The 69,059-nt window shown below is 44.1% G+C and overlaps 1 protein-coding gene and 1 pseudogene across 5 annotated transcripts; both read right to left on the bottom strand.

Annotated features, from left to right (window-relative positions):
* Nucleotides 1–8,705: 8,705 nt before the first annotated feature.
* Nucleotides 8,706–29,175, bottom strand: Prxl2a (peroxiredoxin like 2A). 5 transcript variants are annotated; one of them, XM_057770840.1, is made up of 6 exons: nt 29,030–29,175; nt 18,710–18,872; nt 16,913–17,004; nt 13,460–13,600; nt 12,408–12,572; nt 8,706–9,465 (listed from the first exon to the last, which is right to left on the bottom strand). In XM_057770840.1, exons 2-6 carry the CDS (start codon nt 18,852–18,854, stop codon nt 9,352–9,354), a joined length of 657 nt encoding a protein of 218 aa, XP_057626823.1. In that variant the 5' UTR covers nt 18,855–18,872; nt 29,030–29,175; the 3' UTR covers nt 8,706–9,351. The 5 variants fall into 5 exon arrangements, with proteins under 5 accessions (XP_057626823.1, XP_057626820.1, XP_057626819.1 ...); XM_057770837.1 differs by having other exon boundaries at nt 18,710–18,889; XM_057770836.1 differs by lacking the exon at nt 29,030–29,175 and adding an exon at nt 27,276–27,376 and having other exon boundaries at nt 18,710–18,889.
* An 11,998-nt stretch (nt 29,176–41,173) lies between these two features.
* LOC130875145 (60S acidic ribosomal protein P2-like) lies at nt 41,174–41,522 on the bottom strand (annotated as a pseudogene).
* Nucleotides 41,523–69,059: the final 27,537 nt, after the last annotated feature.

The raw sequence follows: 69,059 nt of genomic DNA on the forward strand, positions 1-69,059 counted from the left end.
TGGCCTGCAGACATACATGAAGACAGAACCTTGTAGACATAATAAATAAATCTTTTTAAAAATGATATGAATTTAAAATGTGCCCCCCATAGACTCATGTGGGACCCTTACAAGTTGGACCTGGCTGGTGAGAGTAGAACAAGCATTTGAAGACTATTACCTGGTTGTAGCCATTCTCTACTTGTTGGTCTACCAGCATTTGAGGAACGTTATGCTCCCACCATAGTGGGTAGAACTGTTCCCATCACGTCTTTCCCAGAATGGTGAGCTCAAATCCCTCCAAAAAATCAGAGCCCAGATAACCTTTCCTCCCATAGTCATTTCTGTTAGGTAAATTGGTCACAGTAACACAAACAAAAGTAACTATGATAATAGGCCTGGGTGCATATGATAATAATATACATGTGTGTGTGCTTGCGTGAGTGTGTACGTGTGTATATGTAAGCACAAACACTATCTTATTTGACATTCTCTGAGTTCAGATCAACAGTTTATCACCCTTACTAATTAGGTTAAATTCACACTCCTTGTTACTTCGAGTATTTCTCCTGTTGCTATCTGTTCTTCTCCTTCAGTGTTTGTCATGTTTATAGCCGTCTCACAGTACACTCCTTCGTCTCCTAGCCTTCTTTCCTTGCAGTTCAGCAGTTTCTTTATTTTCATGCTTTCTATCTCTAGCCCGTCTTTCATTCTCTCTAAAAATTTTCATCAGTTGACATTTCCTGCTTGTCTATTTTAGTCATTGAGTTTTAGTGCATTAATGATTTTTTTATTTAATTTACTGATTTATTTACTCTGTCTGTCTTTCTATCTAAATATCTACTCGTGTTTAGATGTTTACATATTTAAATATGTATACACACCTATCTCCTACCTACCTATCTGTTTGTCTGTCTAGACCCGTCTGTCTAGACTTGTCTTTCTGTCATGCACCACCAGCTGAACTAACCTCGCCTACTCAAGGATGACTTTGAACACTTGGTCCTCCTGCCTCTACCTCCCGAGTCCTGGGAGTCCAGATATAGCTAGTTTTTGTGGGGCTGGGGAACAAACCCAGGGCTTCTTCACACTAGGCAAGTGCTCTCTCAAGCGAGTCACTTCCCAGTCCCAGAGGTGTTCAGCGTCTCAGTCTGATTGTGTCAGTCCTACCCCATGTCTGAATCTGGTGGTGACGCTTGCTCTGTGTGCTCAGACTGTACCTTTGGAGCTTTACTGTGCCTCATGTTTTTTTTCTTGATAGTTGGGCACAATGTAGCAGATAAAGAAGGCTCCTATAAATTGCTCTGTTGTGATCTTGTGATAAAATTTAGTAATAGGAGAAAGAGGAGGAATTCTTCGTCCTGTGACTAACCCTTAATATTTCAGGAAGCTTGTCCTTCTGGAATGTGACCTTCACAAGGCCTTTTCTGTTTCCTTTTCCCTCCTCCTTTGGTGGGACAAGACTGGCAAAAACAGTTGAATATGGGCATTTCACTCCCTACTTTGTCAGGGAGGCTTTGATAGGATTCCAGCATGTTTAAATGGTTTACTCCTTCTCTGGGAAACAGGTTCGTTGTGACCTTCTCACTAACTTGCCTGACATAAGATACACAAAACCAAGTACGTGAATCAGGTTTATTATTTACAGATAAGTAGCGAGAAACAATAGAAGCCTAGGATGAATTATGAGCAGGTCCTGCAAGGCTGAGGGTGGGTAGTGTTTGGTCTCTTTGTGCCCCGCCTGCATTGCAGCCAACAGACCCCAGAAATTAGTCAACCCTGGGTGTTACGTCTCAAAGCAAAATGACTGACTAATTGAGCTAAAGTACTAATATCCTTCCTGTAGGTGCAGCAAGAAAAGAGGCCCCATCTGTTCTCCCCAATTCCTCCTTATTTCAAGACCTCAAGATGCTCAGCAGGCCCAAAGAAACGAAGAATAAAGAACTGAGTGTTCGAAGTCAAGTGGAGAATTATCCTGTAGCCTTTTTCCTTGACCTGAATGACACCCGCCCCCGCCCCTCGCTTAGAAAAGCTAGCTTTTTAAAAATCTTTTGAAAACATGCGTGTGCATGCACACATGCATGTGCTGTGTAAGTGCAGCCACAGTGTGGAGGTCAAAGGATTCTCTCCACTGTCAGCCCTCGCCTTCCTGATTGTTCGAGACAGTGTTTCTTTTGTTTTTGACTGGTGCACAGAAGCCAGGCTAGCTGGTCCATGTGCTCCCGGGAATTATATTTCCGCTTCCTATTTTGTTGCAAGAGAACTGGGATTGCAGATGTGTGCCACCATCAGTGTTAGATGGGCAGACTCCCATACTTGTGCAGCACGTTGTTTGCCCACCGAGCCATCTCCCTAGCCCACTAGTCTGCTTCCTAGGCACACCAACCTCTCAGGACGTGGAGGCAGAACTTCGTGTCACTTGCTTTATCACATCTTGATATCATCTCAATGGAGGGCATGAAGGCATAACTAGAATCTATCTCGCTAAGTCCGGGAAGAGAACAATCATCGAATGCCCTGTTCACGTGGCCCAGTTCCATCGCCCCGGATGCAGGAATTCAGAGAACTCACTGCCAAAGAAAGCAAAGAATCCCGCAGTGGTTTCTACTGTGGTAGACTTGCCTCTGTATCTCTTCCATTTTTACCTCTGTGGTACCCAGGGTGTTTATGCCGTTGCTGGAGCAAGGTTAGCATTATCAGACATTCCTCTCACCTGCTCTAAAATAAAGTCTAGCAGATATGTTTGATCTGTGGCCCTTTTGTCCTCATTCAGCTGCACTTGAGCTTCTCATACTTCTGGGTGTGGGACATCTCCTGGAGCATGCTTGATTCTACCCAGTAAACACACCCCTAAATAGAATGGAAGCCCCCCCCCAGAAGCTATCAACTGTTCATAGAAGTTAGGTTAGGAGCACCTCTCTTTATTCTACATGCTAGAATGTTGACTGACTTGATCTTATGTGGGTAACCATGGCTGCTCTGAGTTCATGAATGTGGTAGTTCTGTCTTGTCCGGCAGCCTGTTTTACTTTGGTACTCCCCAACCTCGGGCTCTTGCTATTTTTATAACCCCTCCTTCCAGGATGCTCCCTGAACTTGAGCGAGGGGTAATGCGTGTGGTATACATGACGTTCATTAACACTGATTGACTAGTCATGAGCTTCTGTGTTAAGCATCATCCAAGTCACAGTAATGCTTATTGATGCTCAAATCATCCAGTCGTTGCCACAGGAGAGCCTCTGGAGTCTGTTCCCTGCACAGCCCTCAGGGTCTTTGAGAGCCTGATTGACATCTGAAAAGACAAGCTTCTCTGGTGACTAGCCATCAAGCACCTCCCCAAGGAGTTCCGTTTTTGTAGAGACTTACTGCAAAGCCACAGTCTGGGTTCAACCGCCCCCAGCAAAGTTTACCCAGATTTCTTGGATGAACATCATGGGATTTAGGACATGGGCATCTCTTGCCTAAATCCAAAACAGACACTGACAAAGGTTTTGCTACAAAGAGGAAAATTCCTTTGTTTGTTAAAGATTTCGCAATTGTTTCTCAATTTAGATCGGTGCTTTTCCACCTTGCCTACATACTAAAATCCCCTAGAGGAGTTTTTATAAATACAAATCCCAGATATATTCTAAGTTCTTTGTTTAACTGGACTAGGGTCTTGTCTGAGCAACATGGTGTGTGTGTGTGTGTGTGTGTGTATGTGTGTGTGTATGTTAGGATTTATGGCTCTACCACTCTGTGTCTTATCTGGCTGCCACAATCTCTCAGTTAACTTACCATTTGCCATTTCTTTGGTTAGGCTAGCTGGCCAGCAAGTCCCAATGATCCTCTGTCTCCACCATCACCACCCTCTAGTGCTAAGTTTTTAAGTGTACACAGCTATGCCTGGCTTTTCTGTGCAACTAGAGGTCTGAGCTCAAGTCCTCATGCCTGTACCACAAGTACCCTTACCTGTGAGCCATCTTTAGGTGTGGAAATGGGATGTTAAAGGTCCGGGCTCCTGGATGGAGCTTACATATGTCTTACTATGTGTGTAAATGAAATCTATTAGCTATCATTCTAGGCATCACTAGCATTGTTACAATGTGAACAAGTTGCTACTCCTCTAACTCTTTCCCTGTCACTGTGTAGCTTGGTGTTCTTGTGGGACTTCCAAAAATAGAAGTGGAGGGTGTCTCTGATTCTTTTGCTGGCACTTGGGACCCTTTTCCTCATACTGAGTTGCCTCATCCAGTCTTGAAATGAGGGTTTGTGTTCAATCTTTTTGTATCTTCATAGGCCATGCCCATTGGATATCTCTGGGAGGTCTGCCTTAATTTTTTAAAGGGAAACAGAGGGGGAGTTGATCTGAGGGAGAGGAGAGGAAGGGGGAGGGACTGGAAGAAGTGGAGGGAGGGGAAACTGGGTTTTGGATATAATATATGAGAGAAGAATAAAAGTTTAAAAAAATGTTGCCAGGCAGCACATGCCTTTAATCCCAGCACCTGGGAGTCAGAGGCTTGCAGGTCTCTGTGAGTTTGAGGCCAGCCTGGCCTACAAAGCAAGTTCCAGAACAGCTGGGACTGTTACACAGAGACCCTCTATCTCGGGGGGTGGAGAAGTCTCCTGGGTCCCACCCCAGAGATTCTGGAGTAACCAGCAATCTCAGCATCCGAAGTTGTTTTAAAAAGTGAAAAGGGAAGGAAATGAATGTTTTCATTGGTTTTACAGGAAGGAGATGTCGGACTCTCTCTCCACTTCCACTGTAGATTCTCCTTGACTTATCAGATAAATGAGAGAGGAGCCTGTTGGCATTTGGACGGACTGCTGAAGCTTCCAGCCTGGAATCCACAGACGTGAATACTTTTCCATGGTTGTCATTAGAGCCTTGCTGCTGCAAGAGTGACCCATGGAATAGTTTAACATCAAGATCACCTTGACCTTGTTAACTATTCAAAACTGCCTGCTCTACTTTGCTATACAGAAATCTTAACAGTGCCAAACCTTAACAGCTCAAAGGGTTCTGTCACCTAATGCCCAGCAAGAGAACTAAACAAACACTGCACAGTCCTCTGCAGTCCAAAGCTGGATTTCCCCTCAACCTGGGAGAGATCAAGGCTACCAAGACAATTTAGCATTTGTCCCAGCCAACACATTAACCATAGGCAGCTAAAGTCCCTTTTCATAAGACATTTATTTTAAGCAAGGACTCTACTACTGAACTATATCCCTAGGCAGAATACTTTTTATAGGATTTACAATTGTTAGGGTAGAGTGAAGTAATTCAGTCGATAGCATGTTTGCTTAGCATACATGAAACACTTGGTTCCAACCCCAGTACCAAATGAATTAGGTCTGGTAGCACAGGCTTCTCATCCCTTGGGAGACGGATGCAGGAGGATAGCAGGAGCTTAAGGCCGTCATCTTCAGTTACATAGTTTTTAGGTCTCAAAGAAACTTGGGACAAGTCCCACCCAGTGTCTGTCTGTGTCTCCTCTCAGCACTTCTCACCCCTCCCCTTGCCTAAATCTCTGCCTCCCAGGGACTGCACTTCCCTTCTCTTCCCCCAGCCTGATCCCCAGACAACCCAGCCATTTTGGATATAAGGTGTCTTGGTCTCCTGCCTCACTCTTGGCTTCTTGGCCACCGCTCCTCTTTTGCCGTCTTCTCCACTCTCTTGTATCTTCCTCTCATGCTCTCCCCCACCACTCTCTCCTCTCATGGCCTGGTTCGGTCTAGACCCTCCCAGCTGCCTCTGGGTCTGCTCCCCCTCATATTTACAATAAACCATCTCCTTCATCATACCTAGAGGCAGTTATGTCCTAATTTATCATTCAATAGGGAGTTTGAGGCTAGCCTAGGATATATGAGACCCTGTCTCAAGAAAAAAATCACTTAAAATTTATAGTTGTCAGTCCCTTATCTCTTTGGGACACCTTACAGAGTGTCTGTAAGGACCTGAGAGCCACATAATCCAAGTATAGTTATCAAGAAAGGTATGATAATTCTTAGACCCATGAGAGGCTAGAAGTCTAGCTTCAAACACATGCCCGTCACCAAACATAGCCTGATCACATTAACCTGGACCAGTTTTTTTTTTTTTTTTTTTTTTTTTTTTGGTTTTTCGAGACAGGGTTTCTCTGTGGTTTTGGAGCCTGTCCTGGAACTAGCTCTTGTAGACCAGGCTGGTCTCGAACTCACAGAGATCCACCTGCCTCTGCTTCCCGAGTGCTGGGATTAAAGGCGTGTGCCACCACCGCCCGGCTTTGGACCAGTTTTTGTAATTACAATTACAGGTGATCTGTCTCCTGACCTCCTTAGATACAGTACACACATGGCAACAGACATACATGAAGGTACAACAATCATACATGTAAAATAATAATTAAAAAAATAAGGGGCTGGAAAGGTGGCTAACAGGTTAAGAGCACCTGCTGCTCTTCCAGAGGACTTAAATTTGGTTTCTAGCATCCACATGGTAGCTGATAATCACCTGTAACTCTAGTTGCAAGGGATTCAACACACTCTTCTGGCCTCTTCATGCATCAGGAACCACATCAATATACCTGCAGGCGCGCGCGCGCGCGCACACACACACACACACACAAAGTAAATCTTTAAAGTAAATAATCAAAATTCCCAATAATGTCTATGCAGATCAGTGTTGATTGTGGGTCTGTAGCCATGATTATGCTCACTGTCCTATAAGGAGAAGGAAATATACCTCTACAGCCTTTAGCCTACAGCTTCACGTCTCTCTCTTAACGAGATGCTCCAGTGGAGTGCCGGCATCCTACTCGCCAAGCCCTCCGGGATTCTTCATAAATACTTCCGAATGACAAGTGCAGTTTTCACACCCTCTTTACCAGTGTGGAGGATGCAGCTTTGCTTAAAGGCACAAACAAGGACTAGGGCCCTCTCCACTCATCCTCGTGTGGTTTCCACAAGGCCACACTAACTGGAGAGAAGACTGTGTGGAAACTGAGGACCAAGAGCACATGGCTGGTGGATGAGAAACCAATAAGATGTGTGCATTCATCCGTGAAGTGTGCTTTTCTAAACTTTGTGTGCATTAGTGTGTGTGTGTGTGTGTAGAGGCTACAGGTGGAGGCTAGGTGCCTTCCTCTGCCACTCTCCACTTTACTTTTTTGTTCTTTCTTTCTTTCTTTCTTTCTTTCTTTCTTTCTTTCTTTCTTTCTTTCTTTCTTTCTTCCTTCCTTCCCTCCCTCCCTCCCTCCCTCCCTCCCTCCCTTCCTTTCTTCCTTCCTTCTTTTTCTTTCTGTTGTTGTTTTGTTTTTGTTTGTTTTTTGAGATAGGGTTTCTCTGTGTAACAGCTCTGACTGTTCTGGAACTCACTTTGTACCCCAGGAGGGCCTTGAACTCACAGAGATCTGCCTGTCTCCCAAGTGCTGGGAATAAAGGCATGCACCGCCATGCCCAGCTTTCACCTTACTTTTCAAACAGGTCTCTCAAAGCTCATTGAATGCAGAGCTCACCTACTGGGTAGACTGGCTGGCTAGCAGCCTCACCCTTCCTGCCCCTACCCTACCCCAGCCCTCCAGGTTCCTCCATGTCCCACCTTTCATTACTTTATAGGCACTTATAGTGCCACGCCCAGCTTTTTTCATGAGTGCTGGGAATCTAGATCCTTAGGCAAGCACAACAAACATTTTGCCCATGAGGCGTCTCCCTTTTGGTTTTTGGCACAAGAAAGAAATGTTTTTGAGCCCTCCAGTGTCTTTGGGGCCTCCAAAAAACTTATTTACTTATCTTATCAAGTACCAGAGGCCCAGGGAATACAGCTTCTGGGAAAGAAGTCATATCAGCCCCACGCAAGGACTGGAAGGACGTTGCCTCAGACTACAGAATCATGGATAGCATGGGCTGTGCACTGTCCATGTCGCCATCCTCACCCAAAGTCAGACCCCTGTTTGATCTCGGTCCTACGCCATCCCCGTCATTCGATCTGCATACTCAGTCCCACCTTGCCTCCTTTCCTGGCTTGACTGCTGGCCTGTCTGCTCCCCTATTTTCCTAGAGGGCAGATTCTAGCCTGGTCCTCCTCCTGACTCCCACACCCACCTCTCTGCCACTGGAGTACTTGGTGTCTTAGTGGAGGAAGGCAGGAAGACTCTCCTTGGGGGCTCCGCTGACTTTATACTTCTTTTGGTTTGTTTGCTTCAAGACAGGGTTTCTCTACGTAGCCCTGGTTGTCCTGGGACAATCTGTAGACTAGGCTGGTCTTGAAATCACAGAGATCTGCCTGCCTTTACCTCTGAGTGCTGGGATTAAAGGCATATGCCACCACTGCTGGGCTCTGACCTTATACTTCTGAGACAAAATTCAAACTCAGCAAATGGGTGGAGTTATGTTTCATCTTCAGGATGTCCTTCTTTTTCTGGTTTACCAGATTAGGACATAAGAACAATATGAAGGGAGTTGTCAAATTTCAATGCAGAGATCATTCCTCCCGAGAAGACAGCATAACTAACTACTAACAAGCATGAAGGGATGCATCTTTCTGACCATTTTTAACCCCATTAGGTCACGGTCACGTGAGCTGCCCTTCCTTACTCCCTCCCAGGAGAATACTGAGTTTTCACTGTTAGCCAACAATATGGTGACACTTTTTTTGTTACTCATCAATGAAAAAACTTGTGACTTGCTAGCTGTGGTGGCTCGTGTCCGTAAGACCAGAACATGAAACTGAAGCAAGAGGAACAAGGAAAAGGAAAACTTGTGTACAGAGGATATTTCTGATGCATGCTTTATTAGAGCCAAAGGTGACAGCTTTATCCACTGAAACAAATTTCTGAGTTCAGAAGAGAAGACCACAAGAAATTTCACTTTGTAATTTACCTTTATCAAACCATCCACGAACACAACAGTTGCTGTATGTGGTCCATTGGCATTACATAACAAGCTGTTATCAGAAAACACATGGAACAAAAAGCCTTATATTCTCTAATTGTCGAGTTAATCACCAACTTTTCTTAGATGTGTGTGTGTGTGTGTGTGTGTGTGTATCCAACCCAAGGGCCTTGTGCGTGTTAGGTAAATGTTCTACCACTGAGCTGTTTCTTAGTCCCACTTTTCTTAGATTTTAGATTTTTTTCTTATATACGATAATAAAATTCACTTCAAATACTAGCAATCAGGCTATATCATTTGAAAGGAGGTGGAACAGTCAACTTTAAGACTTGGATTTTCTAGATCTTTCCTCAAATAAACTCTGACTGATCTGCTAGATTTTAATCACTTTTTTCTGGGAACTACTCTGGGCCTACACAGAAGATGATACTAATATATCAATCCCTAGTGAATATGGAAGCACAGCTCATTCAGTGAAGATGCGTGAAGGCCCTGTTCTCCCCCAGTCAGCTGTTGTACATGATCAGCTTTCTCCTGAGGCTGGAGTCTGTGGCTTGATCTTCTTTACAGCTTCCAGAACAGAGAATGGGTTCACTTTGTCTCCAAACTCTTTTTCTCGGTGCTCAAGAAGGACACCCTACAGCAGAAACGGGAAGGGATGTCAGTTTTCAATCATGATGTGGACTCTGAACTTCTGCTGTCCATCAAGCCCTGTGATTGGGCAGCCGAGAACCCAGCACTGAATGAAACCCACACCTGCCCCTGAGGAAGAGGAAGGGGACTGAGGGGTCTACACCCCAGTATTTGGGACACAGGAAGCCAGGGTGCGTGGAAGACTTCCTGGATAACAGGCAGATAAAAATCTATCACCCTGGGAGAGAAGAGAATGAAAACAGAAAAATCCTACAAAATATAGCTCAGAGTCCACCTTGATGGGTGTTAAATGACCATCTGAGATAGCAGACCCCTTTAATCCTCTTAAAAAACCGGGGACACTCAGCCGGGCGGTGGTGGCGCACGCCTTTAATCCCAGCACTCGGGAGGCAGAGGCAAGCAGATCTCTGTGAGTTAGAAGCCAGTCTGCTCTACAGAATGAGTTCCAGGATAGGTAACAAAGCTACATAGAGGAACCCTGTCCCGGAAAACAAAAACAAAACAAAACAACCACACACACACACAAAAAAAAAAAAAAAAAGAAAAGAAACCAAACTGGGGTCACAACTTCCAATACTGTGAAGAAAACACAATATCACATAGGACATAGGACATCCCAGTTTCTCTGAAGTAGTAAAATGATATCACGAATTGTCAGAGTTCTCTAACTAAATGTATCTGGACACTAGCCTTACATTTAAAATGATCTGTAAGGTGTTCTATCATTATAAAAACAATAACAACAAAAACAAAGCAAAAAGCAAAAAAGAAGTTGGGTCCAGAAGAAGGCTTCTCCAGTAGAGGCACTTGCAATATACAGGGCTAATAACCTGAGTTTAGACCCTGGATCTTAGGAAGGGAGGTGAGAACTGCCTCCTGAGAGTTGTCCTTTGACTTCCACACATGCATTGTGTATGCACATTGCTGTACACACACACGCGTGTGCACGCACACACACACACAAATAAATAAACAATAATTAAAATCCCATCATGCTGTGTTGACTATTGGGAAGTGAATGGCGAAACTGCAATTACTTGCTCAATAAGCCAAATGCAGGCTGTGAAAATTCGGGGAAGAATATATAATGGCGCGGGAAGCAAGCCCACTGCCATCAGCTCTATCCCCGTGGGTTGTCTTCAGCAGCTGACAGGAAGGCTCCACCCACCTTCCACTAGTTTGTTCTTTTTGGAATCTCTCTGGTATATGCATTTCTTTAAAGTAGGAATCACAAATCATTATTTAAAAAAAAATTCATACCTAGAGGCACTTGCATAACAGGGAGGCAACAGCCACCTTCACTAGGAACCCAGGTGAGTCCTGATGCCCGCCATCCCAGTTTACCCTCCACCTTTCCAGAAACTCCACAGAGAACCAACACCCCACCTAAGGATACCAGGAATGTGAGAGCCCAGCCATGAGTACCAAGTGAGTCATCACCAGGCAAGAAAAGGCTAGCAGCTGTGCCAAACCCTGCCCTAGAGGCCACCACAGGAGGCAGAGGGAAGACAATGAAACCCCACAGGGCCCAGAGTGGGCAGGGCAGGCACCTTGGAGGGTCATGTGGGCCAGGTCACTGAGGACCACAGCTGAGGACAATTGTAGACAATCTGTAGGCGGTATCCTGTGTTCCTGGGTTTAGTTTTTCCTGTGCTGCTTACCAGCGGTGCCTCTGGCTGACTGGTTTGCTATCTCTAGGCCTACTTCCTTACACAGAGATGGAAACGAGAAAAGCTAACATCCTAGACTGGTCATACAGAAGACACGACAGGCAGGTGCTTTGCAGCCATTACCATTAAGACACTTGGTATGTTTACTAGAAATCAACAGACAGAACTATGCCAAATTCGACACAATTTAATACTAAATTCTAATATGAGTAAGAACAATTACCAATGCCATTTTTAAAAGATTAGAAATAAAAATTAACAGTCAAAGATTTTGGTTTTCATTCTTATTTCTCTTATACTGTGAGGTCCATCAATGCAGACTAAGGCTGCTTTTCTACAGAAACAAAACACCAAAGTTCCAACCACTCCGTACACATGTGCATGTCATAACCAGGTCTTCCTTCTGTGACCCATGTCTGCTATATGTGCTCTGGAGGCCGCAAAGTCCAATGTGGAGTGTCCACCTGCCTCCCAGGCCTCCAGGGACCTCATCTCTCTTTCCCCTTCTCTTCCTCAGGGTCCCCACATTGATTCTGGGTCCTCACTACCAGGACTCCTAACACCCTATCCATAGAGGAATAGGTTCTCTCTCTAGGCACCAAGATCTCCACAGGAAAAGCACGGTGGTCTCTCTCATACCTCCTTGCCACCCTCTCTCATCAGGTTGCCTTTGTTTGTTTATTTGTTGTTTTTCAAGACAGGATTTTTCTGTGTGGCTTTGGAGTCTGTCCTGGCACTAGCTCTGTAGATCAGACTGGCCTCAAACTCACAGAGATCTGCCTGCCTCCCAAGTGCTGGGATTAAAGTAATGCACTGCCACCACTCAGCAAGACTGCTTTTATCTATCTCTTCTCCTCTCTGCTTTTCTCTTTATTCATCCTTGATGGTTTGGGAACATCCCAACTGAGTATATTCACAAATAGAATAAAAGTGAGATATCTGGCTGAGAACAGAAACACAAATTGAAATGAGAAAACCCGGGCTCAGGTCCCTGCAGTGCCACGCTGGACCAAGCGCAGTGGTATAGCTGCTTACTTCCTTTCAGTCAAGGTTGCACCTGCAGTGTGAGCAGCAGGACTGTCTCCTAGAATGACTGTAAAGTGTGTGAGAGGCCAGCATACGGTAGACGTGTGACCAGCGACAAGAGCTGGGAGAAAGGATGGGCGACTCTAGACATGGAGACCCCACACCCAATGCCTGCCCCTCTCTAGATCTGGCCTCAATTCCACAGATCTTCCGCAAACACAGATCCTACCTGTTTTCCAGGTCCTATCACAAAAACCCCTCCGAGAATGAAGCCTTCGCCTTCTAGGTTTCCAGAGAAGCCTCCATTCCAGGCCCGGAAGGAGTTGTACCACACACCCAAACGGATGAGGCCCATGAACATCATCTTCCTCCTCTCTGGACCATAGAATTTTTTCTAGGGAGCAAGAAGATCTTGTGTGAGCAGTCTGTATGTCTTTCATCCCCAGGAAGGATGCCAAAAGCCCCAGAGCCTGTCTAACACATCACTCCACACAGGGACGTACTAAACTGCCTAGGGAAATAAAGATTTGCCAGCTCTGATTTAAGGAAAAAAGAAAAAAAGAAAAGAAAAAAGAGAAAAAAGAAAAGAAGAAAAAAAACCTTTTTTTTTTTTTTAAAAAAAAAACAAACCCAAAACTTTATGTTATTTTTGTGATGCAGGGATAGAACCTGGAGCCTTGCATTTGTCAGTGAAGCACTATACCACTGAGGTCAACTTCAGGTCTCAAGGTAGCTCCAATCTAGGGAAACAACTCTGCCCCCACCGTCTCTCTCCTTACAACATTGTGCAGGGGAAGAGAAGGGAGGCACAACTGCATAAATTAAGGGGCAGGGGTTCATGCCAAGAGGCTGGAGTTTGCTGCTATTTCCACCCTCCTGGGTCAATTAAAAAGAAAGTCTTAGAAATAACAGCCAACAACCTTCCTGAGTCTGCCTGTGCTGTGCTCAGAGAGCTGGGGGACCCTGCCAGCTCAGGCAAACAGAATGGGAAGGCCCTCCTTCAGTCCCAGGCCAGCGACCTCCTCCAGATAAGTACCATACCTCCCAGCCTAGGGCCCACAAGCCTGTAACATACTCTGTCTTTCTGCATTTTATTTCTAACTGTGTTTATACATGCATTTGTGTGTGAGTGTGTGCAGTGTTCACAGAGGCCAGAAGAGGGCACTGGACCCCCTGGAGCTGGCTTTGCAGGCTGTGGTGCTGGAAACTGAATGAGGGGCCTTTGGAAGAAGAGGAAGGTCTCTTACACACTGAGGTTTCTCTCCAGTAACACACACTCACCTTTTCATCCAGGAAGATTTCCCCTTTGAAGTAAGGCTGGAAGTCCTTCACTTCTGCCTTAACCTGCTCCTTCACCACAGCATAGAGAGGGACACCTAGTTCATCCAACTGGGGCTTCAGGGAGGACAGGTCTGCTGCCTCCTATAGAAGACAGTTCAGGGACATGAGCACTTGGAGAGGTGATGTTAAAACAAATAAACAAACAAACAAACAACAACAACAACAACAACAACAAAACCAAACTACTGCCCAGGGCATGTCTGACACTGAGCAGAGGAAGAAAGATGACAAAAATCCCAGAGAGAAGTCAGGCCCTGTAGCTCAGCACGTGTTAGACACCAAGCCTCTGGACAGGGTTTCAGGTGCACTCCCAGCCAAGGCTTCTTATCTTCTCAAAGTGGGAAAGCGAAATATGCCCAGGGAGTCTCTGGAACAGTGGCTGTCCCAAACATGTCCTTTATGCTCAGTCAGGACAAGTTTTCCTACCTTGTATACTAGCCCAAGGGTCCATCAGACATATGTGTGAAGGCCATGCAACTGTGGCCTCCAAGCTTCAATGCAAGGTGACCCCCTCCATTCCCTCCTAGATATCTCCTTCTCTTTCCAGCTCTAATCTAACTTAATGGAAAGGTATCCTTGTTCTAGAAAGGTCTCCTGGACCTGTCCCTACGTCTCAAGCATGTTCTCTGCCTTCTCTCTCTCTCTCTCTCTCTCTCTCTCTCTCTCTCTCTCTCTCTCTCTCTCTCTCTGTGATTTTTCATTTGTGCTAAGCCTTCATGTCATCATCATGCACTATCACTTGGATTCCTAAGTATGTCTCACTGTTAGACATTCTGTCTTTTGTTTCATAGTGTCTAGAACATGGCTGGATGTTCCAATGTCCTGAATGTATGGCAGGAAGAGCTGAAGATGGACAATGGGAAGATGTGGCAGAGTTGAGTTGGTACACACATCTTTGACCCTCATGAACCATGTTCTGGAAGAATAAACAATACCGCATAAATCATGGAAAAGCTTCAACCTGAAGAACCACTTCCTTTTTCACATAAGATGCTGCAATTAAAGAATCATCAGGAAGTTCTTTTAAATGTAGCTGGCCCACCTCTGATACAAATACAATGTAACATGAAAGCAACTATGTTTCCTAGAATAAGAAAAAAAGAAAGAAATGGAAGCATAGCTAGACAAAACAGGATAGATTATAACAATTTCATCAAGAACTCTACTGAGTAGCCAATTTTGACTGGAGTAGAAGAGAGGGGCTGTTATTTCTGATATGGTTGAAGACCACCTGTTAGAAATGAGGTTCTCTGCTTTTCCGGGGCTATTTCCTCTGGGTATGTCACCATCTAAATCCCTTGAGGGGAAACAGAGTCCTGTAACTCCTGCCCATGTGTCTGTTGAGTCACTCGTTTCTATCCACACAGCTTTCTGGACACTGTAAGTTTCCACTAAACGCTGCTCCAGGGCACAGAGCAGAACACAGGAAAACTGGCTGCAGTGACCAAGAGCTGTGGCTACTGGGACCCCCCTCAGTATCACTGACTTCAACAGATCATGTCAGAACAGCATCTCTGCTGGTGTCTTGAGGCATCCAAGATTGGGAATCAAGAGCCCCGAGTTTACCCTCCACCTCCAAGATGAAAGAAAATAACGAACCCGTAAAGATGGTCGGCTCTGAATGCCTGTGACCTGTCACATGGCCAGAGGGAACTGAGACTGACAGGAAACAGCTTGCCGATCACCTGGCCTTAAAGGAGGAAGGCCCTATGCTAACTGGATGGGGCCAAGGCCATCACTGGGGTCTTGGATGGAGGAGGGAAAGAAAGTTAGTATTTAGGGATGTGATGCGACAATGGGTGAGCAGCAGTTGCTGATTTTAGAAACATAGGGAGAAATCACAAGCGAAGAAAAGTGGTGGGCTCTGGAAAAGTGGAAACGGCAAGGAAATTGACTTCCCACTGCAGCTTCCAGGGGAATGCAACCAGATTCCATTTGGGAATTCTGACCTTCAGCCTGTAAGCTAACTGCTGTGAAAGCCATCAAATGTGTGGCATTTTGCTACAGCAGCAATAAGTGAGCACACAATAAGCGGGCAGCTTGGCTTTGTGGCAACCTTTGTACCACTGTCCTCTGTAGAATGAGAATGGTGACAACAGGTTGCATTGCTAAGATGCCCTTCAGAAGACCTGCACAGGCTGGGATGTGGCTCAGTTGGTAGAGTGCTGTCTTGCATGCATGAAGCGCTGGGTTCAATCCCAAGCATCACAGAAAATTAGACATGGTGGTACATGTCTGAAATCCCAGCACTCGGGAGGTGGAGATGGGAAGACCAGAAATTTAAGGGCTACCTAGCAAGTGGAGTCAGTCTGGGCCACATGAGAACCTTTCTTAAAAAAACTGGAAAAGAGGGGCCTGGCTCTTTTGTAAGGAGCTGCAAAGGCTGTGTACTCAGCAGCATCCGTGGATTCTGTATCACACATACACAACAGAAAGAAATCTTTTAGTGGTGGGCCAGGCTTCCAGAGAAATGGAGAGTGATGACCCTGACAGGGACAAAGGGGCTATGTGAGAAGCCAAGTGGTTTCAAGGGCAAGAGAACCCCAATAAATTTTCTCCTAGTCAAAGCAGTTATCGCAGAACTTGGGGCTTGTTGTGCCACCTAGGCAGGCCACCAAAACTACCCTGGCACTCCTTTTTACTCATTTATAGACTGACAAGACCAGGCTCGGGCCACTGCAAAATCCCTTCTTGCACTAGCGTTTTGTGCCTCGATTATTGTAGCTTCTGCCGTGGTATGTGTTCTCTATTACTGGGATGGCTTCCATTTGACTGGCCAACCTGGAACCACCCTGTAAGGGAGCCTCAACCTCACTCAAGCCAACAGGCCAAACGCTCAACTACTCCCTCTGTGAGAGCACAGAGGGAGGAGCTGCCATGATCTTGAGTGGAAATGGACTCCAGTGGGTCCCAAGGAGAGGCTCACATACAGAAATGCTCTACAGTGCCTCCTTGAGGAAGGTCCCTGCATGCTGTAGCATCTTCACAACAGCTGATGGCTGACAGTCAGGTTTCCTCAGCTCTCCAGACCATTATTTCGACAAGTGTGCATCTATGCTGACCAATAGGAACTCAGAATTTGCTCCTGTTGCTCTTCTAGATTTAATGAAAAGGCAGGGCAGGACATGGCTGCTACCATACTGGGAAAAAGGTCTGAAGGACAAAGAAAGCAGACTTGTTACTAACCCCACCAGGATATACAGAGTTGTTAGGAAAAAAAGCAAAAAACAAAAAACAGAGCAAATGTCAAAACAAATGCATAGAGCAAATAACAGAAGCATCCAGAACTGACAGAAGGCTCAGAAGCACACATAAGCCCTTTGGTTTTGGCTGGAAATACTCCAGACCCACTGTCAGATGCTTCCCTTCCAAGAGATCCTCAAAGGCACTCACCGCTCGACAGAGGAAACAGCCTGGCCTTCGCACAGCCATAATTACAGCCCCATTCTTCTCCCATAGCTCCTTTGCTTTGAATGTCCTTGATTCTGAAGGAGAAGAAGGAGAGTTACGATCTCCTCCTAGATGCTCATTAACTACACGGAGCCAAGCTCAGGGCAGAACCCAGCCTAGACGGGGCCAGGACGAGTACTCCACACCTGGGAGAAGAAGAAAGCAAGCACAGAGAGGGAGGATTCACCTTCCCAAAGAACACTAATAAGGCTTAAGGACTCCACCGTACACTCCAATGATCCCTCTTCCACAAAAATCAGTGTTCAACTAGAACATCCAAATTTCACTAATTTCTAGCAAAATTGGCAAATTCCACTTATGGCTAGCAGTACTGGACACTGTAATAATTCTGTGGAGCCCAAACTAAGTTTTATACTTTGATACCCCTCCCAAAAGTATCCCTAAAAGCATATTAAAAGAAATGAACAATATTTAAAAAATTGTTGTCTTTATTTTTTATAATTTTTCAAGACAGGGTTTCTCTGTGTTGACCCAGCTTTCCTGGAACTCATTCTATACACCAGGCTGGCCTCAAACTTTGAGATCAGCTGCTTCTGCCTCCTAAGCGCTGGGAACAAAAGCCATGATCTCCCAGCAAAATCAACATTTTAAAAATTTAAATTAGTCTAAACATGTTAACTCCAATGCTTGCACTACTGTAAACAGAATAAAGTGGAAGACACCCAACAAGGAGATGCTTGGGAGAGTTAGTGAGGAGTCATTAAGGATGAGTCTTAATTGTTCTAGTATTCTCCAGAGGTACCCAAGCACCTGTGAAATGCAGTGTGAACAAAAACAGGGAGAGGGAGGCTGCCGTCATGTGAGGTTTTGGAGACTGAACAAAGCTTGCAGGAGTCTCTCTGCACTGTCCTAAGGCTGCCTGCCTGGGTCAGAACCTCCACACTCCCGTCTCCCGAGGACAGCTCCCTCACCAACTGAGGGAATGATGATGGCTTCTCTCTGGGGTACTAGACAATGGACCACCCAACAGTGAGCCCTCATGTGTACCAAAAAATTCCTGCCGCAACTGGACACGACTGAAGCCCACTGAGCCTTAGCTCTGTGTGGAATGCACCTGGCAGAGGTAGAGACAGCGTGACGAGGTGAGGCTCACAGCTCTTGCCATGAATTCCAGGTGGCCCTGAGGATGGGTACAGAGGGCCCTGTCTGCAGCTTCATCACAGGATAACCATGAAGTACCAGTGGCTCCCCAGATCCCCCACTTACTATGTACAAATCCTTACTATGCAGCAGGCCCACTATCAAGCATCAGGAACACAGAACTGGATAAAGCAGTGTTTCTTGAGCTCATTCAACTCAGACAACCTTATTCATTTTATTTTATTCTTTATGACATTATCAGAAGACTTGGAATTCCTCAGAATACTCTCTGGCTTATTAAGTGGTGGTAAAATATTACTAAATATTACGGAGCAATTTATCATCGCAGTTAAGGCAACAGTAATAGAGAGTGAAAAATGACTTTGATAAGAAAAAGATAAATTAGACAATAATACCCAGATTACATTTATGCGACTATATGTAAGCATGGAAAGGAATACAGCAAAGTAAAAATGACTGTGTTAGGGTGGTATAACTATTGGTAATTTAAAAACTGTTATTAGATTTTCCTCTAATATTGCTTTAAGCAAAAGGAACGATTTTAGGAAGGAAACTAAAGAGGTTAAACATGCATCCCAGCACCCTGGAAAAGTACCGAGGCTGGCAGTCACTCCTTACCTTTCCCCAGCGTTTTCAGGTCTATGTCTTCCAGATATTCCAGCTCTGCTTTCCGGGGCTTGGACAGAAACACATCCGTGTTGGCCAGGAGTACTGCCAATGCAGCGGCCCCCAGGGCTCCCGCACCAATGGACCACATGCCCATGGTGAAGAAACTTGCGTCCTGGAGGAAAGACATGTCTGGAGATTGAGAAGAAGGAAGATATTACTGTTCCCACAGGACAGCTGGAATCTGACCTCCTGCCCAAGACTCCAGTGGGCAACGGGCCAGGGGCCCAGGGGAGGAGGGCCTGAAGCAGGGAAACACGAGACTGGTCAGAACTGCTCAGCTGCTTGTCTCAGCCCTAGTGTAAGAGCGTGGGAAAAGCACAGACACGTGCTGGTTTGTGCCCCAAGAAGTTCATGCAGGCATCAGGAGTAATTAGAGAAACGACAGCCTTCTAGGAGCCTCTCTTGTGCCTCTGCCGCACTGAGCCTGTCCCATAGTCCTCTCCTCACCAAGCCTCATTCTCTTTCACAGCACGGGTAGTAAGTGACTCAGCTGTCACCCCTCTGGGTAGGGACAGCTTTCTCATCTGAGATCAGAGGATTCCTGTTTTGTTGCCCAGTCTTCCTCTTGAGTTTAAGAATCTCCCAGAAACAAGGGCGACATTCTACTCATCAAAGCCCCAGCCACTGCCCAGCAGGGCCTCACTCACGATAGACAGATAATATCAGTAAATTTCTCCCAGCTGAGAATAGCTTTCTCACTCATTATAGAAATGAAACAGGCTTCCATTAAAAACAAAACAAAAAACAGTTTCAGCTGCACCAGTGCATAAAACCATAGCAGACGAGAAAGTCAATACTCCGTGAAGCCTACCACTTGGAGATGGCCACTGTTAAAAACACGGGTATCTAAGAGGGCACCCTTCCCACAGCCCTGCCACCACGCACACACACGAGACCAAAACCGCAGGGATTTTTGCTGGATGAATAGGAGCAGGGAGTAGGGTCTGTGTCACATCAGAAGGAGCAGAATTTTTCAGTGGAGGCCGAGTCAGAGGTGTATGCACAGAGAAGGGGACCCTATGGAATCTAGCCTTATTCCCACCTGGGGCCTGGTTACCTCACCAGTAAGGCTCTCTGCAGTGGGGTATCCTTTTGTCTCTGGGTGGCAAATCCAGAATCATCCCTGTCGTAGGATATTCGTACACTTTGTGAAGATAAATTGCTGAGATTGGTTTAATAAAGAACTGAACGGCCAATAGCCATTAGGGCAGGAGGTACAGGTGGGACTTCTGGGCAGAGAGAGAGGAAGTAGGACATGATCAAGGCACAGAGGAGCCGCCAAGGAGACGTGGAAGGAGTTGGACATACAGAATGAAAGGTAAAAAGCCACATGATAAAACATAGATTAATAAAAGCAGGTCAAATTTAAGTTATAAGAGCTAGTGGGAGAAACCCTGTCTCGAAAAACCAAAAAAAAAAAAAAAAAAAAAAAAAAGAGCTAGTGGGACAAGCCTAAACTAAGGCCAAGCTTTCATAATTAATAGTAAGTCTCCATGTTGTTGTTCATGAGCTGGCGGACCAAAGAAAAACCGGACTACACATCCCATCCTCAAACAGCAGTAGTCCATCCAGCCTGCCTTCTCCTGACAACTCCCTGTAGCCCCAGCATTTCTGCTGGCTCTCACTCCCCCCTAAGTTCTCACTCACCCCAATACTTCCCCACATTCTTCTCCCAGCTTGACTCTGTATGCTTGGATGACTGGAGACAGGACAGGGACAGTAATCACCCCCCAAACACTTATTCTACCCTGCAAGTTTTGACCCAGAAATTTCTCAAAGACCCAGTGAAGGTTGGGAAATCCACATCTCTGCAAATGAGAAGGGTCTTTAAGGAGGGCAGAAGTGAGCCATGGTGGGGACTTTGGGAAGGAAAAGGTAGACCAGACCAGTACTGAAGCCAGCCTCAAAAGTTCAAATTTGAGTTATGAAATAAAAGAGAGGCCAGGTCTAGTGGCACAGGCCTGTATCTCGGGTCTTCAGCAGGTTGAGACAGGGGGACACTATCAAGGTCATGGTCATCCTGGGAAATTTATTGAGTCACTGTCTCAAAGTAAAAAGAGGACGGGACTAGCTCTTGGTAGAAAACTTGTCTAGCATGAACAAGGTCCTAGGTTTAATCCTCAGTACCATTAAAATTAAATAAACCAATTAATTAATTGAAAGAGAACTCCAGGCAAGGGACAGCCAAATAAATATGACCCTAAAAAAAAGAGGAATCTGTTACTGATACACTTGGAGAAAGGGAAAGCAGAGGAGGCAAGTGTGGGTGTTTGAAGGCGTGGTGGTTGCCACTGTATCGCTGATGCAAGGGATTTCAACTGGGAGGGAAGGCTTCCTTAGAACCACACAAAGTGTGGTCTATGGTCAATGGCTCACCACAGACAAGTGCTGAAATGAATTCAATACAGTTGAGTGATGAACATGACTTATGTACAATCAAGTTCTTGGGCAAAGCAGGAAAGAATGTTTCACAGGCCTGCTTCCAATTTTTCTTTGGCAAAGTTACACATTACTGGATTATAGTTCGCAGAACAATTGGGAGGGAATCACAGCTCCCAGACACCTGCTATAAACAGGAGCATCCACACAGCCTGGAAAAAAGCTAGTGCTTTTATGCCTTTTACAGCAGTTTTGGATTATAAGCCAGTGTACATAACGCAGGAGCACACGAGTACTGTCATCGTGTGCACAGATGTGCTAAGCATGTCTGTAAGAGGAGGCACAGGCCATCTTACATCTACCCTACAAATGGACTCCTGGAACCCAGCAGTGCATTTGGGGAGTCCAGGGACCCCCCTCTCCTATCAACACAACCTTACTGAACTCTTGGAGACCCCCAAGCTACATTTCCCCATCATCCAATGGCAAACATTTGGCTCATTTGCTCAGTGATCACATCTAGGGAATTCAACTAGACTGAACACTTATTTTTATAATTTATTTAGTACCGACCTGTTGACTAAATGGCAGTTTGGGAGAACTAAGTATGACACATGATCCTTAAGAAGACATAGGCTCAGTTCACAGAATAGTGGGAAAGTCGGTAGGAAGGTTAGGCACCTTGGCTGAGTAAGAACACTTAGGTTGTGGGGCCACAAGGAAGAGAGCCAATCTGGGCAGCCACAGAAACAGAGCGGCTTTGGAATTGGTGTGGGACACAGTTCACAGTGTGAAAGTTTGGCTGGGCCAGGAATGATTGAGCCTAGCATGGAAGACTGACTCCCAGAGGGGAGAGGAAACCCAGAAGCCGCCACCCCTATGGCAACAACCCAGCCTACCTGCTGAAAGTCACCTAAAGCATCTGTGTTTCCATGGGACTCTCATGCCATCTAGGATCTCATTTATTCCCAGGCCTCCCTAAGCCCCCATTTCATTCTGTGTGCTTAGATCACTGGGCATAGGTCAAGGATAGGATAGGATAGGAATCAGCCACCCAACAGACTCAACTCTTCCCTAAAGGAACTGATCATGCCCCAGAGACTCCCCTCTCTCCCTACCTCAACTTGGATTCAAGATGTGGGCATGAAAGCTATGCCAGGCATGATGTTTTCTTCCCTTAGGCCCTCGCCTACTCTGATCCACTGCTCTGGGGGAGAGCACACGCTCAGGCTCTGCTTTATCAGCAGTACCCTGGGGAGGCGGACTTCTCTGTGACCCGGCTCAGACTGCTCCCACCCCAGCTGCGGCTCTTCTGCTGGTGATAAGCACGGAGAAGCACCTAGCTTCCGGACCTTAAAGTAACCTCTCTCCCTGGCAAGCCTTGGAACCGATACCGCGACAACCTGCTGCACAGACTTAGTCCCTGAGTAAGTTAATCCCACTCCCACAGGGAGAGATTTTTCATATTTAGATGGAACAGTCAGTGCTTTTCCACGTGTGCCTCCAAGACCACTGAGCACAGAAGCAGGGAGGCCAGTAATCCTGAATTCTCTGAGCGTCACTTGACATACTTGGCTCAAGTTCATTCTCTCAACTGTCTTGTGTAGCAAAGAATATTGTTTTCGAAGGGGCCGACACCAAGGTTCTGCATCCAGGAATTTCCTTGCTGTCACAGGGCCAGCAGGTAGCAATACTGCCATCTGTAGCAAACAGGAGAAGCTGCGCCAAAGCTGTTCCCTACAGCCACACCTGGACTCTCTCCACACATTCGGAAGTAGGTCTGTGGGGGTCAAGGGCATGAACCTCCATCTCCAGGAAAATTTCAAACAGGCAGTTTATTGCCTTCAGCCATCAAATACAATGTCACTATGTCTGGTCTAAAGGAAATTTACCATACACCAGCTGTCCCTTCTCTTTTTCCCACTCTGTCTCTTTCCTTAAGGAGGGGGCCAGTCTCTCTCTAAATGACAACTGGCAGATTGTTTACAGAAGGGCTAGCCCCAAGCTCCACAACTCAGCTCCCTAGGGTGGGGTTTATCTGATCCCCTTGTCTCCCAGAAGGTGAAGCTGGATAAGAAGACAAATAAACAGCAGCTGTCAGAGCTCAGAGTGGCAGCTCAGGTCTGGAGACGCTTGAGAGTTGGTAGAGGGAACCCAGCTGGATCCCCATGCCAAACGGGGCCATCTTCCCTAGGCCCATCTTCTCAACTCCAAAGTGAAGGCGTCCCGCAGCTCCTCAGAGCACAAGGACGTTCTCTGATATCAACACAAACAGCTCTCTTTGGAGCCCCAACATTCCTGCTCTTCATTAACCTAACCCCACCTTGGCCCACTGCCCAGTCAGGTTTTATCCAGCTTGGCTGCCCCCTCCCCATATCCACCCTTGAGCAGGCTAAACCTGGAGCTGCACTTACCATCTGCGGCGTCCACACCTCTGCTTCTGCTGACAAGCGGTTCTGGCCCACAGGGTGTGCAGGCAGGGTGAGCAGGCACAGGGAGAGTTGGAGGTGGGGCTTTGGAGGTTTGCCTAGGCCCCTAAGCTTAGCCACTCCACAGGCACGACTGGGCCACACAGAAACCCTAGGGCTCCTGCAGCTGCCAATGGTTAATCTCCAGAAAACATCGAAGAGGCCAGCTGCCAAGGCCCCCTAGCCCTTCAGAAAACTGAGCAGAGATTTGAGTCATTTGCAGTCATGCAGACTATAACATTTCCCAAGTGCCAGCAGACTCCCCCTCTGCTATGGGTGCACTCTCAGTCAGGCTCTTAACACAGGCCACATGACACAGTCACAGCATCAAAGGGACAGGTCCTTTTGTCCATGGTTCTTTGTGTGGCCTGCTCTGTACCCACTTCTTAAGTTTACATCCAGGAAGTCAACTGGACAACCAAGGAGCCTTGGTATCTATCCATCACCTCTCTTTTCCCTTCTCTGCCATTTACAGAATCCCTACACCCTTCCTGGGTGACCTCATCTAAGGCCAGCACCTCACCCACTAGCTTGGCAATGCCTCCAACTTCCCATTCCTCGTACTGACTCAAAGTTTCCAGGTAGGAGGTTTATATGGATCTGTCGCAGTACATCCAAAACTGACCTCTGTCCACTATTGATTTCTCTCCTAGGGCTCCCGACTCAATGACCCAGGTATCCAGACAGCTGCTCAAGCCAGAAACCTAATGTCAATTTTCCTTTCTTTGGCTCTCACTGCCTACACGTTATCAGTCGGAGTTCTGTCCATCTCTCATGGGTCTGTTAGCCTCTTCTGACCTCATGGCTACAGTCTAAGCTCAAATCCCCATTACTCTGAACTGCTCAGAAGCGGATGAACTTGGACAGCCTTTACTTTGGTTCTTTATACATCACTCTCCATGCTGTAGCCAGAGTAGTCTTTCTTATTTATTATTTTACTTATGTGTATGGGTGTTTGGCCTGTATGTATGTCTGTGTACCATGTGCAGACCTGCCTAGTGCCAGTGAGGCTAGTAGAGGGTTTTGGATCCCCTGGGACTGGAGTTTCAGATGGTTGTGAGTTGCCAGGTAGGTGCTGGAACACAAACCCAGAGAGTCTGGAGGTCCAGCCAGTGCTCTTAACTCCTGAGTCGTCTCTCCAGTCCCTAGCCAGAGTGATCTTATCACTCCCCACTCTCCATTTCCGCTTCTCTTACAGTGAGCGTCTCCCCAGAGCTGACAGGGTCTAACTTCAGCCCACCATTCTGGTCTCATCCCCAGCTCCTCCAGCACCCTCACCACACTACTCTGCTTGCAAGATCACACTCTTACTGTTCATGTCATTCATTTACCGAGAATTCCCTCGCCCGGCATACCAACTAAATGCATGCCTACCTGCTGGTAAAACCCAGCATAAACAATACATCCTGCTAAACCCTTCCCTGAAAGCATTGCCAACTGAATGCTCTATCTGGTTACAGGGCCCACACATGTGTTAACATATGCACACCCCTGCGCACTGTGAAAAATGGGCTTCATGTGTTGTGTTTTGGTTATCTGTCTGACTTCCCAGTACAAGGGACACGGGGAGATCGTCACTATTACACTAACAGCGCTTACCAAGGCTCTGCTACGTGTAATATAGGTAATGGAAGGTTCGTATTTTATCAAATTCGTAATGAAGGGATCTGAATTTTACTTAAGTTTCACAGTGGAGCAAAGCTGGAGCTAGCCTGTTGCTGCCCAATTTCGCCTCTGTGTGGAAGGAATTCTGCACACTGCTAACCTGGCTTTAGAGAAGACACTCATGCTTGGGACTGATCGTGCATCGAGTCCCAGCTCTGCTGCTCACTGGCAGGGAGAGCGGACACATCCGAGATCGAGTATAGTCACTGAACAGACAGAAGAAACTAGAAATCTTCTGTCCTCACTCTCACAGCCAGACTCTGCAGCACCAATGACTACTTCTACAGGGAGAGCCTTGAGGGCACCCAGCGCTACCCAGTGTCTGCTGTGTGAGCACATTCTCACTTTCTCCTGCTGGTTCAAAGAGCTGCCTCTGGGCAGGAACCGATAAAAGTCTTAACAAAACAGAGCGTCAGCACTGGGTGGGTTAACTCATGTCTGAAACGTGTAGGGACAGCAAGACAGTCTAAATATTAAGAGAACACTGCCCTGCCCAGCCTCACCCAGGGACTCTTTCCACCTCAGGAAAAGCTGGCCTGAGGCAGACCCAGGAGAATAAAGAAAGGAAAGAGAGGGAAGACACAGGGAAAGAAGAGGCAGTGGTTTCCTTGCCTCGGGCTTTCAATGAACAGACTGGAAGGATGTTTCCCAGGTCTTTTCTCCTCCACCGTCCTCTGCTATTAAAGTTCTACTTTAGCAACCCCTTTACTGAGTAAACGAGGAGCGGACTAGCCCAAAGCCACATGGGTAAGAAGGGCATCAGTGCCAATGCTGGGGCTCAGGTCTGGGTCTCCCAACTCCCAATCAGAGCCAGCGTATCCTGCTTTGCATTCCTAAGGTTCCACACACCCAGCCACGAACCAGGGCCCTAAAGCTCGAAGATTATGCACATGCATCGGAGTCAAGTGCAGCTAGTGCTGAAACTGGATCATTGGCCTTAGGCAAGCTGGGAGCAAGACTCCTGGATGGGGCCTGGTGTTGGAGAGAACCCCAGTCTCTCCCAGGCCTAATCCCTGGCAAGCAGTTTACAAACCAATGCCAAATGTTTTCTTTAGGATCATACTGCCCATTCTCCGCTGAGAAGCAGGTCTGCATTTTTTCCTATACACAGTAACAAGGCCATGCTATTTCTAGATGCCATCATAAATGCCAGCTTAGCAGAGCGAAAACACAGGGAGCAACAGGAGAGCCTTCACAACCATCTTCTGGAATTGGCAACCTGCAGTGAGCTGTCATTTATTTGCCAAAACTTTCAACTTTCAGCTCTGTTCACTGGGGTGAATGCCTGGCTCTATCCCAGCCCTCCACTGAGACACTAGGGTTGGAACCATGAACAGGCACTCAGAGGAGAAAAAGATAATATTGTCAGCAACCTGGAAACTGAGACACAGGCACAGTGAAGAGTAAGGGGTATAGCTGACTGGGAAAGTCTTTTCCTCTGAGAAATAATCCCCCCCCCAAAGATCTGGCCATTCAGCTGACTTTTCATTCTCCTGCCTAGGCTTAGAAGACCTGCTCTCTCAAGTTGCATGTATATGGACAGGAAGATGAGGCAAGCCTCCAAAATGCACTGGGGTCTAGCAAACAAGTCCTAACTCCCAGTCTGGTCCCGAGAGGTCATTTTATCCCTCATCACCTCAGGATCTTCTGGGAAACAAGTTGAATGCAGTGGTGGCCCATGTCTGTAATCCTAGCACTCAAGAGGCTGAGGCAGGAGGATTACTGATGAGGTCAGAAAAGGTGAGGTAGGTCATTCTGCAGGACTGTCATAAGGAGTGTGGGAGAAGGACAACACGAAACACGGCAGCACTCTGGAAAACTGTAAAGATGAGCTCTTGATCTGTAGCCCAGGATAGCCCAGGAGTTGCCACTTTCCTACCTCAGCCTCCTTTGTGCTGGGGTTTTAGGCATACACCACCCCATTGGCTTTAGCATTGTCTTATTGTCTTTATCTTTTCCAGGGTTCGGATCCACTCACTGTCCTAGTGGGGCAAAATACATACCGAACATGGAACAACTTCTCCAGCTACGTTGCTGCAAGTCTGCTTGCTAGGTGGAAGTTCTAGGTCTGGAGGAGTCCTTCTCCACAGCACATACTCTGACTTAACTATGGCTCCCCAGCATTGCCTTTTGCACTGGCTGTGCCAACTGGTGGTGCCAAAGGCAAAGGGCAATACTCAGTTGCAATCTCCCTTGGCAGAGGCCACTGAGTGCAAAGGTGAGCAGGGCTCCTTCTATAGTACCTTCTACAGTTCCTGCCACACAAACCTCTGTCCAAACAAACTCTTAACATTGCAGAGGCAGACAGCCAATTAGCAATTGGCTAGAGAGTTACCTTTAACCTGAGATACTAACAAAGCCTGGGCATGATTCCGGGCCTAAGCAAACTGTCTGGTGCTACGCAGCTTGGGACGATCATTAGAAACCAAGACTGCAATGCCAGCAGTCAGAAGGCTGAGAGAGGGGCACTACAAATTCAAAGACAGCTTCTGTAAAATTAAAAGGTGCCCTGACCCACATAATAAGACCCTGTCTGGAAGAAGAAAAGAAAGAGGGCGGGGGAGGGAGGGAAGGAGAAAGGGAAGACAGAGAGAGAGAGAGAGAGAGAGAGAGAGAGAGAGAGAGAATGAATGAATGTTTTGAACCCCTTCAGGAACAACACAAAGGGCAAATGGCTTCCCTTATGAGGAAGGAGACTACTGGAAAGGCCAGACCAAGAACGTACACCTAGGTCCAATTCCTCCAAGTTGTACAAACCTGGACCAGGCACTGTTTTGCTTCAGTAAAATGGGAACAATTCCTGAATCACCTTCTACAGAGATGAATCAGGATTAAAGACATGGAAGATGCTATAAGCTCTTTACAAAGACTGCCAGAGATGTTTAATTCTTACTCATTTCTGAATTAGTCAACGACTACCCCAAATATATGAAACAGACTATTTTCTGATGAATATCTTCTGAGGAATCAGGGTGTGCAGTGTGAACCCCAATTTTGTCTCCAGGGCTGGGCTAAAACAGGAGCATATAAGACACTATAAGCAGGTTCCATGACAACACTTTTCAAAATAAAACCTAAGTGATTGTTTTCTATTCAAATAGATCATCGACTAGGCTCCAAGGGAAAAAAAATGTTGAAATAAAAATAAAACCCCGAATTAAGCTGATATCTAGGTAAGAGGGCTTTGAAGACAGATAGGAGGCACGGTGCCACCAGGACTCTGGGGATGTGCCTCCGCATACCTGCCAGGGTGCACCCTAACTTTCCTTGCTCTCCCTTAGAGCATTTCCACCAACTCCTTCACCGCCTAAAAACCCAGAGGATGGGCTGCCATGTGTTCTGCTCATCTCCTCTTCACCACACCTCAGTTGTACTTTGAAATTTACAACTGGGCTTTTTTAAGTCAAAGGTTGGTAACCTTTGGAAGTGACGGGGAACAGGTGCCTCTGAGACTTCCTCACAGGGCACCCAAACAGAGACAGGACAACCACTGCCACCCCCGGCAGCCTCCAGAACTCCTGCCGGCGAGGTTGGACAAGAGTTTTCTCAGTCCTCTGCCCCAACAATTCAGACACCCAGTTGGGTACCACCAGTGCCAGTTCGGGACCGGGTCTCTTGGCCCCAAGCGTGGAGTCTCTCCCAACCTCTTTGGGGTGGGCGGAGGGCACCTTGGAGAGCGGCCCCAGGAGAAGGTGGAGCCACATCCTCTATCCATCTGCACCACTCTCCGCGGTCGCGGGCTTGCCTGGATCCTCACCTGAGCCTCGAGGACCCCACCTCCGTGGACGTCACGGGCCTCGCTGAGTTGTGCCAGCGGACATAGGTGTCTCCCGCCCGCCTTCTCCTCCGTTTGAGCTCAGCGTCGGGGGCCGAGGGACCCGGAGCTCCCCGCGCCTGCGCAGCTGGGCCCATACGCCACCACGCCACTTCCACGTGACGGACACGCCCCCCGCCCCGCCTGGCGGGGCTCCGGATTCAGTAGAACCCGGGTCGCCTCTGCGCGGGTCTCCTCTGGTCTCTCTTCCATGTTCTTCTTCACCCCCAAATGCTGGTTATCAGAGTAAAGAAATACAGATGAGAACTGGCTCTAAGGATAATACCAGCTCCTTTCAGCTTCTGAGCAACCCCAGGGCCGGTTTGTCTTTCACTCATTCGTGTTTGTTTATTTAATGTGGCTCAGACTGGTGGGGAATTGTTCCTTCTCCTGCCGGAGTCTCCCAGGTGCTGAGATCACAGGCGTGCACTGCCATGCCCGGCCTTCACCCATTTTTCTCAGTCCTGTTATAAGTGTTCGTGCAGTTTCAGGGACAGGATTAACTGAGTCATACAGAAGAGGTAAATGCAGGGGTGGGGGGAGACAGAAGCAGAGAGAGGTGCCACAGTAGTTTTCAAAGAAGTGTTGAAGCAGTCAGACTGATCAGAAATGGTCACTTCTTCCACAGTGTTGGGGTGTGTCCGCGTGTGTGCTGAGCTGAGCACCCGGCCAGCAAGGGTGTCCTGATTTATCACTCTTTATCTTCTTCTCACGGTCCTCCCTGTGGGAAACAAGACCCTTGCTACGTACTAACAAATTCAAGAGGCTAGGGAAAGTAAGACAGTTTTGATTTTATCCTGTGGAACTGGGTGTTAAATTGGGCGTTATTGTAGACAAAGGCAAGAATGACTTGCCTGCCAATTTGGTGTCAAGCAGTGGTTTTTACAGTCCTGATGGTAAATATTTTTGCCCCCTTTCCCATGAGCAGGGTACTTTGGAGAGTTACAATCTTTCCCACTCATCTAGCATAGCACTCACTTCAAATTTCCCATCCCCCTAGAATTGAAGACCCTGTCATTCTTTCCTGATATGTCGCTCAGTCAGTAGCTGTCCTAGTTAGGGTTACTGTTGCTTTGATGAAACACCATGACCAAAAGCAAGTTGGGCAGGAAAAGGTTTATTTGACTTACCCTTCCACATCATAGTCCATCATTGAAGGAAGTCAGGGCAAAAACAGAAACAGGGCAGGAACCTGGAAGGAGCTGCTGCAGAGACCATGGAGGGGTGCAGCCTAGTGCCTTGCCTACAGCCTGATCTGATGGAGGCGTTTTTCTCAATTGAGGCTCCCTCCCCCAGTTACTCTAGCTTGTGACATCTTGTCAATTTGACACTCAAACACATTACTATTAAGCCACAACCTTTCCTTTCTTGTATTAATCACACATTAATATTGATATTATGCAAAATATTTTAAAAATGTAAAAAGTTCCACAATCTTACAAATTCAGATGTTTTAAAAGTTCAGTCTCTTAAAAAAAAAGTCTTTCAACTGTGGGCTCTATAAAAACAAGTTAAATACTTTCTAACTTCAAGAGGGAAGAACTAGGCCACAGACAAAACTCAAATCAAGCAACAAAGCAAAACCAAAGTTCACTGTGTAAATAATTCAGTGTCCAAGGTTTGGGATCCACTCATGATCTTCTGGGCTCATCCAAAGGCCTTGAGTAATTTCTAAGACTCCACCCTCTGCAGCCCACACAGATTGTCTCCAAGTTCAGGCCAGCTCCAGCCTGTACCTGCTGCTACGACTGGCGGTTGCCCCATGGTACTGACATCTCCAAAATGCCTGCAGCAACTGGGCTGCACTTTCACCAGTAGCCTCTTCTGGGCTTTCTTCATTGTGCCAAGTCTCAACGTCTTTGCACGCTCTCTTCGATCCTGGGGCTTCCATAGCTAATTAAGGCTGCACCTCACCAATGGCTTCTCCTGTCCTGTCACAGTGCCAAGCCTCAGCTGCTCTCCATGATTCCTTCACAGCTTCAAAACTGGTACCATCGTGGTGAGACGTGGTGAGAAGTTCAGCTGCCTATGTGAGGTACAACCTTGGTTGCCTCAGGAGCACAACTTCTGTATGCTGATTCACGTCAGTGATGGACTCTCTTCTTCTCATCCTGCTAACTTCTCAAGTGCAGGTAGCCAGCATTAGTGTTCCAATATTATTTCAGTGATGCCGGTCTCTTATTGGTCACAGCTGATTCGTTAGCCCCAGCTGATCTGGACCACAGATTCTTAATTCAAAATATGCAATCTCCACCACAGACTCCTTAAGTGTCAAACATCTCTTTGGAACTCCACAGTCCAGGCCTCCATCCTCCGTATTTCTCTCAACATTCTTATCTTCCACGCTCCCACAAAGCAGCTCAGCAATCTTTGAACACTCAGTGGCTTTTTGAGCCCAAAGTTCCAAAGTTCTCCCACAATCCTCTCCAAAACATGGTCAGCTCTGCCACAACAATACTCCACTATCCTGATATGTATAGGAATAATATTAATTAGGATTACTATTGCTAGGATTAAATATCATGAGTTAGAGTCAGATTGGGAGGAAAGGGTTTATTTGGCTTACACTTCCACACTATTGTCCATCATTGAAGGAAAAAAGGGCAAGAACTCAAACAGGGCAGGAACGTGGAGGCAGAAGCTGATGTAGAGATCACAGAAAGGTGTTGCTTAGTGATTTGCCTACAGCCCTATTTTATGGAGGCTGCAGTGGTTTGAAAGAAAATGTCCCCCCAAAGGAGTGGCACTCTTAGTAGGTGTGGCCCTTTTAGAGGAAGTGTGTCACTATGGGTGGGCTTTGAGGTCTTTTCTGCTCAAACTTCCCTCAGTGTGATAATCTGTTGACTTCCTGTCACCTGCAAGATGTAACAGTCTCGACTCCAGCACATTTGCCTGCCCCCACCCACCAGCTCCCCATCGTGATGATCGTGAACTGAACTTCTGAAACTCTAAATGAGCCACCCCAGTTAAAAATTAAAACAGTTTCCACGGTCAAGGTGTCTCTTCACAGAACTGAAAACCCTGAGAGAGAGAGAGAGAGAGAGAGAGAGAGAGAGAGAGAGAGAGAGAGGAATTTTCTCAATTGAGCTTCCAGCTCTCCAAAGACTCTAGCTTGCGTCAGGTTGACATAAAACTAGCCAGCACAGTAGTAAACCGACTTTCCAACCCTAAGATAAACAAAGCTAAACAAATGGGTGCTATCTGCCAGGTATAAATGAACAGAATCAGCCCTTGTGCCTCCTAGTGGATCATAATGAAGTATTTCTTAGACTCATGAAACCTAGAGCTTGGACTGTGGCCAGCAAGCCCCAGTGAACCTCTGTTCTCTGGCTGTCACATTAGGGCTCCAAGCCTGCATCCCTGCAATCACATCTGACTTTCTACTGATAATAAGGGTTTGAAATCAGGTCCTCATGCTTGAGCAGAAAATGCTGTTAGCTGCTGATGCATATCCTAAACCCAAGATATGGTCATCTGTCTGCAGTGTGCCCCCTACCTTGTTCACCTGGGAAACACTTAATGGTGTACAATGTCCAAAGGCTTTCCAGATTTGCATCCCTGACTTTGTAGTCAATCTCACATTCCATATATCTATGGCAACATCCAGCCCAGAGATTCTGTTCATGGATCTCTTCCGAGCCGAGCCATATTGTGAATATCTTTGTTTCATTGTTGGGTCCCCCAGAGTCTGGCCCTGGAACAGCATCCAGATGTACCTGGGAAGGTTTGTGAAAGAAGAAAGTCTAAACTGAGAAGTGTCTTAGACCGGACAGACCTGATCTTGCAGAGAAGAGTACAGTGTATACTTCTTGTACAGTGTGGTTATGCTTATGAAACAACAATTCTTCATCACCCCCAGAAGACTTTGCTTATATGTACCTAGCTTCTCACTATGTATCTGTCCTAAAATAGGAATGTTGGGTAAAGGTGAGACAGAGTCCCAGGGGAAGCTATTCTGAATAAAACAGAAAGTCGTTTTGTTGAGATGTGGACACTCAGAACCTGGTGGTTAATAATAATGTTGTTCTGGTTAGGAACAGTAAAGTTCTAGGGTTTGGGAACACTAAGAGTCTGTTGAGATATACATACCACTCAAATATAAAATACCATGATTCTATTTATAATTATTCTTTAAGATCCCAAATCTCTGGACCTCAAAAAAAGGCAAGATCTGAGAGCTCATTAATATGCACGCACAATCCTAAATTCCTTTTTGTTCAAGAAGTAACAGGCTGAACTCATTAAACTGCCAGCAGACCAGAAAAATAAGTTATGTGAAAGCCAACACAGGAAAAATTATTTGTAAAGTTCATCAATTTTTAAAAGATCAAAACAAAACCCTTGAATAATAGGCTGGGCATGTAGCTCAGTTGGCAGAGTGATTGCATGAAGTCTTGGGTTCATTTTCAAATCCCAGGTTTGTAAGTAGTACATGCCTGTAATTTTAGAAATTAAAACTTGAAAGATAGAGGCAGATGGACCAGAAGTTTAAGCTAATAAGTGACATTCAAAACCAACCTTGGATATGTTGAGATTCTGTCTCAAAATAAAACAAATAAGCAAAAAGAAAAAAAAACAAACAAACCAAAAAGCCCCCCAAAAGCCCCCCAAAACCCTAAAACCAGAAATAATCCCTCCAAACTCGAAATAACCTGCAAGATTAAAAAAGAAATGTAATTCTAGACATGTACAGATCAAAAGATACGTAAGTTTGTTTTGAAGTAGGATGTTGCTATGCTGCCTCAAATTTATAATTTTCTTGCCTTAGTTTCCTGAGTGCTGGGATTAGATCATGCCTAGCTAGCCTTACAATTTGAACCCAAGGAAATAAATGTCAGAGCTGACTAGGAGCCTTGTGACAGCCTAGATAACAAATGTGTTCTCCCATCTTGATAGACTCGGTCACTTTTTTTTTTTTTTTGTACCACCAGTGTCATTAGATCAGACAGCAAGCACTAAGAACAGGAATCGTGTCTAGATAAAGACTTGTCACTCAGTGTCCAGCATCTTTAGACTCAGCTGGCTTCAACTGCTTGCTCAGTAGTGACCCAAGCAGGCACCATGACATGCTTCTCTGAAGTGATGACCTTGCAGAATTTGGGCTCAAGGGGGAAGAGTTCAAGAAGCTGCTAGCAGTAAATGCAAAACAGGAAACAACTGCTGCCTGACTTTACTGCTACATGTCCATATTTTTATCCTGTGCATGAGTAAAAAATCAAATTAAGACCAAAAATTTTCTGTGAACCCCCAAAACAAGTGAGTACTGATCAGCTCTACGCATCTACCTGACTTGTCAACATTCTTAATTCAGCTCTTTTGTTCTCAAATTCTTGCATTCCTACCTGCACCTACTGACTGCTGGGATTGCCAGTGAAACATCATACCTGTTTTTTTTCCCTTACGTCTTGAAGCACGAGGATACCATTCTTCCATGGTGTGCCTCAGAGCAAAGTCAGTAAAGAAAGCCTTGTTTTTAGAGCCTTCCCAGTGGATTACCTGGTGAACCAATGCCTAATTGGAGGCTGGGTGGTGAGAACATTCTCTCCAGATTAAAGAAGACTGCTAAAGTGTACTTTCTATTATCCTAACTATTAGCTAAACCTTTGCTTAGCTAGGGCTTATTTATTAAAGGTTTTATTTATTTATTAATTTTTTTTAACAAGTAATAGAAAAAAGAAACACCTCAAATTGTATGGAAGTAACCAGGTTTGTTTTCCTGCTCTGTTAGCTACTTGTTGGCTTCATACTAAGGCCGATTCTTCTGTGGTCATTCTGGAATGGTTCCTAGGACCCAGCATAGGGAGGAAGAGTAACTATACACTAAATAATGAATGAACTGGAACTTTATTGTGCTGTCTAGTCCTGTGGTCTGAATAAAGCTGTAACCTGATTGATCTCAGTCAGTGTCACTGTGGATCTAGTAGGAAATAGAAATGGAATAAACATGTTAAGGCATTCCTTACATTTTTTTGCAGCCAAAGTTAATCCTTCTTTGCTATTTTTAGTCTCAGTCATTGATGTCTGGATTTGTACACAATATTATCAGTTGGCCATCAGGAGATTAGTTATCCAGTATGTCCTCTTCTTTTCTTGTGAGCATGTGTTTTGCTTGTTCGAGTTTTTTGTTTTTTGAGACACAGGTCACGCTATATAGCCTAGGTTGACCTGAAACTTGTGGTCCTTCTGCCTCTACTTCCTCAGTGCTGTAGTCACAACCAGCCAATACCAGCCCAGCTGACACAGCATCTCTTCAAAGATGCTCCCCCTGCATTCTGTTCAAAGTTTGCGTGGAAACATTAGATGAGATAAAAACAAGTGTCACATCATCTTTTCGTTTGTTTGCTTTTGTTTCTTTGAGACAGGGTTTCTCTGTGTAACAGGCCTGCTGTCCTGGAACTCTCTTCAAGTATCACATCTTAATGACAATCTTTCAAAACACATGAGATAATTGAGGGTGTTGGTGTATGTCAGGAATCCCAGCACATCATGGTAGGAAGTGGTGGGGGAATCAGGAGTTCAAGGTTGGCGTGGGCATATTGAGATGAACCCAAAATAACAACAAAACTAACAAACATGAAAAGTAAAACACGTGCATGCTAATTGTAACCCCTCATTATTTGAAATTCTTTACATGTTTTAAGAGATTCAGCAACTTTGACAGTCTACTACGGTTCTTTGCTCTGTGGCTCAATGCCCAAACAATGAACAATAAAAGACTACTTTCATGTGTGTTGTGTTCCTTTCTTCCTCAGTACTCTAAGCCTTTCAGCTGTTCTGCAGGAAACTAAGGGAGTTAAATTAGCTTTGATGACAAGATTTATTCTGTTGTTATCAAATTTTTGTTTTGATGCTCCGATTCCATGTACATGGAAGGACCTCTTCAGGTAAGAGACATATCAGTGTAATGCTTTAGGATTTATGAGATGGAATTCATACCGTTATAAATAATATACATGGGGGATGGAGAAAAGACTCTATGGTTAAGAGTGTGTACTGCTCTTGCAGAGGGCCTGGGTTCAGTTCCTAGCATCTACACTTGGCAGCTCATAACTGCCTGCAACTGTAGCTCCATGGGAGCTGAATTCCTCTTCTGGGCTCTGCAAGCAGCTGCATTCACATATGAGCATTCTCCAGCTACCCCCGCTCCTGGCACCCATATACATATAGTTTTTAAAATCCCACAATGAACATAATTCAAATAAAGGGTCCATGATCTCAGCAGTTATGACCACATTGACAGGTGTTTGGGCGATGTAAACAAGGTCATGCCTGCTTTTCAGCCACTTGCAATTGTAGGATAGTACTGGCTGAAATACATGGCACAGTTTCAGAGGTATGAAAATTAAAAATCGAAAGCTTTGTGATTCTGTAACAATGGCTTTTAAAAAAAATGTCTTCACCCCTGTTTTCCGAATAATGAGGTGCTTCAACAACATCACTTAGGCTCCCATGACAGTTTGTGTTAATTGCCCACTTGACACAGTCTAGAATCATCTGGGAGTCTTTGCATTTTCCTTGGTTTTTAATTTAATTTTTTTAAATACAATATAATTTGGTCATGTTTTCCCCTTATCCAACTCTTCCCAGTTCCCCCTACATCCCTGCTCACTCAACTTAATGGTCTCTTTCTCTTTTTCCCTCTATTCCTTTTTACTTCCCTCCCTCTCTTTTTCTCACTCTCTCTCTAAAAAAAACCTCATAAAACAAAAATCAAACAAAAATATTCATAAGACAAAAAATTTTAAAGTAAAATAAAACTAAACAAAAAGTCTACCAAAACATAATGAAATAAAAAAATCTGGAGTTCATTTTGTGCTGGTCAATGCTCTTGAGCCTGCCTGGAGTGTGGTTGCCACCCAATTGGAGGCAACTGATTTTCCTCTGCCACAGGTATTAAGATATATCTATTGCTAGTAGCTTCACTCTTAGTGGTAGCACTCCAGGTCCACTTCCCCTTCTCAGCACTGGGATCTGGGCTGGCTTAAACCTGTGTAACTCTTGTGAGTGCTGTCACAGTCTCTGAGTCATATGAGCAACAGTCCTGGTGTGTCTGGAGAACACTTTCCTTGGAATATCTGTCACCTCTGGCTCTTACCATCTTTCCATACCTTTTTAAGAAGGGAGTCTTAATAATGAGCTGTTTTGGTTAGGTTGGCCTCTGGTCATGCCTGTGAGAACTGTCCTGGGTTTGAGCTCTGAACTGTATAAGAGAGGAAAAAGAGAGCAAAGACTTAGCATGTGTCTTCGTTAGGTTTTTATTGCTTTGATGAGACACCATGGCCATGGCAACTCTTACAAGGAAAACATTTAATTGAGGGTGGCTCACTTACATCCAGAGGTCTAGTCCATTATGATCATGAAGGGGAGCATGGCAGTGTGCAGGCAGACATGGTGCTTCCTCCCTTATGTTGCTTTCGTCAGGGTATTTTATCATGGCAGCAGGAAACAAAAATAGGACAACAACTAAACAGGATTGAGCCTAAGAATGCAAACTGTGCCAGTATCAGCAGATCTGTCCATCAGTCTATATGGACCCATTAAATGTGGCAAACCTGCTTATCATGTTAATAGGTGCTCAAAGGAATTTAGTTGAAAAAAAAATCACAACTCTTCCCTATAACATCCCTAAATGTAGCAAGAATAAAAGTAATTCATTTAAATACTTTGTGAGAAAAGATCTTGATGTAGGGTTTCCCTCTGTATGCTGTGAATACCATTAGTTAATAAAGAAACTGGCTTGGCCTGATAGGGTAGAACAGAGGTAGGTGGGAAAACTAAACTGAATGCTGGGAGGAAGAAGCTAGAGTCAGAGAGAAACCATGGAGCCACCAGAGACAGACATGCTGAAACTTTGCCGGTAAGCCACAGCCTCATGGTGATACACAGGTTAACGGAAATGGGTTAAATTAAATATAAGAGTTAGCCAGAAATACGCTTAAGCTATTGGACAAACAGTATTGCAAATAGTATAGTTTCTGCGTGGTTATTTGGGGGCTGAGTAGTCAAATACAAACAAGCAGCCTTATTACAACAGGATCTCTTATATCCTAGAATGACCTCATATTCATTGAGTAGTCAAGAATGACCTTGAACTTCTGATTCTCTTGCCTCTGTCTTCCAAGTTTCATAATTTCAGGCATATACCATTGTACCAGGTTTGTACATTGCTGGAGCTCAAACTTAGGGTTTTATGCAACTGAGTTATAGCCTCAGGTCCTGAAAACAGATTATTTACCAGGACCTAAAAGCAAATATTATAAATAGAATGATGCTAATTTTAATTAAACAAAGAGCTAGTTCTGTACATCCATAATAGTGGGAGATAAACAAATTTAATAAAAGCAAATAATGAGTGCACCCTTTGGGCAAGAAGACTACGTCTTTTTGCTAATGTTACAGCTGTATCTCTGATTACTAAGCCTTGGCATACCTGAAACTCTTAAAGTCATACCAACAAAAGAAGTCAGAGTTGTTCCTTCCAAAAGCAGTCCTGGCATTATGTGGCCTAACAGAAATCACTTTATGATAATGGCTGTATACCTGTGGTGGTTTGAAAGAAAATGGCCTGGAAATGAAGTAGCACTATTCTAAGGTGTGGCCTCATTGGAGGAAGTGTTTCACTGTGGGGGTGGGCTTTGAAGTCTTTTTCTCAAGCTCTACTCAGTGTGAGAGTCAGTCAACTTCCTACTGCCTCTCAGTCAAGATGTAAGGACTATCAACTCAACCACCATGTCTGCCTGCATGTGATCATGCTCTCTGCCATGATGATAATGGAGTGAACCTCTGAAACTGTTAGCAAGCCGCCCCAATTAAATGTTTCCTTTATAGGAGCTGCCATGGTCATGGTGTCTCTTCACAACAATAAAAACCCTACCTAAGATACTATTAATATAAAGCATTTGTTGAATAAGTCCTGAATTGACTTGATGAAAATATTGGCGATGACTTGCCAGGTATGCAGAAAAGTATCCTCTAAATGTATCCGTGCATGTGGTCCTCTAAGGGAAAACAAAAAGATTTAGAATCTATATATTCTCCAGAGAAAGAAAGATTAAGTTTTCTGTCCTGGGCAGCATAGTTGAAAGGTCTGTCCCAAGATCAGGCTTGAAAGCATGTTCATAAATATTGGAATCTACCCCTCCAGCATGGTGACTCAGTGGGGCGGTAGGGACTATTAGATGATTAAGATGATTGATATTTGAGTGTAGGCGTGTCTGCTGATTGAAGTGCAGAAAGAACTAATCACTAACCACAGAACCTTCTTTAGAGGGAACTATAGAAAAGCTTGTGTTGATCCATAGTCATTTTAGGTTCATGCTCATAATCTAAATGCCCACTCCATTTGGATGGCATTGTAGCTAGGATGACAGAGTTTGTGGTGCCTGTCGTGACAAACACCAATGTTCAGAGTCAAGCTGAGTCTTTTAATGATGAGTTAGTGAGTCAGCAGTCTGAGAAGGCAGCAAATAAGTTCCCTGAAATAAAACTGTCTTACATGTCATCTCTGTCCAGCAGATTATACAGGGATGGGGAAATGAAAGCAATCAGTTATTCCACAGTTTGTTCTTATCTTTCTGTTCAGGTGATCAGTCACATAGCTGAGACACGAGACGTCTATGTCGCTCTCATTTTTATTCTCCCACCACATTTTCTGGGTGCTTCTTCTCGAGGGCCATCTAAGATATAGAGTGCTAACTCAAAACATACTGCTACTAATTGTGTGTTAGGCTATTGATGCATGTACAGATTCTTTCTTACAACACGAAGTGAATATCATCCTTCTACTACAGAATATAAAAATGTTCTTAACCAAATTCTTTCTGCCCCCTGTATTTTCCATTGTCAATAGTAACCAATAGCTATAAAACCTGTTTCATGTGAAAGATTTCATCCTACTTTTGTACCTTTAGTAAGTTGTATGTAGTCAGTGTGGCTTCTATTTGTAGGAGATTTTTGAGTATATAGTTGTGCACATTGGTTCATACCAAATACAACAGTAAGCAAACAGTTATTCTTGTTTTTTCTTCTTCTTTTTTTTTTTTTTTTGGTCATTTTGAGACAGGGTTTAGAGCTTTGTAACCTGTTCTGGAACTAGCTCTTGTAGACTAGGCTGGCCTCGAACTCACAGAGATCCACCCACCTCTGCCTCCCAAGTTCTGGGATTAAAGGAATGTGTGCCACCCCCTGACCAAACAGTTATTCTTCTTTAAAAATAAAATATTTTTTTAAATGCTGAAAATAAACAACACAAACAAAGACACTAAGAAAGGGAGAGTGAATGGTTCACCAGGACCCTCTCTCCTTGTTAGCTATTAGTACTCTTTTGGGTTTCTATAGAAAGAAGCATGTTTTATACTTGTGTGATGGCTATTATCAGTTGCCAACTTGACTATATATGGAACGAGCTACAATCCAGAAGTGGAGGACACACGTGTAGAAGATTTTGTCTGCTTGCCTTTGCCTTGCTAGCACCTCCACTCGTTCACTGGCTTTGGAGCCTACTTCATTGGCATTCTGACACATACTAAAGACCAGCTTGAGACATTCAGCCTTGCACACTGAGCAACTATTAGATTCTTGAACTTTCTATTCACAGCCAGTCATTGTTGGACTAGCTGGACTGCAACCTAGAAGTCATCCTAATAAACTCCATATATTCACTCCATACATTCTGTTACTAGAGAACCCTGAATAATACAGTTTCAAACAGTTATTCTTAAAGGAGCATAAAAACCAAGGTCAATGAGATGACTCAGCAAGTTAAAGTTCTCGCTGTACAAGCCAAATGAGCTGAGATCGGTCTTTGGAAACCACGATGGAGGGAGAGAACTGACTCCCAAAAATTGTCCTTGGACCCCCACATGTGCATGCTGTGATAAGCATGTATCTGTGCTCACACATGCATCACGCACAATAAATAATGCTTATAATTTAAAAAGTATTAAAAATTAGGAAGTTGGGGTGCAGGAGCCAGGAGAGAAGAAAGCAGAAGAAATCATCAAAACTGAAGAATTTGTCCCCTTTTCATACCAGAGACATTTTTTTTCATGATACATAAAAAGATTTTATTTGCAGGGGAGCAGAGATTTAATCAAACAAGCCAAATCCCATGTCATCATCTGACTCTTCGGACTCCTCCTTCTCGTCTTTCTTCTCTGCTTCAGTGGGGACAGAACCAGCAGCAGGATCTGCAGAGCCAGGGGCAGCAGAAACAGCCACAGCTCCACCAGCAGGCACACTGGCAAGTTTCCCAATACCCTGGGTGATGACATCCTTAATGGTTTTCCCATTCAGCTCACTGATGACCTTGTTGAGCTGGTCATTGGTCATTGTCTGCCTCGATGCCCACGCTGTCTAATATTGTCTTAATATCTTTGGCTCTAGGAGGGGCACTGCCCCCAAGGGCGGCAAGCAAATAAGAGACAACGTAGCGCATGTCAGCTGCTGTGGACTGGCCTCACGCATGTGACTTTGGTGGTGTCAGGCAGTGAAAGTACCAGAGACGTTTTTATGAGCTGTTCTAACCTTCTTTTAGATTAGAACATTTTTACCATATCTTGTGAAGAATGACACTCTTCGGCAGAAGTATTTGTACTCTCCTCTCTTACAAGGGAAATGACACTATGAGGAGAATCACCTTCTTCTTCTTCTTCTTTTATTTTTTTTTGGTTTTTCAAGACAGGGTTTCTCTGTGGTTTTGGAGCCTGTCCTGGAACTAGCTCTTGTAGTCCAGGCTGGACTCGAACTCACAGAAGAAGTTAATGGTTTCTTTTTTTTTTTTTCTTTTTTCTTTTTTTTTTTTCGAGACAGGGTTTCTCTGTAGCTTTGGAGCCTGTCCTGGAACTCCCTTTGTAGACCAGGCTGGCCTCGAACTCCCAGAGATCCGCCTGCCTCTGCCTCCCGAGTGCTGGGATTAAAGGCGTGCGCCACCACCACCCGGCTCTTCTTCTTCTTCTTAAAAGCCACTATTTCTTTGCCCGGGATATGGACAGTGAAGGGTTAATAACCTAAGGCCTCAGGTGGTCTCAGAAACTCCCCATAGGAAGAGTTGTCTTAGGAGCTGGGAGCTCCTGTCAAGTGGTCAAAATGTCAGGAAAACTCCTGGCGCTAAGGCTCATATGATAATAGCCCCCACTCAAAATCAGTCTCCTAACAAAATCTTCAAAAATACCTCTTGCCAGGGTATGGGCATGAAAATTTAGGAATATAAGTAAAGAATATGAAGATGGATAAAAAAATAATAAGACAGAAACCATAGAATAGTACTGGGAGGGCATTTCAATGAATACTGAAATCACCTGCATTTATTTTTCCATAGCTTTAATACCCAATGTAAATGGGGGGGGGGGCGGGGATGGTAACAAAAGACTTTGTTAACATGATTGGTAGGGCAACTCAGTGAATCACTTTAACACTCTGAGACATCAAATCATTAGCATTCTGTGGTCTGTGTATTGATGCGGCTATAGATCATGTATCCTGAAGACCTCCCTCCTGAGGTGACCTCATAGTTATAAAAGAAGGAGCAGAAGTACATTTGCATATCCTGCCCACCTGTCAGGATGGCATGAACTTACTTGACTGAGCTATTTTAATGTTAAAAGAATCAAGCAATCACATCCTGAGCTGGGACCTGCAGCTATGCTTGTCAGTCATTTTGAGCAACCTCCAAACTCTTTGACCATCAGACAAGGTTGAAATGGACCCACATTTTTAAGCCTCCACAATCTTCCCAACCTAAAGTTTGATTTTCTGCCCTATAAGACCCCTAGCTCCTATGGCAAGACTGACTGTCTTCCACTGTTCTGATTAAAGGAGAATTCTGTGTCTGAGGAGGTTGATATCTTTGTTTGATTTTTGTGTCACTACAATCAATCCTGATCTAACAGATAGGATGTACAAGTCTCTGCCTTTACAGAGAGACTAAAGTAGAGAGGGTTGAGAGAGGTAGGGAAGGCGGTACTGATATCAAGAACAAACTTTAGGAACCTCAAAGAAAGGAACTAACTCAAGAAAAGTATAAAGGGGAAATATAATAGGTGTTACACCTAGGCATTGAAGTAGGAAGACTTTCATAGACAGACAAGCATGAGGAAGGGCAGTCCAGACTAAGAGGAACAGTGTGTGTCCAAAGGCATCTGGGAGTCTGGAGGCAGGGCAGAATGGCAATGTGTCTACATAGAAGCAGGTCTACGTGTTGAGACTTATAGGGGTCTCTTAGTGAGATGTGAGTGCTTCTGAACAGGGCCCCTGGCTACATTCATTCCCTTGGCTACCATCCTTTGTGTCCAGAGCATTTGGCCAAGGAGAAGTCACAGTTATTACTTTGAGCTCCAGAAGAAAGAAAGCTTGCATGCAGGCCACACAGGAATCACTTCTGTGCAACTGACAGGGTGACAGGAATTCCAAATCACCAAAGAGAAGACCTAGGAGGCAAAAGCTTTGAGCTGATGTTTTATGGCTTATGTCTTATACTGGAATGAGCACAAAATGCCTGCTGCTAGCCTCTCCCTGAAGTAGTCTTAGTGACACCACCTCTAACTAGAAGTTTAGGAGCGTCCCTTGAAAGCAGAACAACATCTGCTGCTTCCACATTAGCTCCTGAGGTATCTGTCCCTGTGCCAATGAGAAAATACAGCTGGTACTTTGAGATATCATGGAGAGAGTCTCCAGCAATGTGCTGGAGGCAGGTAGGAGCTGCTGGCAGTATATACTGTTCAAAGCAGGCCATGGCCTGAAGACAGGGCTTTTCCTCATCCCAATGAGACCCTTCTGTCTTGGACACATGTCTCACTGAACAGGATGTAGGAAAAGGACTACACATGTAGACTCTTCCTCCAAGGCTTTTTCTTGGAAGCATTTCTAGACTAAAGCTGAGAGTACCCAGTGAGTACATCTTGTGAACGGAATCATTGGTCTTTCTAGACAAGGCTTCTCTTCATCTCAGAGTTCCCAGTCCTTTCAGACTCAATGGCAGTATAAATGATTTCTATATAACAACAATGATTAAATGAGAGATGGAGAGAGCCATCTTCCAGAGCCCAGGTACCCAGCATATGGAATGTGAGGACACTTTTAGCTTTTAGTATTGTCACTGTGTTATTTTTAATACTTAGGCTTAAATTCCAGCAACACCCACATCACTAAGATTCTTCATCTTTTACTCCTGCACTGGCCTCTTCCTATAACTATTGTTTATTGTGGGAATTCAGTCCGATAGCCAATTGTACGGGGCTGCTGGACTCAGTGGATGTGGTCTTCTCTGGAGATAAGTGGCTAAAAGTTCTGTAACTTCCCCAAAGAGAGCTGCCAACTGGTGACCAAGTTCTCAAATATATGAGCCCATGGGGGACATTCCTGATTCAAACCACTATAGGCCAAGTATACTAAACCATTAAGTAGCTTTGAGGGTCGGGTAGCTGGTATACTTTTAGTGGGGAATACACGCAGAAAGATTGATGTATTGACTGTTGGCATTTTCTAGTATTCTTATATTTTCTCTGTGTGCCTCATTGTTTCCTAAAGCACTTTCCTCTAAATGCTATCAAATGCCTTCCTGAAGTTGACATAACAGACATATAAGTCTTTCCCTAATTCTTCGTATTTTTCTGCCAGTTGACTCAAAGTGAAGATCTGATCAATCGTGCTCCTGTTAACTCTGAATCTGCCTCTGCTAGGATTTCCTCTCTTCTGCCCTTGATCTTTTGCAGGATAATGGAGGAGAAGATCTTGCTGCTATGGCACAACAACTAATGCCCCTGTAGTCTGAGCAGTCCGGCTTGTCCTTCTTCTTATGTATGGGGAACCTGGGAAATTTAATATGTGGGTGGCAAGAGGTCCAGGTGGTTGGCTAAAGGCTACCACACAAAGAGGAAGAGACCTGGTCAGTTGTCCTCATTAACTCAGACCATGAAACCCATTTCCCCTAAACCCCTAGCCACCATACCCCTTTTTAAATGGTGCATTTTCTTTTAAATTACATGTAAGTGTCTTTGTGTGGGGATGCATGTGAATGCAGATGCTCCTAGAGGCATGGTTCCCCATGGATATGTAGTTACAGGCGGTTGTGAACCACCCAATATGGACACTGGGAACCAAACTTGGGTCCTTTGTACAAACAGTGCATGTTCTAAACCACTGAGCCTGATTCTGTTGCATCCTCTTTTTTTTTTTTTTTTTTTTATTTTTTATTTATTTATTTTTTTTTTTTTTGGTTTTTCGAGACAGGGTTTCTCTGTGGCTTTGGAGCCCGTCCTGGAACTACTCTGTAGACCAGGCTGGTCTCGAACTCACAGAGATCCGCCTGCCTCTGCCTCCCGAGTGCTGGGATTAAAGGCGTGCGCCACCATCGCCCGGCCTGTTGCATCCTCTTATGTAGTGATGAGTCCCAGAGATGTAAGGGCCGAGCCAAAGTCCATTGACCAGCTTGCAGGGTGGAGTAGACGTGAAGCTCCCTCCCAGACCTGCCCCCTTGCACTGTGGCGCCACTTAATCTCCAAGGGATGCCTTGATACTCAGTAACTTGCTACTTGGCCATGGACGTGCATGGGGTAAGACGGGAACAGGGACACACAGGAGACATTTTTAAGGCAAGAGGGGCATGAGGCCTCCTGACAGCCTGTCTCAAGAGGCCCCTGGCTCTTACAAATCTTTCCAGGCCAGTGTGACACACCCATTCTTGGACAAATCACTAGCAAAGAAGTGTATGGTTGGTGTAACAAGTACATAGCTCATCGGGATAAGGTAGGAATCAACCTTGCTGAAAACAAGTCGTGTCTACACATTGCTGAGTCCAACTGTGGTTGGACTATGGGGATAACAGCCAAGAGGACAGTAGCGCCTGCACATTTTTACATTGAAGAATATTTCATTTTTCAAAAAACGATACTGTAAAGCATTTATTTTAAAACACATTAGAAAAACTCATTTAAAAAGCTTAATAAATTTGGCTGGACAGTGGTGGAACACATCTTTAATCCCAGAATTTAGGAGGCAGAGACAGGTGGATCTCTGTAAGTTCGAAACCAGCCTGGTCTACAGAGTTAGTTCAGGACAAACTCCAAAGTTACAGAGAAACCCTGTTTCAAAAAAACCAAGAAATAATAAATAAATAAATAAATAGATAAATAAAATAAATAAGTAAAAGGCTTAATATTTTCATAATATTCAAGTTTTTCATTGAGAACCGATATGCATTCCTGTCTGATTTGATCCTCTTTTAAGAGCTTTAATAATATTTTTGGGTTTCCTTAATATAATTTTTGCATCTCTCTGGATCAATATAAACCCCACATAAATATTTTCTACTGTTTGTAAATGATAAATGGAATCTTTTTCCAGTATTTGCAGATACTTGTGGGCACAAATCCCTCATGTTCTGCTACCCTTCTATGGTATGCGATGATGAGAGGTACTTCACAACACAAGGCATCATGAAATCTAACCAGAAGAGAGTTGCTCTTGACCCAATCTGTGTGACTTTCTTCCACTGTGTTTCCATCCTTGTGATAAAACAGTATGACCAAAATAAAATTGGGGAATAAAAGGTTTATTTCATCTTACAGTTTACAATCCATCATCAAGGAAAGCCAAGGCAGAAACTCAAGGCAGGAACATAGGATTCAAAAGCAGAAGCAAAGACCATGGAGGACTATTGCTTACTGGCTTGCTCGCCACGGCTTTCAGTCTCCTTTAGTATACACCCCAGGATTAGCACTGCCCCATGCATGGGATACCACATCAATCGTTAATCAAGAAAATGCCCCACAGACTTGCCTATAGACAATCTACGGAGGCATTTTCCTTGTTGGGGGACCAGGATAACTCTAGCTTGTGTTAGTTGAAAAAAACTAACCAGGACAGTGACTCGGGCAAATTATTATCCCTGAAAAAATTCCCTGTAGAATAAATAAAGATGCTTCTAAAGGCTGTAACAAGAATTTAATTGAATATCACATAAAAAGACTTAGAACAGTCCTTGATACATATTAAATTATATATTAATATTTCATATGATTATAAAAAAATGCCTTGTTTTCATGGTTCTGGGAATTGAAGTTTTGCTCATGCAGGGCACTTTTCTATCACTAAGCAAAATCCTAAGCCAGTTTATTAATTCCAAGCATTTTAAAAACCAAATACCTTGAGTTATCTAGGATACCTATAACTACAGGATTCTACTTTTATGAAGAATGTGTAATATCAGGTCAGATTCATAGACAAAAAGCAGAGAAAAATAGGGAGTTATTTAATGAGGGTTGAGTTTCAATTCTGTAAGGCAAACTGCTTCTGGGAGTCTTGTGCAGCAATGTAAATAAATACATTTATGCTACTGAACTGTCTAAGTGTGGTCTGGTTTCTACAAATCACAATAAAAAATTTAAGTAAACAAAAATCAGGCTGGAGAAGTGGATGAGAGTTTAATCCTAGCACTCAGGAGGCAGAGGCAGGCAGATCTCTGAGTTTGAGGCCAGCCTGGTCTACAAAACAAGTTCCAGGACAGCCAAGGTTACACAGAGAAAGCCAGTCAGCGGAGAAAAAAAACAAAACAAAACACTTACTGCTCAGTGAGAGAACCAGAGTCCAGATCCCAGCACCCACATGAGGTGCCTCACAAGTGTCTGTAGTTTGTGACTCTGGGCTCCCTTCTGATCTCTGTGGGCACATCCCTGCCTCAACACACACACACACACGCACACACATATATACACACACGTAGATAAATATGTACACAGACCTGTGACTACCCACTCCCACACTCATAACCACATGTACACATAAACATACATATACACAGACCAGAGAATCTCTACGTTCTCATTAGTCTTGTGGTTTTCATTTTTTTTATTATGATGTTGAGCTTCTAGTATATATTACTGGAATATATATGTATATATGTTGGATTGATTTCCTTTTGTTTCTTCCTTTCTTTTTGTTTTTGTTTTGGGATCTCACTGATTTGCCAGGTCCAGCACTGGTTCTGAAGATGGCAGAAGCCCAGAGTGCTGCCAAAAAATGACAAAATGAGGCACACACAGTCCCTGGGGACTTTTCTGAGCCTGGCAGAAGGAGTCTCATTCCCTGCAGAAACCACCCTCCCTCTAGCTCTTCTAGTTGGCCTGGATGGAGCTCTGAATTCCTGCTTTTAGAGACTCCTTCCTGGAATGGCTCTGCCTGCAGAGTGGGGAAGGGGGTGTCACTGAATATCAAACTCTTGGAGGTGTGATTGCTTCCCTGCCTCTATGCTAATTTACATCCCTAGTCCTATCTCATTAGAAATCAGCATTACAGAGCTATTAAATTTCAGTCAACAGGGTCAGAGTTGAACTCTGTACATGAAAGGCTTTATCTATAAGCACAGATAGTCATTTATCTCACCAAGGCTGTGCTTCCGTGGAAGAAAGCAAGAGAACACTAATAGCTCAAGGTCCTAATCAGACACTGGCTTCCAGGTCTTAGCCCTAGAACCCTGGGCTATGAGTATGTTTTAAGGCACCTGAAAACCAAAGCCGATGCCGCTGACTGAAGAACGGGCTTATTTCCTAGATTGAGACAAGGACTTAGTCCCAACCTCTGCTTCTGTTCTTTCTACCAAGGCCCAAATCAACAACACTTTCTTCCTGAAGGCTTTAACGCACCCCTTAGGGGAAGCACCTTGGTTGATTTATGGTCTCCAGGAAATATCACATCACTGGACTGTAATGGAGTGCTAAGGAAATCGCTGAGGATGGGTTGGTCTTGCTAAGTGCCCTTAGGGGTGTGTGTGCAAGATAGGAGAAACCATGGTAGTGCTTAGGCTCCATCTGAGTGTGTTAGAATATTCTATGTGTAGACACCACAGCTCCTGTCTTCAAACGAAGTCCATGAAACCCCAGGGTTTTACCATTATGATCCAGGAGTCTTGCTGGTCAGTGCAAGCCTTGACCAAGAAGAGCGCATGACTTAAAAAGGATCTCTGAAGACTATCACCTGGACCTTTCTATGGGCTGTAGACTGTGTTTCAATTCACCCAGGAAATGAAACTCCAACAGTGTAGCCGATTTCTCTCTTGAGTCTATGGGTCTGACCTCTGGTACTACACTTCCTGCCTGCATTTTATCTCAAAGTCCAGGACAATTCTCCTTCCCCATGCTGTCCAGAACCAGTGTTCCTGCTTTAAATGCTCTCAGTAGTGTGGTGCCTGTCTTAAAGTATGGCTTCCTCCACCATGGGTGTGGTTACTGATCCTCTCCTAGGTGAGAAGGATTAGTTAGGTTGGACTGATTTCTGTTTGTTTCTTTCTTCCTTTTTGTTTTGGGATAGCACTGACTGGCCTGGAAATGTATATACAGACCAGGCAGGTCTTGGGTTGTGGCAATACCTCTTCTTTGCCTCCCGAGAGCTAGGTGTACAGGATTGCCTCACCATACTGAGCTCAATCTCTCTTTCTTTTGGGTTTCTGGAGAAAGGCCACTATGTAGACCAGGTTGGTCTTAAACAAACTGTGATCTGCCCAGCACAGCCTCCAAAGTGCTAGGGTTACAGATGTATGCTATCATTCTTGGCTCCAATCTCTCTTTGGTATGAGCCATCAAGCATACATGGCTCACGCTTTGGTACTCACTGGTTACACCCACCCATTCTCCACCACCCCACCCGCCCAATAGGGTTTCTCTGAGTAGCCGTGGCTGGCCTGGAACTCATGATGTAGCCCAGGCTGGCCAGGCTGTAGCTCTATCTATCTCCACCTCTGCCTCTGCCTCCGGAGTGCTGGAATTTAAGATGTGCACCACCACAGGCCAGCACTGGATAGGTTCTCAACAGTTATGGGCTGGCTGATATGGTTATTTTAATAATTATGATAACTACAAGTTACCACATGATTGCCATCTGCCTGGCACGATGCTCATCCTTTTATGTGCACTATCTCAGGTTATTGTTGAGATCACGCTGTGCTCAGCGCTCAGTTACTCCACCTTGTGTAAAACAGTGGGCTTTCAGACACTGCCTGGCTGCGACAGACTCTATTTCATAAGCAGCTTTTAACCCTGCTTTGAGGATGGAGGATTCTGCTGCACCTGGGTGGACATGTGAATGGCACCGTCTGTCCAGCACCCCCTGTCTAGCACCCCTCACATGCCACAGACTGACAAACGACTTAATCCTTGGAGTAGAAAATTTATCTGGGTGCAGTGAATTGGGTGTAATGACACACAGACATATGGAAACTATATCAAGGAAACCAGGTCCAAGAACTTACTGGGCAAGCCGACAAGGAGAGAAATCCCTTTCATGAACCCCGTAAAGAGAAGGACAGCTAGCACTGCAATGCTGGTGAACCCCATCTATCTGGAGCATGTCAAGGAGCAGACAGGCAGAGGATTCTTATTGAGATGGGGACTTCAGCTCAGCTTGGCTCTAGCTGCTGACGTAGGTTACTTGAATAGCCTTTTGCTGTCCGTTCTCCACCTACATCTGTCTGGGCCTGAACCTGCCCACTCATTTCTGCTGGACTCAACGCTGCAGCTCTGTTCCAACCTGTCACTACTGGTGGCAGAGGCAGTAGCAGCAGTGACAGCACAGGCAGTGGCTCTCCAGAGAAATTCGACTGGGTCATTTATGTCACCCCTGCAGTCTCTCACTTCCCAGTTATTCTCTCAGTTTTCCCCTTTCAGGCCTCTTGGAAACTCCTTACTTTTTTAGACTTTTACAGCCATCCTATAAAACATACACACATACACACACACACACACACTGGCACATTACTGTAAAGGTCTACTGTGTCCATGGAAAAAGACACAGACTCCTTCCGAGGATGATCATATAGGGAGACAGAAACATGGACCTGGGGATAGTCGCCTATGGTACCAGTGCACACCAAACTTGCACAGCTCCTCCTGAGAGAACACCTCAGACCAAAGTCTACTTAGAACAGCTCCTATGGGCCTGAAACAACACACAATAAAAGTCAAGACAGCTGCTGAATGACTAGCTAAAGCAGATTTGAAAAGATGAAGATGTGACGCAAGTATTGGAATAGGCGAGGGACTCCGACATAACTATGATCGAGATGCTGAAGACCTGAATGGGAAGAAATGGACAAAATGCATTATTAATTGCTGGGTAATTGATGGAGGAATTACTTTCATTTAATAAAGAAACTGCCTTGGACCATTTATAGGCCAGCCCTTAGGTGGGTGGAGTAAACAGAACAGAATGCTGGGAGAAAGAAGCGGAGTGAGGAGTCGCCATGATTCTCCCATTCCAGACAGACGCAGGTTAAGATCTTTCCTGGTAAGCCAGCTCGTGGTACTACACAGAATATTAGAAATGGGTTAGATCAATATGTAAGAGCTAGCCAATAAGAGGCTGGAACTAATGGGCCAGACAGTGATTAAAAAAATACAGTTTCCATGTAATTATTTCGGGACATAAGCTAGCCATGCGGACAGCCAGGTGGCAGGACGCAGCCCGCCACTCTTATTACAACAGGTAATGCAAACAGAAGTGAAAATACCAAAAGTAATCGAAATAAAAGTGCCCCATTATAGACAGCTGCATTAGAGAGCCAAGATCTCAGAACTACAGGGCTTCTGGTCTGTGTATTGGTCTGTCCTGTTCCTTTAAGAGACAAGCCCCATACACTCTTCCCCCTATCTACCCAGGCAACTGAATCTTCCTTCTGCTTCCAGCCTGAGCTCTTTTTCCCATCTCTCTCCTGAAGAGGTAACTTCTGTTCTCTCTCTCTTCTCCCTCTTCTTCCTCCCCTCTTTCCCTATCTCTCTGTGACTCTCTCTCCTGGTCCCCCTTCTCCCTTCCCTTTCCTTTTCCCTTCCATAACCCACTAAATAAACATCCAACCTCACTCTGCATGGCGTTCCTATCCATCTCTCATCAGCAGCTGTGAGATACTGGCTGACCCTCTGAGGTCTCTCACCCACACGACTCCCTGCCTGGGACCTGCTGCCCCTCATCTCCTGTGGTCCATGGCCTGCTGCCCGCTGCCCACTGCTGCCACTCAGGGACCCACAGTGGTTTTTTTGTGGGACTTCTCCAGGATCCTGACATCCATCTCCTGAGCATCTAGAGTGTCGGAAATACAGAGTGTACCACTACACTGGCTAGTTCATTCATATCATCAGCTCAGACCTGGAGAGAACATTCCAGGTGTCATATTAGTCTCCCATGGCTCATTCAGATGAAACTTTGCACTTTGAACTTCTCAGTCAGTGCTAGAGGTTTAGACTTCGCATTTGTATGGAATAAGTGCATATGAGAAGGCATGAGTTGGAGGGCTGAGGAAGAAAGTGTTCTCCCCAAGCTCATGTTAGAAACACAGACACTATTCAGTGCTATTGCTAGATGAGACATTCAAAAATATTTTTTAATAAACATTTTATGTTTTAAAGGAGTTCAAACTGAAAGCTGCTTCCTTTTTTAATTATTTATTTTTGTGTGCATTGGTGTTCTGCCTGCATTTTAAGTCTGTGTAAGGGTGCCAGGTCCCCTGGAACTGCAGTTACAGACAGTTGTGAAGTGCCATGTGGGTGCTTAGAATTGAACCCAAGTCCTCTGGAAGAGCAGTCAGGGTTCTTAACCACTGTGCCATCTCTCCAGCTCCTTTAAATAATTTTTAATTAAAAAATATAATTATATAATCCCCCCCTTCACTTTCATCTCCTCACAACCCTCTTCCCTTTGTTTATGTCTGTCTTTTCTTTAAGTGATGTTACATGTGAATGTGTGTACGTGTTTATTTGTGAGAGATTCCTAAATACATAAATACAACCTGCTCGGTCAATGTAACATTACTTGCACTTCTATGTTTTCAGGATCGACTGTTTGGTGTTCGATAACCAGTTTTCTCTGGCTCTTAACATTGCTCAGTTGCCTGTACTTTGTGCAGTGTTGGAATCTCCTGAGGTTCCCCCATCCGTACTTGGTACCCGCTCCTTAGATAAACACATTTAAGATAGGATGAGATTAGGAAGGCTCCACTCTCATGAATGAATGCTGTTATCAAGAATAGTTTCAGATAGCTTTGTTATTGTAGGAGTGGACTCTGATGAAAGAATGTCCCTCCCACCCCTGCTCATTTCTTGCCCTTCTGTTTTTCCCCAGGGCCTGAAGCAGCAAGAAAGGCTTAGTCAGATGCAGGTAGGTGTTAGGTTTCAAATCCAAGACAAACAGCAGAGGTGCCTATTAAACACATCAAAGTAGACACTGGCCTCCAGATTCTCTCAGCAGCCCTCAGTTTCTACCTGTTGCAGAGCCCTCCTAGGTGATATACCTCACCCTGTATCCTCAATTTCTCCAGCCCAGGAGCTGGGCTGTCCTTCCCTATACAATCCAGTCATTTTGGCTATGCCAGTCTCTTGGCCCAGGTTACCCCTCTTGGTTGGCAGGTTGGCAGCTCCTCTCTCCTCTTTCCCTTTCCCTCCACCTCTCCTCATATGTCCTGGATGAATTTGATTATGTCCACTCTGAACTCTTCCGGATGTGCCTACATCTGGCTATGCTCTTCCATTTATTTACAATAAACTGTCTCTTCCACCATACACAGGAGTGCCACGTCCTTTTCTTTTCATTTTTTCCCCATTTTTCATCTGGTGCTGAAACCTGGGACCCATCACTGTTGTAAATGAGCCACTCCCTTAGCCTCCCTTTCAGCGACATCAGTTTATGCTTATCTGTGCCTTTCTTTGTTGATGGGTTGAAGAACTCGAGATGGCTAAAATGCCAACTGTGCCTAACTTGAACTTCAGAGTCAATGAAATCTCAGTAAACCTCTGGAAGGTATTGTGTCGAGATCAACAGGTTGAATTTAAGTTTCTATGGAATGCAAAGAATTTAGAACCACTACTTTAGTGTTGATGTATTTTCACTACCCCATCTCAAGGCTTCCTAGGCAGTGGCACCGGTTAAGACCATGACACAACAACTGTAGATGTGGCTCGTGCTGTGGAGAAGGCTAGAAATAGAGTCAGGCAAATGCAGGCAACTGATCCTTGACAAAAGCACACAAGTGATTCCATGGAGAAAGGACAGTCCTTCCAATGAATTGTGCTAGAACTATCAGATGAATGTATAACGTAAAGAAGACTCTGGATACACACCTTGACCCTTCCACAGAAGTTGATCAAATGAACCATAAGCCTGGCTGTGGGTTGAATGTGGTTAGTTGCCCCGTGGGTTATAAGCTGAAAGCTTGGTCCTTAATGTAACAGTGAGGTGGTAGGACCGTTAAAAGGAGGAAGGGGATCGGATCATGAGAGTATCACCCTGGAAAGGATTAACTCTGCCTCCAAGAAACGGGTTGATAACCAAGAGAGCTGGTGTGAAATTTTTCTCCTTGTTGGGGAGGGGGCATGGCAATGTCTATACTCATTTCTTCTAAGGTCCCAATGACAAAACACAGTAGGATTCCAGAAAACTTCCTCTTGGGGAACCAGTGGGTTTATTGGGCTTATTTATAGAGCATGGGTGAGGTTTTAGTTTTACTGATAGGAGTGTGGTGACCACAATGCAGCCACACTGGAAAACCTTCACCCTGCATGAATGATGGCTTCCCATAGGCTCATAGATGGAGCCTTCTTCCTAAACGCCTTCTTTAACAATATATTTTAGCCTCTCTTCTGAGACCCCGAGGCCATATTAAATCAGGACAGAACTGTACACAAATGACTAGGTGGAAAGTCTGGATGAATACTCAAGTGAGGCTCAAAAGACTCCCCAAATCCCCTTTTCTATGAGGGAGAGTCAACGGTCTCCAAGCCCAGCCTGGTCTTTTGCTGCCAGGCACAGATGACCACATAAAGACAGCGACAGATTGCAGAGGACAGTGCTGCACAACAGCTGCTTAGTACAAAATAAGTCACTGTCCTCTGTCCTTTCTCTGGCTTACATGCCTCCTCTTTGTACATCCTGGATTCCCCTTTTGCTTTTCAGCCATGTTGTAACGCAGCATGATGCCCTTATGCCAGGGACATGTCACACTCTTGAAATTTCTTCTCTGCCTCCAAAATCAATAGACAAGCCCCTACCCCCAAACAGAATAACAACAAAAAACCTAGCCAACCAACCAAAAACAAAGAAAACACCACCACCACTACCACAAAAACCCTTTCCATAATTCATGCGGCCTTCAGTATTCTTATCATAGAAATAGAAAAGGGATTCGGACAGGACTAAGCATACAGTAACATGACTTTCTCTTTGTGCCCTCTATTTCACTGATAGCACTTAACACTCTTATGGTATTACTTAGCAATAATGAGGAAAGTGCATGACAGGGAGGTGGTTGAACTTGGTAGGTGCTCAATAAACAATCACTATTAGTTTTGAGTTGTTCCTTGGTTTATTATGTAGCCTATCACTGAGACTTATAAAAGTCAAAGCAGGGGATTTTTTTTTTTTACCCAAAATTGTGTTCAAATTAAATTTTCATGAAAATAAAAATGAAAGGAAGCCCCTGGTATGGGAAGTCCTTCTGTGTATGTGTGGCTTTTATTGGTTAATGAATAAAGAAGCTGCTCTCTGCCAATGGCTTAGCAGAGTATAGCCAGGCTGGAAGATATCTATCTATCTATCTATCTATCTATCTATCTATCTATCTATCTATCTATCTATCAAAATAAGGCAGATCAAGAAGATGCAGCCCTTCCAGAGACAGATGCCAGACGGAAACTTGCCATGTGGCGATACACAGATTAATAGAAATGGGTTAAATTAAGATGTAAGAGCTAACTAATAAGAAGTTAGAGGTAATAGGCCAAGCAGTGATTTAATTAATACAGTTTCTGTGTGGTTATTTCAGGGTTGAGCAGCCGGGAACAAACAAGTGGCCTCCTAAAACAAGCCCCCCTTTCTTAAACCTTTTAAAAGTATTTTAAGTAGGGTGTGGTGGCACATACCTTTAATCCCAGCACTTGGGAGACAGAGGCAAGCAGATCTCTGTGAGTTCAAGGCCAGCCTGATACAGAGTTAGTTTTAGAATAGGCAGGACCACACACAGAGAAATCCTGTCTCAAAAAATCCAACCCTCCCAAAAAAAGCATTTTATTAATTCTCGAGATTTCATACATGCATACAATATACTTTGATCATATTTTCCCTCCACTCCTCCTCTAACTTCTTCCAGACCCATGTCCACCTGTGTTATCTGTTTCTGTTTTATTTTGTCTTATTAATCCATTGAGTTCAGTTTGTGTTGCCCATATAGTCATGGGCGTGGGGCTATTCACAAGAGAATGGGGTCAACTTACCAGGGCCTTACCCTTAAAGAAGTCTGACCCCCTTTCCTAGAAGTCATGACTCTGGCTAGCACTCAACTAGGGGTGTGGGCTCCTGAGCCTCTTCCTCCTTCATGATGGAGTGTAAACTGATTTAATCTTGTGCAGGCAACCACAGTTGTGAACTTATAAATGCAATCTTCCTGCTGTGTCTGGAACGTGCAGATTCATCCTCCTGGACTTCTGGCTCTTACAAGCTTTCTACCCTCTCTTCTGTGACGATCCCTTGGCTCTCTCTCTCTCTCTCTCTCTCTCTCTCTCTCTCTCTCTAAGTGTGTGTGTGTCTTGTAGATGTCTCCTTTGTAACAGAGCAGTCCACAGACAATTATTCACTATTTGAAGCTCATGAAAGAGTTCATTGTCTTCTGCTATTGCCCAAGATGACGGAACCGATACTAGGAGCCTTGCCTTTGCCTGGCCTCGGAGCTAAGAACTAACCACTTCAAAGAACAGTTTCCAGAGTTTGGGGGTGGGTAGGAGATAAGGGAGTTGGTCAAAAGACACATTTCCATTAGCCAGAAAGAATAAGTTCAAGAGATCTGTTGTCTAGTATGGAGACTATAGTTAATTGAAAAGTCCATGAATGAGAATATAGATATGTGGATTCCAGAAATGAGAACAAAGAAATAAGGAAATCCAAGTTGTAAGACTAGGAGAATGAGAGCAGGCTCTCGGCAACTTTCTCGGCAGCTTAAGGGTTAACAGTTACAACCCATAGCTCTATTTGTGAGACTAAAGCCCCTCTGCAAACTTAGGGTCACTCTAGAAACTGAGGGTCTGCTCTGCAAACTGAGAGATACCCCCTCCCCCCCTGCCATTCGTGACCAGCAGTTGAGGTGAGCTGAGTTAACTTTTAAATGATGGGATGTATGTGACTTTTGACTTTTTGGTTTTATATTTTCCCATAAACACCATCAGCAAGTTCTAGAGAGAAACAATGGGCAAAATACAGTTTAACTGAAAAAAAAAACCCTATTAATAAAAATTGCAAAGAAGGGCAATTTGTATATGAGTTTTACCTTGAGACTGTCAAAATTCTTTTGTTATTGACTAATGCTTGCTATAAAAAGAGGAGTCTGAAAACTGGCTTTTGCCACAGCCTTACAAATCCACCTCTGGCTGTGGTCTCAAGTATCTGATAAGCTTTTTGTGCCCTGTGGAGATTTATTTTTTATTTTTATTTTTCCTGGAATAAAGTTTGCTTCTGGTTTATTAGACTTCAATGGTCTGCGTGATCCCCCAAGGACTCAACATTAATCAGGTATTGCATGTAAGAAAATTACTAAAGAATTAGATTTTAAGTGAGCTCACTACAAGAAAAATAGTAAGAATAAGTAATGCATATGCTAGTTATCTCTCTTTAGTTATTTCACAATGTATATGTATTTCAGATCATTATGTTGTATATTATAAATATACATATTTTTTGTTAGATAAGCCTCCCCCCAAACAAAACAAAACAAGACCAAACAAAATTAAACAAAGCAAAGCAAAACACCAACACCCAAAGGGGAAAAAAAGCCTTAGCTGGAATAGAGCAAAGTTAAAGTTATGAAGTACTGCTGCCACCTTGTGGTTACAAAACGAAAAACGTAGAGAGGACGCACTGGAAGGAGGGTGGATTGTTCAGTTGAAGAAGGGCTTAAAATAATGTGAGCCCAGCACAATAACCGTGATGTTACTGCATCACCAGCATCTGGGGGCACTTCTTGGTGATTCAGAAATCTCCTTCTAAGTGTTCTTTACAGAATAACTTAGAGAGAAGCTAGGGATGGGTGCGTCTCAGTGGCTTCTTCCCTGTTCAGACGATGAGATGGATAATCACACGATCATGATGAACCTCATCTCTCCTTCCCTAACCCTAACTTTCCCGTTGCACTGTGGGTAGGGAGACTTCTGGAAGCTCCCAAAGATCCGTTGAGCCTCAGCTAAGGACCAGTAGACTCAGAAGACCAAAGGGGACAAAGCTTACAGTGCGGCATTAATGCATCTGTCCTGCCCCATGGAGGAACAGGGTTCCAGGACTATAGATCTCTCCCAATCCAGGCATCCAGAGAGCAGGACAGAAAGGGAAGCAGTCAGGGGGGTTATCTCATGACAGTCAGATACTAGAGAGTTCTCTATCACTGTGAACAGAGGGACACCATGACCAAGGCAACTTACAGGAGAAAGAGCCTACTGGGGGTTTACAGTTGCAGAGGGGGAGACATGGCCATCGTGGCAGGGAGCATGGGAGCAGGCAGCGAGGCATGACACTGGAGTAGTAACTGAGAGCTCATGTCTCATCCACAGTCCTGAGGCAGAGAGAGTGGGGATGGGGGGAGACAGAGATGGAGGGGGAAGAGAGAGAGCTAACTGGGTTTGGTGTCAGTTTCTGAAACCTCAAAACCTGATCCTAGTGACATACGTTTTTCCACAAGAACTCAAACCTTCAAATCTTTTCCAAACAGTTACAATAACTGGGGACCCAAGCATTCAAACATGGTCTCAGGAGACCATTCTCATCCAAACTACCATACCATGTAACAGTCACCATGGAGCTAAACTACACACGGGATTTCACACTGGTGAAAAGGAAGAATGCCGGGGTTCTCTGGCAGAAAAAGCAGGGACAGAGCTGGACCGCCGGACTCTTCCTGGGGCTGAATGGGATGATGAGTGTCGCGACTCAGCCCCCCCCCCTCCCCTTGGCACCAGGGAGAAACACATCCACTGAGTCGGGAGTCTGTCAAAGCAGGGTCTCATTTAATAGTATCAAGCAGGGACTTATATAGGGTTGTGATGGGGGTGAAGAAGCTTGGGATGTGCCAAGGCAGAGCAAGGAACAAGGGCCAATAATATTCTGCCACATTAGCCATGTCTGGGCAGAGATGGGCCTAGGTCCGGTAACCAGAGGCGACAGGTCTCCAAACTCTAGCTAGGCTCAGGAAGTTTCAGTGAGCCTCATGCCAGGGCCTCATGAGGCACAACAGAAGAAACCGAGTTGTGCGTTCTCTTATTAATAAGGTTTGCTTAAAATTATTTTCTGCAAATGAAATTTTTGTTTATATGTTTTGAACTTTATAAAGGGCACAGAATCATGATAGAGAACTTGAAGTGATGCATAAAAGCACAATAAAGCACAAAGTTAGAAGCAATCCTGTCACTCTACTGGCCATCTTTCTCGTTTGTTCTCTGTGCTCTTAGATAATGCGTTTGGTATGACGATAAGCAACTTATCACCCTCTCATCTACATTAGTGGAAACTTTCTATGATGAATTCTGTTCCATCTACCTAAATGCCTAAAATATTTAAGAAACTTAAGTGCCATGTCAAACTATTATTTTATACATGGTTCTCTTTCTGTTCAGTTCACATTTGTGCATTTTTGCCTTTGTTCTGTGAGGTTGCTTAAGGAAATCCTCAGATCTTTTAAGAGAAGGCTAGATGCTAAGGGTCAGAATCTGGTGTATAAAACAAGATTCTAGAGTTCAGTCCACTAGAAACCTGAGATGCTTACAGAGGATGGTTATCAGGTAAGTACCACTTCCTTTCCGGCTCTAGACTGCCCTCTCGTGGTGGAGAGAGGCAACCAAAGTTGTTGCTAGCAACCTGCAATTAAGTTCGTCTTTTCCTTCTATCTTGTATTGAAGGAAAAGCTATGCAACGAGGAAGGGCTTGTGTGACCAAACTTTGCCTGGGAAGATGCAATGTATTTGTCTCTTCACCCCAGATAGGGATTATCTTAGTTTGGAGACACCATGACTATGGCAACTATTAAAAGGAAAACATTTAATTAAGGAGGCTGGCTTATAGTTTCAGAGGTTTAGTCCATTATCATCTTGGTGGGGAGCAAGGCAGCATGCAGGCAGATGTGTTGCTGGCTACGTCTTGGCTTGCAGGAAACAGGAAGTCAATTGACTTGCTAGGAACTATCCTGAACATAGAAAACATCAAAGTCCACCCCCACAGTGACACACTTCCTCCAACAAGGCCATGCCCACTCCAGCAAAGCTATTCCTCCTAATAGTGCTACTCCCTATGTGATTATAGGAGTCAGTTACATTTAAACTATCACAGGGATCCCATAGGAGACCAAAGTGTAGACACCATCAAAACCCAACTTGGTGAAACGAGTTTTATTGGTGTTATAGGAGATGGATGAGGGGTTATTTACAGGTACAAAAATGACTCAAAGACAGCTACATCACCAAATCCCACCCCAACAACATGGGTAACAGTTCACAAAGTTGGGAACCTGGAGCACAGGCAGCTTAACATGTTGGCGAGTGTCCTTTCCAAGTGCCCCAGTTGGTTGAAACCTTTTCCTCATAGCTCAGCTAGATTCTTCTTCCTGGCAGCTGCTTTGGTCTCCCTCTTAGCAGCTTGGCTTGTGTGTGGCTCTTCTTCTGCAGCTGAGTTTGCTCATCTGGGAGGGACTCTCAGCTTTTACTGTTTACTCTGGCAGGGAGGGGCCTGGTGGATTCAGTTTCAGGGACTTCCTGAAGCTATTTTTAGTTCTTTACCTTTCCATTTAAGGAGCTTCCTGCAGAATGGAATGTTTCAATGAAGGAGGCTATGCTGTAAGACAATGGTCTGTACCTTGTCACTTGTATTTTAAATAAATGCTGATTGGCCAGTAGGCAGGGAGGAAGTATAGGTGGGGTGACTAGGCAGGAAGTAGAGGGGAGGCAACAAGAATTCTGGGAAGAGGGAAGTTTCAGTCTGCAGTCATAACTCAGACACAGAGGAAGCCAGACACAGGGCAAGCAAGATGTGTCTGCCTCGCCAAAAAAGGTACCAAGCCACTTGGCTAACACAGACAAGAATTATGGGATAATATAAGTTATAAGAGTTAATAAGAAAAATCTGAGCTAATAGGTCAATCAATTTATAATTAATGTAGGTCTCTGTGTTTCTTTGGGACTACAGGACTGAGTGGAACAGAAACCTTTGTCAACAAGGCTACTGTTATACAACAGGGCTTTATTGAAATGCTGAGTCTCATGAAAAAACATTGCCAAGAATGAGGAGAACCCCATCCCCTTTTGCCCCCACTCTCTGCCATCTCTGTCCTCTTCCCACACCCACATACACATTGTATGGTTCTTTTGCAGTACCTCATTTCCACTCCCAATAGACATGTGAATTAACTCTGTGATCCATACCTGGGAATATTTTGGTGAGTGACTTTGTGTGTCTATCTCAATACATTAGTGTTTCAGTCAGGGTTCTCTAGAGTAACAGAACCTACAGAATGAATTTCACTCTCAATATATAAATGGGATTTATTAGAATGACTTACAGGCTTTGGTACAATTATTCGAACAATGGCTGCCTCTGAACAAAAGGTTCAAGAATCCAGTAGTTGTTCAGTCTACAAGACTGGATATCTCAGTTGGTCTTCAGTATACACTGCAATCCTGAATAAATAAGCTCTAATGCCAGCGAAGTAATGGGCATGCTAGTGAGGGCAAGCGCAAGCAGGCAAGAATGAGGCTTCCTTTTTCCATGTCTTTCTGTCTGCCATGAAAATATGAGCCCAAGATTAGAGGTGGATTTTCCCACTTCAAAGATCCAGATTAGATTTGGATCTTTTCACTTCAAAGGATTTAATTAAGCAAAATCCCTCACAGGTGTGCCTAGCCATTTGTGGATTTTAGTTAATTCCAGTTGTAGTTAAGTTGGAAACCAAAATAGCCATTGTAATTATAAAGCTCTCTCTTTCCATTTACTTCCTGGTATTCTTACAAGTCCTATTCTGGAAGACATTGACTGGAAGATCTTTTACTAGAGAGAATTTTGTAAGTTTGGGCATCATGGCCAGGAAAAAGTAATGGGTGACCCAAAGCAGAAAAAGACTCTTTCTCTCACTTCCACCATTAAAGCTCCACCTTCAAGGTTCTCTACTTGTGGAGGGAGCAGATGAGAAGGAGGAGGGAAAGGAGGAGGAGGAGATGGGAACAGTGACCTCTTGGCAGCAGACACTTTCAGAACAAAGGTGTAAGCAGCCAATCTCATGAACAGGAGAAGGATGTCATAATAACATGTGTGAACTCCCATATACACCCATGGGGATAAAAAAAGTGATCCCAGAGAGCACTCTTAATGTGATGATCTCAGCATCCAGTGCTGAGTTGGGGAAACAAGAGAAACACCCACTATATGTTAAGTGCCTGTTCATGCTAGTACCTCATGGGAACTGTAGAATAATTTTGTGAGGTAAGATCACTAACATTCTAATTGTGAGGGAGGTGGGCTACAGCATCACAGAGAGGTTACGTAACCTGATCATAGCTCTCTAACTGGTGCCAAAGTATAGATTTGCAGATAAGAACAGAACCCTGCCCCAACCCTTATGAGGTTTTCTTACCACCTGATTAACTGTTACCTCTGTGGATGAGCTGTCTTTTCTCTTTCTCAAGAGATTTCTCTTTTTAAAACTGAATCTTTATTAATTTTGATGGATTATGCTTGCTGGGGACTTTCTTTACTGAATTCAATTTCTTTCATGGCACTCCCCAATGTCTTCTGGGGAGACTTGCCTTCCCTAAACTTGTCACTCACTCTATTCCTCTCCCAAAGAATTAATTGGAAGAGTTTTGTCATTAATTATTTTATTCTGGAACATTAAAAAACAAACTCTTCAGGAGATACTATTCAAATATACATGTGTGCACTGGGTCATCACTCCCATATTATACTGTTATTTTTGGGAAGAGTAGCTAAGAAGTTTGTTCTTAACCTGGGAGCTTTACCCACGACAATAATAAACTTTTTGATATTTTGTCTGGGAGAGCTCTGGTAATAGTTATTAATGCAGCTTTTGGCATGTTTTTGGCAAATCACCCTGTGGATTCCCTTAGTTTTGTTGTTCCTAATGAAGTCAGCGAATTGCCCATCAAGTCAGAATCCTCTCCATTCAAGGTTTTATTTTTGAATGTCTTGATCTTTGGATATTATTATATATCATTATGCATTATATATAAATTATCTAAACATATTCTGTTCTGGTTAATCTTATTGGCGAAGGTTTTTCTTTTTCTGCTTCTATAGTTGGGGTTGAACTCTGAACATGTGTGCTTGGCATAGAGAGAAACCTTTAGCCCATTTTTTGTTTGGTTTAACTTTGCTTTTTAGTTTTTTTTCCTTGAGCCTTGAGAAAATGCCTTACTAAGTTTCCCATATTGACTTTGTACTCTCCCTGAAGCCCAGGCTGGACCTAAGCTTCTGATCTTTATACCTCAGTCTCTCATGTTGCTGGAATTATAAGTTTGTGTCCTAAACCCAGCTCGAAGGCTAACATTCCAATTAATTATATTTGTGGCATTGGAAAACACTTGTTTTCATCCAGATCAGAATTTTGGAATTTTTTCCCCTCTAGGTTTATCCATCAGTTTGGCTGAAACACTGAGAAATCCTTGTGAGACATTGTATGTTGGTCAACCTCTTTTCAATGTGATGACCTTTGGTGAAGTTGCTGCTTAGAGAATTGAGTCCTAGTTATATGTGTATATTGATGTCGCTTGAGGAAATGTGCCCTCAAACAGCCTTTCAAATGACACACATACACATGCAAATCACACACATACACTCACACACTCAGACTCACACTCATGTACATGCACATATACAAACATATGCACACACACCACACATTTTGGACTTGGGTGTTCAGATTTTGTATAAGGATCCCAGGTCTGCAAGACTAATTACTTTGTGGTTAATTAATTTTGCAGCAAGTGATTTTTGAGAGGTCTCATAAACACACTTTATGAATTATTTGTAACACATTAGACTGTAGGGAATTTCTCAATTATTTCGTGAAATTGATTCTACAATATGAATACCTCCCCCCATTCAAATATTGAAACTCTGTTGTTGAAAGTCGGGACCGCTTGTTAGTTCCTGGCTGCTCAGCCCCAAAATAACCACACAGATACTGTATTAATTAAATCACTGCATGGCCCATTAGTTCTAGTTTCCTGTTGGCTAACTCTTACATATTAATTTAACCCATTTCTAGTAATCTGTGTATTGCCATGTGGCTATGGCTTACTGGGTAAAGTTCCATCTGGCTCCAGTGGGGCTACATGGCTTGTCTCTGCCTCAGCCTCCTTTCTCCCAGCATTCTGTTTAGTTTCCCACCTACCCTTATTCCTTACACAGGCCCAAAACAAAGTTTCTTTATTAACCAATGGTATTTATAGCATACAGAGGGAAATTCCACATCACCTCCCCTTTTCTGTTTAAATATAAAGGAAGGCTTTATCTTTAACATAGTAAAATTACATATAACAAAACAGGTATTAAGCAATAATTACAGTTACACTATTTATGTCTACTTTATCTCTCATCATAACTAAGGAAAACTATAACTATAAATTTTTCAACTCCATCAAAGACTCCAGAAGGATATAATATTACCTAAGTAAACAGAAAATGCATTTTAAGCAACTTCTAAAGCTCTAAAATTGACAGAGACATCTCACTGTCTGGACAGTCACCCAAAGTTCTTCTGTACTGTTGAGGCATCTATCTTCAGCCTACAGGCTCATAACATACAGCAGACTTTTCTACAAAACAGGAAATTTCAAAGACAGTTCCACCTATATTGGCAGTTTGTCAGTAACTTTCTTCTGTGTCCTGCAGAATGCTTGGCAGACTCTTTCATGAAGTAGGAACCCTGAAAGATTGTCTCACTTTTAGGCTAGTTCAGCAGTCATTTCTCTGTGGGTCCTGCATGTCCAGTTTATCAAGAAGTCCAGGCAAGAGCAGTTTCTTGCCCAAATGGCTAGCAAACTCTATAAGGAGTGTCTTTGATGCCTATCTTGTTCTTGAAGTAATTGTTACTGCCACGAACAGGTATGTCTCATTGTCATGAAAAGTACTAACTTCTTAAAACATTTAAATGCCATATTCTAAAGGTCTCTGAAAGATTTGAAGAATACCTATCTGAAATATATCTCTATATATCTAGAAAACCTAACTAACATGAGTACAAGCTTGACTGTTATAGATGATTATCTATTAACCTATATTTCTTAATTATACATTACATTTTTAAATGAACTGCATAAACACAATACCTTAATCAAGATAACAGAATTGACCTTGAATTTGTATCAATAAACCAAGGTCCATGCCAATGCAAATCTCTATAGCATATCCCTTTTTAAATGTAAATAAACATTTACAAACAATATTTGGGAATATGGGTGTAGTTTTTCTCCAAACTGCTTCCTGATGTGTATTGGGGTGAAATAATTTTTTGAGGGGTGTTCAAGGTGATTGTTCAGGGGCTCTTGGACTGTCAAAAAGCACTAGTCTGGAAGAATTTCACAGGTTTTCATCCTCTGTGGAAACAAAAATGAACCCCTTTTCCAAAGCAACATATCCTTACATGTATATTTTGAAATCAAGATAAATTTAAGATATTTAGCTGGTTTAGCTTAGCAGCCCATACAATGAAATGTCTCTCTGTGCTTAGCTCATTCACAGTGAAAAAATTCAAAGAAAACACAATAATATACAGAATTCAGACTCCCTGTGAATTTTACATCTTTACATGGCTTATTTTTTTTACTCCTTTTAATCTATGACTGTCTGTACTCTGTCTCTTTAAAGACTTTACCCTTTTTAAAAAAAACATTTACTTCTTTTTTTATAACTATCTATATTCTTTTTCTTCTCTCTCCCAAGCCTACATACATTTATCCAACATTGTGAACCATTTATTTTTTCTTTTTTCTTTTTTTATTATTATTTATTTATTAAAGATTTCTGCCTCTTCCCCGCCACCGCCTCCCATTTCTCTCCCCCTCCCCTGATCAAGTCCCCCTCCTTCGTCAGCCCAAAGAGCAATCAGGGTTCCCTGCCCTGTGGGAAGTCCAAGGACCCCCCCACCTCTATCCAGGCACTGTGACCCAATTATAGGTCTTTTTAAAATCTGGATTTGTATTTTTTGCATATCTGTAATTATTTTCTGACCAGAAGAACTTCTTAAAGTGCTAAGCACTTAAGAATCTAAGCTGTGACATTGCTAGGGGAAATATAACACTTCCTGCTTGCCTTGCCCAACATGGCGGAGCTGTTCACTGCTCCCAAGAGCCATGCACACTGCCCCACTTTCAGACACATAGCATTTCTATCAAGAAAGCCACAACATGCTTCGTACAAACCCCATCCAAATGCTCAGTCTTATGAAAGAGCCAGAGGTCATGCTGGCAGTACGACACAGAAAGTTAGCAAATGTGCGCAGCTTATTTCCTGCTACCACTAAATCGGGAAGACCTCTCTTAAAGGAGCCATGCCTTTGCCCACCCAAGAAAATGTCGCTACCCAACCATGCCTAACTCTGTTCTTTTGTGTCTAAGATTTTTAAGCTTTCTCAGGTTTTACATGGATTTAGTCTACCACATTGGTTTGCCAATTTGTTGAAGGAGGCCACCTGGCTGCTTGTTTATTTCCCAGCTGCCCAAACCCCTGAAATAATTACATAGAAACTGTATTAATTAAATCACTGCTTGGCCCATTAGCTCTAGCTTCTTATTGGCTATCTCTTACATTTTAATTTAACCCATTTATATTAATCTGTGTATCGCCACGTGGTTGTGGCTTACCAGCTAAAGTTCCCAGTGTCTGTGTCTGCCTCTGCCTCCCTTTCTCCCAGAATTCCGTTTAGTTTTCCCTGCCTACCTCTATTCCCTGCATGGGCCCAAGACAGTTTCTTTGTTAACCAATGGTATTCAGAGCATACAGAGGGAAATCCCACATCACTCTTTATCTTCAAGGTAAAAACAAGAGATGGAGCCTTTGGAAGGCAATTTGGTCATGAGAGCTCTGTCTTCATCAATGCAGTTAGCAGTACCTTTTCAAAGGACACTTGAGGAATGTATTCACTCTGTCTACTGGAGGACATGCAAAAGACACCATCAATGAAGGTTACACATAGCAGACAATAAATACGCCAGCAAATTAACCTTGGACCCCTGCCCCAATCTGTGCAACTATAAGCAATCAATGATTACTCTTCATAATTTCCCTGGTCTCAGACATATTGTCACAGTGATCCACAGGAACCCAAATACTACTGTTCTGAGGGTATTCATTGTCTGAGGCCATCTGTAGAAATGTCTTATCAGGCGATAGTTCTCAAAAAGCCTCACTTTAACCTAATCTAGCTGTGTACCTCATTTCCTAAGACAGTGATCTGGACTTGGTTCATCCTGGCTCACTAGAATCTTAGAGTAAACTCTCTTCAGCTACTTTTCTTGTTATTGTTGGGACAATTTCAGTTTGGATGATTTTGTGGCATCATTAGGGCCAATGGTTGTCCATTAATTTACACATTCTAGACATTATATGCAGAGTCTTTTCTAGTGCCTATAAAATAAGATTTAAAAAGTGATGTATATGTACATATATCTGTGTAAGCACATATGTATGAATGCAGTGGTATTGACTTCCTTCGAGTCAGGATTACAGGCATTTGTGAACTTCCCAATTTGGGTACCCAGAACTGAACTCAGGTCCCCTGAAAGATCAGTATGCAATCTTAATTCTGAGCTGTTTCTGCAGCCAGTTCTTTTTCCAATGTCTTTTGTGAAACAATTTTGCCCAATAAACCTTACCTGCAATCTGTACATTTTTAATTTTTTCCAGTGATGAGGATCAATATATGGGATCTCATATATGCTATGCAAATGCTGTACCACTGAGACCTAGCAGCAGCCCTCTGATACTTTTTTTTTTTTTTTTTTTTGGTTTTTCGAGACAGAGTTTCTCTGTAGCTTTGGTGCCTGTCCCGGAACTAGCTCTTGTAGACCAGGCTGGCCTCGAACTCACAGAGCCTCTGATACTTTTCATTGTCCTATCCTACTTTGGCTAAACTTTCCTACAAGTGGGAGTTGTTCGGGCAGTGATAGGTTTGGGTGCTGTCATTTTCTTCATGGAGATGATCCTTTTGAAGATTAGTGGAAACTGCGCTAGTAAGCTTTTGGAATTAGTGTGTCTTGACCAGGACTCTAGGGAACGTCAGACTCAGGAGACCTTCAGTAGAGCAGTTCAGCTCCTGACTTTGGCTCCCAGATCTGGTTTCTGGGAACTCTTCCAGGGATTCTCTTTTCTCTTGGCATTTGCTTTTTGTTGAAAGACGTCAGAGGAACTTTACTTTTTTAACAAATGGACTCAAACAGGAAAGAGGGAGATCTGGAATTTTCCTTCACTCTCATGTGGCCTGGGTTGTGACTCAGCAGCCAGCCATGCAGCAGGGTCTAAGGACTCAAACATCTGACCATCTTCATAATTAGATCATGAGTCTTAACACTGCCTGAAAATGTCATTCATCAGCCTTTCTTTGCTGACAGGCATCTTCTGATACCCACAGTTTTAATTGATTTTAAGCCATTTCTGTAGTAATGAGGAGTGGGCTGCGTCCCGCTGCCTGGCTAGCTTACACCCGAAATAATCATACGGAAATTGTATTAATCAAAGACACTGCCTGGCCCATTAGCTCTAGCCTCTTATGGGCTAACTCTCACATCTTGATTAACCCATTTCCATTAATGTGTATCACCACTTGACTGTGACTTCCCGGCATGAGTCTAACCAGCGTCCGTCTTGGGCAGGAGAATCATGGCGTCTGCCACACTTCCCTTCTTCCCAGCATCCTGTTCTGTCTATTAGGCCCACCTAAGGGCTGCCCTATCAAAAGGCCAAGGCA

The sequence above is a fragment of the Chionomys nivalis genome, chromosome 5, assembly GCF_950005125.1.
Source record: "Chionomys nivalis chromosome 5, mChiNiv1.1, whole genome shotgun sequence".
Taxonomy (NCBI): domain Eukaryota; kingdom Metazoa; phylum Chordata; class Mammalia; order Rodentia; family Cricetidae; genus Chionomys; species Chionomys nivalis.

What these genes read in the sequence shown, in the direction of transcription:
- Prxl2a (XM_057770836.1), bottom strand. An exon ending in CCTGAAAACGCTGGGGAAAG is followed by an intron (nt 17,005 to 18,709) that starts GTAAGGAGTGAC and finishes CTTCTCCTTCAG; the next exon opens with AATCAAGGACATTCAAAGCA. An exon ending in GCTGTTTCCTCTGTCGAGCG is followed by an intron (nt 13,601 to 16,912) that starts GTGAGTGCCTTT and finishes TGTCTTCTATAG; the next exon opens with GAGGCAGCAGACCTGTCCTC.